Source organism: Cottoperca gobio, chromosome 3, assembly GCF_900634415.1.
Source record: "Cottoperca gobio chromosome 3, fCotGob3.1, whole genome shotgun sequence".
Lineage (NCBI taxonomy): Eukaryota > Metazoa > Chordata > Actinopteri > Perciformes > Bovichtidae > Cottoperca > Cottoperca gobio.
Window position 1 is genome coordinate 24,703,918 of NC_041357.1, and position 72,089 is coordinate 24,776,006.

The window sequence follows — 72,089 nt, forward strand, 5'->3', positions numbered from 1 at the left end:
GCTACCTGAGTGTCTGTGTCCCCGCACTCTCTGTTTGTGTGTTTACTAATAAATCATCCCATTACACATCATAAGTAGGCCATCATAATTAATTGGCCAGTCGAGAGAAGCTCTGACAACAAGCCCCCAGCGGTGAGCATTCATACATAGACACACACATACTGTACGTAGGATCTCGCACACAAGCACTTGTATTATGCAAAAGTGTGCACACATAACTGCAAGAGACCGTACATGCTTATGGACAAGACAGCAATCATGAATGTGTACACAAACAGAAAGTTACTGCTGTGCTACATTTGTTTTACACAGTACCCTTCTTTTTTGTATATTCAGTAAACTACTCACACATAGCACAGCATCATGTGTGAAACATTTGCTACTGATTTTATTTAACATTATTATGTAAAGGGAGAAAGATGCAAAGTCAAAAGACCAAGTTCAATTCTTAGCGGTATTCTTACCTCCTCCCTGTCTAACTGCCTTTCCACAGTCTGCCATCCACCCTTGTTACCTATTGTTAGGAGCACACAAGAGCAAGTTGCATGAAGAGCAATAATGCTTCACATCCTTGCAGTGTATGAGAAGGTCAGGATGTATTCAGATACATGGAAACACAGGAGGAGAATGAACAATGTCCTGACACACACAATAGAGCTGGCTGCAGGGGAGCCAGGATGGCCCTCTCAATGTGTGTGCAGGTATGTGCATGCTATGTGTGCATCACTGGGTGAGAGTGTATATGCGTGTGCGTGTATGCACACAGCTGCTTTGTTTCTTAATGTCTGCGTGCATGCACATATGTACCAGCATGTGACCATGACAACGTCCTAGATAACATTAGTGAAAGAGATAGGGAGTGAAAGTGCGCGAGAGTGTCAGTGTTAAAAGGAAAAGTGGGAAAGGTGACCCTGCAAAGAAGAATGAATGACCTCTGATACCCATCTTTAGATCAGAGGAGAAAAAGACACCTGATTGGGCTTTGAATAATTTAAAGGGACATTCCACACAGGCTTGTAACCCCACCTTCGAACATTGAGCTAAAATAAACAAACGTTACTCTTGACTTCAGGTGAATGGCTGATTCAAACCATTTGTTGCTTGTGTATTTTTCAAGTTTTATTATTTTTTAAGTTATTTATCATTTCATCAGTTTTTTCATACATGAAGGAGTCTTTATCGAAAGTATAAGATATTCAACAGGGTAATTCATTGGTAATCACAGTCTTTTGTAGACCTGAAGGTCAAAGGCAGAAAGGTGTGCTCATATAATGTCTAAAGTCTAATGGAATGAACTGGATGGAACTATTATCACCTTCTCTGGATCAACAGAACCGGGATCTTTGGTATACATTATGTGGAGTTGACATTATATCTAAAGTAATACAATTAAAATGTTTATCATCTTATAAATCTCAGCAGAGACTTCTGGCAGCTTTTGATCCGGCACTAAAGCTCGTTCGACCAAGTCCAACACCAAATTTGTGTTATTTCATCAACAAATTAACAGAATCAATTCCTGCACGGCAATACCGACACTACTGATGACTAAATGGCAGTCCATTGACGTGCTTCATTTAACATGTCAGCCAAAGGAGCAGTTGAAGACATGCAAAACAAAATGCCAAGTCAACAAAATCAGTCGACCGTTCATTAAACTAAACCCACTTACTCACTGTGTATAGAAGATGTTGTTCAACTGGGCAGCAGTGCTTCAGAAACAAGGTCATTAATAGCTGCAAACACTTTTGCGATTTGAACACAATGAAGAAGAAACACTACACTGCTTCATAAAGAACAAAGCAAGAGTACATTTTGCATTTAATATTCAGTCTTATTGAAATGTTTTCTATACGTAGCAGTGGTGATGTGGAGTCTTTCTGTACCTTTTTTTATACCGTAAAACTCACCAGGTTACCCTCGAAGCTCCAAACCCACAAAACAGATTTATTGGCTTAATTTGCCGACCCCTGCACTCACACATGTGAGAGAGAGAGGGGACAGAGAGAGAGGGAGGCCAAGGTCAGGTTTAACAGGGTCAAGTTCAGACCGTCTCCCTGATGCATTGCATTATGCAGTCAGCTGACTGAATTAGCATGACAACCCGATTTAGCCAACCTCTTTTACCCAATTCATCACTATAACAGATGTGCACACACACACACACACACACACACACACACACACACACACACACACACACACACACACACACATGCACACACACATGCACACACAGGTAGATAGATAGAAAGAAAGAAAGCACAAAGGTATTTAATCCAATACACTTTCTGTGTTTGTTGGCAGCTGCTGAAGTTCATAGTCATGAGAGACAAGAGAGAGAGAGAAAGAGAGAGAGGGGGAACGAGATGTCCTCCTCATTGATCAGAAATTCAATTCAAAGCCTATAGACAGATATAAATGAGCTGTGCTGCCAGAAGTGTGTGCACTGATATATACATACAGAGGCCCATACACATACTCACAAAGGTATGCCTGTATGTGTTTGAACAAAAGAGACCAGCAGGGTTCGACTCACAAGAAACAACAAAACATCAAATAAAAAAACATCAGTCAAGTCCTTCAAATGCCAAACACACACACACACACACACACACACACACACACACACACACACACAAACACACACACACACACACTATCTGTTGGTCGACTCGTAAGTGCAGTATTTTTGACTTTTGTTTTTAGAGGTTCTTGACTTTTGGCTTTTCCAAATTGTGAATTGCATAAATAATGTTTATGTCCACTACATGGCTGTGTTCCTGGATGAGCTCCAATCATGTACAATCACTCATTACAGCGAGTGACTGACATCAAACCACCTCAATCACCAACACATACAACATGTAGTGTTTCCAGCCTTTTGTCAATATGACATGATGGCTAAACTGAAGTGCTTTCTTGCTATGCAGGCTTGTATTACCAAGCGTAGCTACCAATATTAGTTTACAAGTAAGCTAACATTTAAAAACATATTCCACGTTAGGCTAAACTCCAAATCATTATTCTCAAATGTTTCTTCACAGTTTCTTGGTCTAAATGGACTTTTAGCTCTGACTTCTATCCTCTGAAGCTAAACTGTGGAGGCCTGACAGAGACTAACCCGTACTACACACTGATCCAAGCAGGGTTTTAGTATTCACCCTGGAAAGTTGACAATACTGGATCCAGACATTGTACATACTGAATAGTGAATGTGCTGTTGATACGGACTATTCTCCCACAATTCAATGCACAAAGGAAATGGAGGGACAGCTGAACATTACAAATAAGTATTCTAATGAAGTTTAACAGCTTTGCAAACTTAGTTTGATCAGCACCTGACCTCCCACATATTGTATCATTTCCTGTTAGTATAAAATGGTACAAGTATGTGGATCTTTTGAAACTGCCAACACAATATACTGTGAGGATTAATACAGTACATACATACATTAGCATGTAGTATGGATTTGTGACACATCTTATTAGTGTCGAAGTGAAAGACAAAAGTAGTGGCATGTTAAACCAGGAATAATGAAACGGGTGGTGTTTTTGCAGCTGAAAGAGTAATTGGAGCCAAAGTGCTACAGTGGTGTAAACTGGATGTCATTGAGGTGTAAATGTAACAAACAAGGCAAGATGTTCTCAAGTCCGATAAAATGTGTGAAGCGCTGGCAGGTGACTGAATTTAGAAACCTGCCAGACATGTTGGCAGGTGGATTCAAGTAATTTTCCCACTGAACTGAATTAAAACCACAAAATAAGTTCTGCATATTACGCATATTGGTCATGAAAAACATAAGCTACGTGTCCATCCAACTGTCTCGCACACTTTATGTGAACTTTTTAAACATTACTTATCTTAAAAAAGGAACACAAACAAAGTGATCAGCTAACTGAAGCTAATTGATAGGCGTCCTAACTGTCTAAACATATGCAATTAGAAATAATATTTGTGTGAGCCGTTAATGAGACATACAAAAATCAACAAACAGAGAGCATAGCAGGCGACAACTAGAGAAACAGGGACACGAGAATACACAGTGATCATCCAGCAAGGCACCGAGAGATAGAGAAAAAAAAGCTAAGTCTAAATTAAGATGTTGGATGCCGGCTTTCCAATAGGACCTTGACACAGCTGTTGACCTACTCATGACAGGATCCCAGTGCCGCGGATTTGGAATTCTATTAGTATTACCAGCTGTAGGGGAGGGGGAAAAATGTCATGCAGTCATCAGGAAGAGGCCAATCTATAGCTTCTATCCATCAGCCAATTACTGGTGCTAAAGTGGAATTAGATAGGTATTGACAATGAGAGGAGGTGGAGGGAGATTAAGGAGAGAGATGGAAAGAGTAGAGGAAGGAGGAGGGAGGAGAGCAGAGAACGGTGTGAAGAGATGAGAGAAGAGAAGTAGAAAAAAGGGAATGGGAAAGAATGGCAAGAAAAAGTAGAGAAAGGGGAGAAAAAAGTGCGAGAGAAGAGATAACGACTGAGGGGAAGGAAGAGGAGAGCGGGCGAGAGGGAATGTAATCATGGCTGAAGTGGCAAGAGAGAAGAAGAGTTAAAAAAGTTTGATTATGGTGTAAAATTATGCAAGTTTCTACAATGAAAGGTATTGAGGTCAAGACTTTTTCTTATTTCATTTCAATTTCATACAATGACAAATAACATAATGGTTTCATCTTATTCATACAGTGAAAAGAGTATCGTCTCACTTCATTATTTATTTACAAAAATATCAAAAAGAAAATAGAATGAAAGAAAAGCTACTTCAAACTAAAGCACCTTATAAACGGAAGGCAGCAAATCAGGGGGGGGGTTTGACAACGACGGGACACTTGATCCTTAAAATCAGCTCAAACAGCAATCATCACTTTTTGTTTTCACCTTGGGTTTCTTCAAGTGTTGGGTGGAGTCCTTTTGGACTAAATAACAACAACATAATCCCAGCAGGGAGTGCTGGGGGTCGATAACCATCACCCCCAACACAACCCGCAAAAACAGCCTCCTGAGCAGAGGAATAAGGGATGTGACAACAAGAAAAATAAGAGGAAGACAGTGAAGAAAAGGTAAAAGGAGAAGGAGAGAGATGGTGAAAGAGGAGAAAGAGAAAAAAAGTAGGGGAGGGAAAAGAGATGGAAGAGACAGGGAGAAAAAAAGAGAGAGAGTATGAACTCAGAGCTATGTAATGAATTTATGCCTGGCTGGCAGATCTTTATAAGTTATTGGAAAAATAGCCGGGGCGGCGTATTGACACAGCTGGGCCTGAGATCAATACATTGAGAATGGGCAATACATTTTAATTTAAAACTGTTCAAACTTTAGCAGCAAATCCATGCGGCTCAGCGCAGCCTCTTGCCCCATCCGAGCTCACAGATACTTACACATACTCTCACACATACATGTGCATACACACACACACACCCACACACACACACACACACACACACACACACACACACACACACACACACACACACACACACACACACACACACACACACACAATGGGTTTGGTTGAGAAAGATAGCAATTCAATCTGGTTGATCACAGCACACAAACAGAAACACACACACACACACACACACACACACACACACGCACACGCACACGCACACGCACACACACACATATAAACACGCACATGCACACAGTGAAAAAATGCATTTCTTCAACTCCTCTCTTAACTTTAAACTACAATTTGAAGACTTACGACAAACAACAAACAAATACTAACAAACAAAAACAGAAATGCTGAAATAACAGATTATGTCAAATTATTGAAATGATAAAAGTTTTTGTTTTAAGAAAAGCAAGACGATCTCAGAGCCTACCGTTATGCTTTGTTGCTGCCACAAAGTCTTACAGCGAGAAGAGTCGCAAAAGTTTTCAAAGTTTCAATTTTGCAAACACAACAAAGGTTAAAAAAAAAGAAAAGAAAAATTAAAACTAAGATTTAAGAAGATCACCTCCAAAGTAGTAACGGACCACAATCACATCACATCACAGGAATAAAATAAATTGATGATGCTATCCAAGTTTATCAAATCAAATCTAAACTTGCCATGCGTCCTGTACTCTGTGTTACATGCATGCCTGTGTCCGTGTGTACTGTGTGCAAACATTTGCATGTATTATGAGTTATTTTTAGATAAACCAATAGCATCTGTAATTAAAGGACCAGTTTTACCGAGGGATGAGTAGGAGGGCACTTTCGACATCTGTTTTCATCCTGCACAATTAGCATAATTAATTAACGTTAATCAATCCAAACAAATTATTTTTTAACACCTAGAATAAATCACGGCACATCTCTCCATTTCTCAGCACTGACTGATTCTGCAGTCTGCAAAGCATTCATTGATCACCCAACAAATGAGACAATGCAGTGCGATGAGGCTTATTGTATTGTATTCCTATTGTATTCTGCTGTCTGAATTCTTACATCGTCCATCATTACCCCGCCACAAACAGATAGATTGTGATTAGAACGTGATCAAATAAGTATAGACAAAGTTCATAAATAGTCGAACAGTAAACTTTTTTTATCGTGCAGTTTTTATTTCAAGGAAATATAATGTGCTTCAGCGAAAAGAAAATAACATAAATGTAAACATGTGCTCAGAATCAGTTTAATGAAAAAAAAAAAGAAGCTAATCAAACATGTTAAAAACAAAGGGATGTTCTCAGTCTGCTTTGAAATGATGTTAACAATGTGACACATCAAATGAAATATGTTTTCCAGCAGCCAAAAAGTAACTTTACCAATTTAAGATTCACCTCTGAACTCGCGTACTGTACTGAAGTACAATTTTGAGGTGCTTGTATTTCCAAGTATTTCTGCGGTGCTCTTACTCTTTTTGATTTTTAACTCTAACTTTAGAATTTAAAATGCTGGACTTTTACTGGTAATGGAGTTTTTTTTTACTCGGTAAAATATCAGAGTACTTATTCCACCAACAAAGTCCTGTGTTCCTCTTTTCAAATCCATTTATTGTTCACAGTTAAGTTAATAATAGTGTCACCATGAAAGGTGAGGTCAAGTTAGCCTTTAGTTTATCTCTGCTTTTGTTAATTGATTTCATAATAGTTTGTTTGACTAAATCACGACTCAAAACACATAAAACCAAACCATGCTGTTATAAAAGTTACTTGTATTGTTGCTCCTTTGCACACGCTTCATTCTTCATCTTTGGGCTTAACGAGGGAATGAGGGTGAGGTGTGCAGGGAGGAGCAGGGTCAGTTTGGCTGTAGCAGGAAACACAATGTCATAGTTGTCTTTGAATAAATCCAAGGCCCACGTGGCAGCTGTCCCCGTATTGTTTTGTCTCTGTAAGCTTTGTTATTACATTGGAAGTAAGTATGTGTGTCTGTATCTGACTGTCATCAAACACAGCGACAATTTGCACAGTGCAGTTTTTTGCATGTTTGTCTTGTTAGGTAGAACAACAGTCACCTTCTGATTTTATTCTTTAATGAGGTAAAGAATTAGCGAGCAAACAACTCGATATGAAAGAGCCCTAATATGTGCAAAGTGTACACTTTATGGACAGACCATAATTAATGCATCTCAGCTGTATTGCCACTTTTGCCACTTTAACATAAATCATGATAAGGCAAAGTAAAGAAAAGTACTGATTCTGCATTGAGTTGTTTTATTAATACAAATAATAAACTAGTAACCCTCCAAATATATTGTATTAGTGTCTTTTTTTATTTATTTTTTTGTTTAGCTTTGCAGTATCCTAATTCATTTGTTTTCAATCAACTGATTAAAGTTTGGAATTTGTAAACTTGTAATTTATCTTTTTTATGATGTCATTGCAGAGCAGTATTGAGGAGCACGGCCAGTTAAGCACTGCACACATGAAGCAAACTTGCCATAGACACACACACACACACACACACACACACACACACACACACACACACACACACACACAGCCACATAAGTAGTGGTACATTCACAACTGTAAACATGGATGTGTTTGTACTCTGAAGGTTTCATGAAAAGACAAAGGCAGTTTTAAATGGACTTAATACACACAAGCACGCACACGTCTACAGACACCTTTACTCACAAACACAAACGCACACATACACACCTCTAATATTGTTATATTGCTGTCAGGGTTTCAGTGGTGTGGGTTAATCAGAAAGGCAAGAGGAAGGGTGCTATCTACTCACCACACTGCCACATTTATCGATTCCATTTACACACATACGCACACACACACATACACACACACATGCACACACACACACACACACACAAATTGACACCCATTTTCACCACAAGAACAGGCACCCATAACACCCCTTTAACTATTCTATTGGGCCCAAATAGATTTTCCCATTTTACGCTGTAGAGGCAGGGGAAACACTGGAGCAGAACTGAAAGTGATATAAATGTATCAAAAAACAGATGAACAAACATTGGGAGAAGATTTATTACTGGGGATTTTAATAAAAATGGGAGGCGGATGAATTGATTTTGGTTTAAGGGAGGGTGTTATAAGGAACAATTTATCGGGATGGCCCAGGTAAGATGCATTATTTTCCGATTGTTATCCGGCTTCACTGTTTAAGGGGCTGATTTGTGTTGTGTATTGCATTTTATGGGGAAGAAGGAAAGGGGAACTTTCGATGATTTAGGTGGGATGTATTAATCAAAGGCAGCCGGTGTGAACCATAGATCGCCAGGCAAAGGAGGTACAGGTGACAGCTCATTCTGCTAAGGATTGTTTTGGAGCTGCACATCACCGCTTCTCAATTTCCCTTTCTTCTTCACACTTTCTCCACCTCCCTCTCTCTTTCTCGCCTCATCATCTAAGTCTTTTTTCTCTTCCCTTCCTATCTTGCTATCTTTCTATATCCGTGGCTCTTCTCCACAGTTCGGTGCACACTTGGTTTTAATTTTATGAGGCCGAGAGTAGCTTTTAACCATCCATGCGGCAAATAAACGGGGGATTAGGAGTATTTAGTGTTTTCCTCCTTCTTAAAAGCCTCATACTTCCTCAGTGCTCAGTGACCTTTGCTGCTGCCTCTGACATGTGAAGAGACAAGCCCATCATCATCAGGTTTACACATTCACTCTGCTATCAGTTGGTATGGTAATGCCTGTAAATGATGTACTGTTTGCCTTAGTACCAACTGCTTGGTTTCTGCTCTGTCTAGCTCATGGTTTAGCTGTCTTTGTCTAGCTGTCTCTCGAGGTGTTTTTGCTGTTTTTGTCTCTTTTTCTACATCATCATCTTTCTTTGTGTCTTTCCATTGTCATGGCTTGGATTGCACTCCCTTCTTTATTTTGTTTGCATATATGTCTGCATGTGTTTTATTACCCACTGCTGCTGTATGTTGCATTGTCCATTTGAGTCACAATTGTAACGGTTTATTTAATAATAATACTGGTTTATTCTGTTATTCTTTAGGCATCACTCTGTCTTCTGACAGATTGTTATAAAATTCTAATAAATAAAATAAATTATATGCTGACAAATATGTTAAGACATCTATTTGGTTGGGAAATAATATGGGAACAAAAGCAAGACATATAGGCTACTTTGCAAAGTGCAATCGTGGGACCTTCAGTGTTGGACACCCCTGCCCTCTATCTAAATTGTCTAATCCACAACGCAAGATACAGGCCAACACACGCACACACACACACACACACACACACACACACACACACACACACACACACACACACACACACACACACACACACACACACATACACACGCACACACACACACACACACACACACACGCACACACGCACACACACACACACTCACGTAAAAGGCTATTTGGCCAGGCCAGTCACCTGTGGCCAGGGCTGATTTCTGTTGATTTGAAAGTTAGATTGCTTCTGTGATGAATGAGGCTTTTGTATGTGAGTGGGCAGAGTGAGAGTGTAATGGACTATATAACTCTATTATAGTAATCTGATTATACTATGTTTACTATTAGAGTGTTCTGTAAGGAGAGATAGGGAATGCAATTTAAAAGTTGTAGTACTGGTGTTATACAGCTAATGAAATTATAGAAAATGATGTAGGGGAAAGTTTCTTTTTATTTCCTTACATTTTTAGCAGCAAAACAAATTGAAAAAGTATATTAATGATTGTTTTATTTTAGTAGGCTACCTTACATTTATACTACATTCGTTTTCAAATTCTTTCTAAAGTAATAGTCCTATCATGCCAATCCGTTAGCAGTAAATCGGTGCAGAAAAAAGAAATCTATCAGTGAGGATAATGGACAAAGGCCAAACCCAGACAAAGTTCTTTGGACACACACAGTGAACTGAAATTCAAGTGTGTTGATGCGTGTTATAGTGTGGTCACTGGCAACCAATAAGTACTTCACATTCAAAGCATGGCCTGAGTCAAGCGCAGACTTTGTAAAAGCAAGCGTCACCAAAGTTGAATATACACTTATCATATCTCATATGACAACCACAATTGAAAACAAATCCTAAATTAAACTGCCAAACATGGTTACTTAGTTTTTTTGTGAGACTAAGCAATTACCAGGCAACATTCAAGGATAATACAATTGTGTTGCTCTTCAGGTTTATCACTCCTCATGGATTATAAGTGTTTTATGTTTTATATCTCGTATGAAAAGTATAAATAAAGTATAACTATAGCCACACATAGCGCAACTGAATCTGGCTCTACCTGAGCATGCACACAGACACACATTAGATGCACACTTAATGCCAAACATAAAATGTACACTCTCACATGTGCACACACCACAAACAGATAAATGGGATCAGGGTCCTCTGTAGCCTGTGAATCATGCACAGAGGCCCAATGGGGCCAAAGGTCAAGGTCTTTATGGGCAGCTGAGAGCCCCATGCTCTGAAACAGAGGAATCTAATGTACTTTTTGCTCCCTCCTTTCTCTTTTGTTTTTCTCTCTCTGAGAGCTGAGAAATTACAAGATATTTCAGGAAGGAAAATGTTCTATCCATCCACAGGGATGACGGTTGTTGTGGCGGTAGGGGACGGTTTTGGTTTCAGTCTGTGATTTGAGGTCGTGGATGGCATGACATTACATTCACAGCTGGCCTCAGTAGTAAGTTCTCATGTCTATTCATTTGTCTGCCAGAGAAGCTGGAAATCTGTTTGCCTGTGACCACTCATCTCATCGGTACGCCTCCTCGACCCAGAAACAAGTAACTGAAAAGTGATGATATTGCAGTTGCAAGTGTTGATTTAATTTCCTCTCTGACCATATGTTTATGTGTTGACAATTAGGGTTGTAAAACTTCCTTCTTGCTCCTGTAACCCCCAAAAGAAAGTGAACCCAGTTGAAGTATATCTTTGGAAAAATAACTTTACCACACGGTGTTTTCTGCAGCATAAGCAGATGATGTCATCATTGTGGCTGACAACTAGGAGCAGGGTCTGCAGATGGTGGCTGTGGACCTGGAGTCCCCAAGGCAGGACTCACAGCCAACCCCTAAAAAGTGTGTAATTGGGCGGGGGGAGATTCAGTGTCTGGGGAACCTCCTGGCCCAAAGGCAGGTGCGCCCCCAGCTAGATAAGTCCACTGCCATTACCACCTTCCTGAGGCCCGGATTTAAAACATAATGTGAGGTGGTTGACATGTCTGGCATAGCTTGTGGTTGTTGGTGCTCCATTCTCAACTTCTTGGTATTGACCAGTCTCTTGGCTGGAAGATCAAGCCCAGTAGACAAAGCAGCGGCAGCAGGCATTTAAAAAAGTTGAAAGAGCCCACTGGTGAACCACTGCTCACTTTTCTCTCCTTAATTGTTTATGAACATGTGACAGACAGAGGTTTGGATTGGGAGCCTTGTGTTCCGCTCACTCCTAGGAAACAATAATGTTTTCAGCATTCATGGCTTTAATGGCTGTTGTAAGAGTTATTGTTAATCAACGACTTAATTCTTTGCACAAGCTTTCCTCAAGAAGAATGATTAAACACAAAGGATTCAATGTGGCGTTGAAGGCAACACTGATGTCCCATCTATTCTAAGTTCTAGAGGTACCCCATCCTTCATCTATAATGCATCAGGAAAGGCATTAGATGTATTCGATTAGATGTGTAACGATAGCAAACATGAACATCAATCTGCCCTGCTTTTAAATTGCATCAGAAGTTCTTAATCCCTGCGTCTGTCCAGCATACGGTATACTCAAGCTACGGTAAATCCTCTGCATTTCTCCATACAGTATGATATGAATTAAATCCACAAGATAAAAAAGAAAAACTTCTCCAGAGGGGCTGAGTTAAGTTAAGCGAGCATGCAAAGAGGAACTATGACAATAGCAACATATGTAGGTACAGATGTTCACACAAGAAGAGATTAAATTAATCATTAAGTCACTCCACATGTCACTGCCTCAACTAAACAAGGCCCAATGTATCTGAGCCAGAACTACTATAAATTCCTGTGTGCGTGCGTGCATGTATGTGAGTGTGTGTGCATGTGTGTGTCCCTGTTTGTGTGTCAGGGCTGATTGCTCTTGACTTCATTAATCTCTGCAGTGTGGTTATGATTAGCTCTCTGAGGCATGCCAGAGGACATCTGACACACACACACACACACACACACACACACACACACACACACACATACACACACACACATACACACACACAGTACACACACACTACACACACTCACTCACACACTCACTGTCAGATCTGGCCACCTCTCCAGCCTGTCTCTCTCACGGTCCAACCAATTAGCTGGGAGCAATAGAGAAATAGACTTGCTCCTGTGGTGACAGGACATATACACACACAGGCATGCTAAAGGTGTGCTATACTTCTCACAGAAGTAACAGAGCGTGTGTGTTCAGAATGTCATAATTGCAGAAAAAACTAGAGAGAGAGAGAAAGAGAAAGAAACAAATACAAACTTAGAAAGAGTTTAATGTCAAAGAAACAGAGGTAAAGAGAGAGAGGCGGAGAGACAGTCATGAAAAAAGTGAAAATAAAAAAAGATCCAGGCAGACAAAGATAAAGCTAGTAAGCAATGCAGACAGAGAGAATTAGAACAAGAGAGCAAGATATGAGCGTAATAGCGGACGGGTAGGGGCAGATGAAAAGAACAAGTGAAGTGTAAGTGGTAAAGTGCTACAGAGAGGGAGAAGACGGAGAATCCTCAGATGCATGCCTACACCCTGCCATGATCAGAGTATGCACTGGATGATTTATTTCCCCTCTCCAATATTGAGTCCCTGGAAGAAGAAAAAAAATCTACATTCCATTAAACTACTGAGGGTTTTATTTTGAAAGGAGAATGTGATTGTGGGTGTGGATGTGTGGGGGCAAAGGAATGGCCATCAGATGTGGCAATTATGCAGCTAAAAATGTCTCTGCTTATCCTTACGATCTTCCTCTCCTCTTTGATTGCTGGCCTGTTGTCTTTTCCCTCCTTTCTGTTAAAAGAGTAATGAACATATTGAAAAAAAGGTAATTGCTACAAAATAAGAGATACTTATGAGAAACTCTTACATCCACATTCACTAAGCCTTTTTTTCTGACGCCTGTAATATAATCATGTTTATTTGAGCAGACCTGCACATCAGGCTTCTGTAGAGGGGCAGCATTTTACGATTGAAGTGCACTTTTCTTAATTCTGCACATACTTTTGAGGGAAGAATTTGCAAAAAGTAGGAGATGATATTATAAACTGCGGGTTACACAAATTGTGAGGTTTGGAGATTTGTAAAATTCTTCAAAAAGCATGGTTTTGGTAAAAAAAAAGAGAATATTGGACAATTTAATAGCGTTACACGGTGGATGGTGGGATGTGAATTTGAGCTGCCACTGCACTACGGTTATTGTGTGCTTTTCTTTAACACCATTCCTAAGTCACTATAAGTGTGTTAATTTCCGTATAAATTGTTTTAATAAGTCCGACTCATTTTGCAGTTAATAAAACGATATCAGAAGAATTGTATCAGAGGGGTAATAGACATTTGAATAATTGTCCCAATATAATTTATTTGCAACCCAACTACAGTAACTTTAAATGCAAAGAATAATAAATGAATAAACAAATTAAAGAATAATTTCTATTTTAGCATCAAAACATTTAGATTTTTTCAAATCCAATTTAATGTTTGTAATTCTGGCCTTGACCGTCTGCACAGAAAACCTGCTGCCATATGATTCTTTGTGTACGTGTGTGTGTGTGTGTGTGTGTGCGTCCACATAGACAGCAAAATGACAAATAGTTGAAAAGAAGAATGAGATGAGTAATGATGGAACAATAATGCCACATGTGTACTGTAGCCCGTGTGTGTGTGTGTGTGTGTGTGTGTGTGTGTGTGTGTGTGTGTGTGTTTGTGTGTGTGTGTGTGTGTGTGTGTGTGTGTGTGTGTGTGTGGTGATGAATCTCTCATTGTGACAGTGGGGCCGGCAGCAGCGAATGTCCTTCTGGGTGGGACACACACACACACACACACACACACACACACACACACACACACACACACACACACACATGCATACACACACTGAGACACGCATACACAGATGGAAACGACCACACTAATGGATCACCCCTGTCTGCACGCAATCCGCCACAAATAATGATGAACCACCCCTGCATTAAACTATTTTACACAATGCTCAATTCATTACTACTCTCCCTCTTTCTCTCTCTCTCTCTCTCTCTCTCTCTCTCTCTCTCTCTCTCTCTCTCTCTCTCTCTCTCTCTCTCTCCCTCTCTCTGTGGATATAGGTGAGCTAATAAAGATATGATATTTCTCCTCTACCGGCACAATCATAGTTTTTATCCATTAGTAGGATATTAGGATGGGGAATGAGGAAAGGTGGGAGAGAGGGGTTGGGATGGAGAGGGGAAAAGAGATGGCTTCAAATTGGTTTAAAAGCATTGCCACTGTAAAAAGTAACAGCAGCCCCAGGTAGAAAATATTAAAGAGCAATTTGCATAGTTTTACTAAGAAGACCAGGGTCAGCCTCGGGCCTTTTCAGGCCCTAGGTGAGCTTCTGGTTTGAGTGCTCCCCCTATATTTTCAATAACATTTTAGTGTCATACATATGACATCAGCTCAAACTGGAAGTGTTTTAATCACTTTTTGGAGTTAACTCTGTGTGTGTGATGGGGAATTTTAATTAACCGGGAAAATAAGGCCTAGGGTGAAAATAGCATAAATTATCCTATGAAGAAGATTCAATAAAACTTTGATGAAAACAGTTTTAGTTTATTAAACACTCAATTAATTTTCGAGAACCACACATTGTGCTACCCTCTTTTATAGTCATCCTCGTCTTAAAGTTTTATTTTTGAGATTTATCAAAGGGAGAAAGTATTTTGTCAGGCTTGGAGATCATGTGTCAGAGAAGCATGATGCCCACTTTGGAGTTCCACAAGGGAGCTGCCTCGGTCCATTACTGTTCTCCCTATACATGCTACCACTGGGGGACATCATTAGAGAACACAATGTGTTCCATAGCTACGCGGATGACACGCAACTGTATATCTCTGCTGAACCAAATGATGCTACAGCTATTAACTCCATCACCACCTGTCTGTCAGCAATAAATAAATGGATGAGCAATCATTTCTTAAAATTAAATGAGAACAAAACTGAAATCCTACTCGTAGGTCCTGTAACAAAAAGAGAGATGATGCTGAATAACATGGGGAAACTTACTCCTTTGATTAAACCTGAAGTTACAAGTCTTGGTGTTATTATAGACTCAGATCTAAGCTTTAAATCCCACATAAACAAGGTCACAAAAACATAATTCTTCCACCTTAGAAATAGCTAAAATCAGACAAAAGGATGCTGAAAAACTAATCCATGCTTTTATCTCAAGCAATGCACTCTTTACCGGCCTTCCAAAAAAAACAACAGAGAGACTTCAGCTCATCCAAAACGCTGCAGCGAGGCTGCTGACTAGAACCAAGAGGAGAGACCACATCAGTCCAGTGTTAGCCGCTCTACACTGGCTTCCAGTAACTTTTAGACTTTAAGGTCCTCCTTCTTGTATACAAAGCCCTAAACGGAACCGCACCAAGTTACACTGCCAACTCTCTAATCAACTATGTGCCCCCAAGAACATTACGATCATCCACTACTGGTTTATTAAATGTTCCCAGAAACATCCAAAAGAAAATTGGGGATGCAGCCTTTTGCAATTATGCACCAAAGCTATGGAACACTTTCCCTGCAGACATTAGGGAGGCAAGCTCGCTCAATATCTTCAAAAGTAAACTAAAAACATATCACTTCACTTTAGCCTTTTAATGGTGATATTTTATATATCTTCACTTTAGCCTTTTAATGGTGATATTTTATATCTCTTTACTTTAGCCTTTTAATAGTGATATTTTATATCTCTTTATCTTAGCCTTTTAATAGTGCCACTTTAAACTAATTTAAATGATTTCATACATTTTTAAGCTTGTTTTCCTGAAGGAGGATCATTTAGTGTTGAGGAAGTAAGAAAGTTAAAAGTAAGGTTGAGAGAGCAAGAGGAAAAAGTAATGTCAAAGAGAAAGATTAAATCTGAAGCGTTGAAAACAATGGAAGAACATAAAGACAGTTTATGTTATGGGAGAAGGAAGCAGAGAACAGGGATAGGAAGAAAGTATGTGGATTATTTGCAAAGACAAATATAGATTAAAGTACAGACAAAGGGATTATGAAAATGTCAAAGAATGTGTAAATGCTGCTATTTTATCTGCTATTTTAATTCAGCTATTTTTATACAATTTTAATTCTGCTATATTATATTATTTTAATTTTATCTGCTATTTTATACTATTTTAATTCAGCTATTTTTATAATGGTACTTTAGACTCATTTACATATACACTGTGATTATTGTACTGTAAATGCTCTTATTCTGTCCTTGTACTAATTGTTATGTTTTTGATGTGAAGCACTTTGGGCTGCAAATAAAGCTTATTATTATTACTATTATATTATTTTTTTTATTTTTAAATGAATATTTTTCTGAACTTATTCGTTAATGATTTTGCCTTTATTATTTATTACTTCTTACTTAAACTAACAGTTTCCGCTATTCAGAAAACTATCCACTCGCAGTAAAAGTTATACATTTAGGTATCGAGATAGAAATTTGAAGTGGTACAAAATTGACACCTAACACATACAGCCCATTGAACGTTTAGATCTTTGATGATGTAAACCTGTAGAGCAAGACATTGTTAAATGTTGATGTAGTGTTTGCACCAGGTGCATCCTGAAAGTTCCAAAAACAAAAGAATAAGTTTTGGACAAAGCCATGATCACCTGAGCTGATGTTAATATTTGCTCAGTGTAATTGATTCTGAAAGAAAATGTTATTACAAATATTTTGTCAACTGTGTATTTAATCCATAAACTGTAGGGACAAATAGCCCAACAAAACCACACAATTCAACACATTAACTTGGTTTATTAGATAAAGAAATACAGTCACCATCATTTCTTTGTTTTTCACACAAATCAAGATGTTGTGTTTTACCTTAAAAGTGCTGTTAAAAATATGAAAATAGATGATTTGATTTTAGCTGATAAAAAATAAATATTTAAAAAGATTTCCAGCATCACTTTGTTCAGTGTGGGACAGAAGAGAAGAAAGAGTCATTATGGATTTCAATTAAGTGATCCCTGGGCAGAGAGGGATGCGTCAGAGTGGGGGAATTAATGTGCTGCGGACAGATGTTTAATAATAATGGCCGAACTGGTCCTGCCGAGAAACACACATTCCATCCGCCGCACCCCACTGTGGCTGTAGGAACACACATGCACAGACAGACACACTGCACAGACAGGCCCACATACACAGACATCCACACATCATCACTCATATACTGACACACACACACAATAATGATTCATACACACGCGCTGTGCAGCGCAATGTGTGAAGTCTCACACACACACACACATTCTCCCATATACACTGGTATCACCACTTGCGCGTGTGTGTGTGTGTGTGTGTGTGTGTGTGTGTGTGTGTGTGTGTGTGTGTGTGTGTGTGTGTTTCTTTATGACCAGAGCTGGCCACAGCGCATATGGCCCTCATTTAGGAACAATGGGCATGGAGAATGACTGGCTGGATGAGCTTCCTGACTGTGAGAGGTGACTAGAGGCATGTTAAATGACATGCCCCGTATGGAGAGATGGAGCGAGAGAGGGAGAGAGAGGGTATACATGGGTAATCCTGGATAAGGGTTCATTGCCTCACTGAGCAACAAAAATGTTTTGATTGAGAAGGGACAGAGGATGGGGATGGAAAAAAAAAGCAGAACAGTGGAGAGAGCAGGTAAAAGTACAGAGGAAGAGACACAAAAGGGAAAGAGCTTGATGGAGTGTATTACAAGAGTAGAGGGACGTGGAGAGGATGATGGTCTGGCTGGGTCTAGAAGTGGGTCATTAGACAGTGTGTAAACAGCATGTCTTTTCATGAAGTGCTCTCACTCACCTTTGTGTGTCGTTCTCTTGCAGATACACTCCTGGTGACACCTAATCAGTGTTGTGGCAGGACGAATGGCTTCCAGCCGTCCTTACAGTCTTGTCAAAAAAAAAACACTTCCCTAAAAATCTGTCTGTCTCTCCCTCTCACATACGCTGTTCATACAGTCTTGTCACAACAACATTTCTCCGGTAATTACCAGGGTGGCCGCCCTCCTGCCGCCCCTCGATGGATGGGCTGAGCCACCATGGGTTCGCCCCTCCAGCCATAACTCTACCTAGGATGTCTGCCTACTGCTCTTCAACACTGTGGTGGCCCTCAGACAGCAAATTGGCCTGAGAGAAAGACTGAGAGACAGAAAAAGATACTTAAACAAGCACACGGCATGGCTTACAGAGATGCAGGAATGCCGGTACACCGACATGAAAGAGTAAGGAGACAGATGCACACACGCTCATTCACTTTCACCATTTGTCGTTTGCCTGTCTCTAAGGAGTAATTTATAATACAGGCAGTCTTTTCCTCTGACCATTGGCCAGACAGATGTTTTTCCTCACACACAAGTGCACACACACACCCTGCTGAGATGATCATTTTGACAGGTGAATATGGCTGAAGAGGAATGGAGGAGTGATGAAGAGGAGAAAAAAGGAAGGAAGAGTGGGGAGAAATGAACTGATAACTGTATGATGAAGGGTGATAACGTCAGGAAAGGACTGAAATGGATGGAGGGATGGATGGAAGAAGTGAGGCAGCTGGCAGATCAATACTCAGGTCCACAATCTGCATCCACAGAGCAGGCATTTTAAAAATGTAATTCCCTTATTATTTACACTGTATTTCTGCCTCAGTATAGATAAGGTGGTGAAATAAAAAAGGTGTCATGCGGTGAACGTCAGAACTGTAGGACACCAAAGTCTTTTTTGGTGTTTATAATTTTTATGGAGACTGCCAAAAGCTAAATAAGGCTTTTTCTACAAATATTTTCTGTCTATAAAAACAAATTATACAGTATACTGACCTAATGCTTAAAAATATTTTTTTAATATACACTTTTAATCTTACAAAATAAATAAAAATGTGATGAGAATATGCTCATATTTAATATGCTTCATGTTAAAACACTTAACCTCAACCGATAATTTAAATGTACATAAAAAACGGTCAGCTATCCGTCAGGATGGTCAAAATAAAATGTAATCATTCGGTTTTTTAAATAAGATACAACAATAAAACAAAAAGGCTAATTGCAAGTTTGGACTGGTTACATAAACTAGGCAGGTGCCTGTAACCTCACAGATCATTTTGATACTTTTATGTTTTGTTACGATCATAGACCGTATACTGTATATACAATGTGTTCAGTGAAGTAAGCATTATTCATTGTGTTCTATAGAAAAATTCCTACTTTCTAGATGCTTTGAACGCATCTCCACCACCTTGAGAAACTGTTGTCAAGACAACAGATAAACTGTCGCCTGAAACATGGCGGAGCTGATAAAACTACTAAGTGAAGTTGAAGAATTCAAAAAGGAATACTTCTACAGAAACAGGTATGTTTCATATATATTTTAGTACCTTTCATTAAGATGTGAAAGACCATTGTGGCTGTTGTTAATCCATTTACGTCAACGTTACACCCATTAGCTAACGTTTCCCGAAATGTCAACAAACGTTAACGCTAACTAGCTAGCATGTACTTGTACTAAGCGTTAGCTGTAATAATCGTTGAGAAAACGGAGACAACTGAAACTTCTGTTGTGTTTTAGCAAAGACATAATTGGATTAAACAATGTTGTAACTTTTATGCATCGTCAGTCTGGCTATGTACTTGCACGTGCAGACAGATGCCATTATTTTTTGTATGACATATTAATGAACGTATGCATATGAGATAATGTCGCTACACTACATTGTTATTTGTATGTGTCTGTGTGATTTAGCCAAGCTGAAGAGAACAGACAGAAGGATAACCAGGCCGCTAACCGGGCTTACCTCAGGTATGATGTGTGTGTGTGTGTGTGTGTGTGTGTGTGTGTGTGTGTCTGTGTGTCTGTGTGTGTGTGTGGGGAGAGTGTGTAGGTCATTTGAATCTGTAAATCAGAGATTCTTTGTACTCCTTCATATCACATTGGCAAAAAAAGAATACAAGACTTAATATTTTATATACCAATTTGAGTTTTGCTTTTTCCCTCAGGTGTTGAACACCTTTCAGGCCAGACTCTTAAGAGTTAATTTCAAGGGAAACCCTGATACTAGCTCACTTTCATAATTATCCCACTTCTAGAGCTTTGCAAATGGCCTGGAGGAATAAATGTCACTTGCACTCTGTGCTCCTTTCACGCACAGAAAAATGAATGTCCCTATGTCTGTGCTTGTTCCTACACTGTGACCCCACCACCATTCTGCGGGGTCAGCAGACAAACTTCCAGACAGTAGGTTAATTCAGATTACTTTAGTTAATTGATCAATGCGTTAAGTGGATAATTAGCAACAATTTTAGCTGCCTAAGTGCAACTCCGGGGTTGTGCTATCCCCACTATAAGCATTGATTTTCTGGGCATATGAATGGCCTTTTGGAAATTGATGGCCTCGTTGGAGGCAGAGAATCGCAGTGGACTTGCATTAAGAGTATGTTTGAAGATGAATACAAATGTGTGCCGCCGACTAAAGGGGGTGAAAGGCTCATCGGACATGATCGAAAAGCCTGGAGGAGTAGAAATATTCTGTGTGTGTGTGTGTGTGTGTGTGTGTCTTTGTGATAGTGTGTGTTTGTAAGTGTAATGTTGCCCTGACCTTTTAATTGAAGTCCTTTTTATAAACCTAATATTTGTATGCAGAAAACAAAAGCACTCTTTGTTTTTCAGAAAAAAAGATCACAGTATATTATAGCAGCAGGGATTTTAGGGAATAATTTGAATTAATTAAATTGTATTATATACTGGAATGCATTTTGTGTAGCTTTTAGTTTTTTTTGTTGCAGCTCCCATATATTTCTATAAGGTTTAAATGTATTACATTCAAATGTAAAATGTTTTCTTTTAAGTATTTGTTTTGTTGCACTCAATAACATATTTTTTGATTATAAACAAAGAAATCCGCAATTTAATTTCTTTCCATGTGTATTTGAATAACTTTTTTCAGTGTTTTCCTTCATTTCAACCACTGAAAAATACACATCCAATCCTCTCTCCAAATTGACTTTTTCTTTTTTTTTTTACAGCAATCTGCACAAGAAGGCAATCATTATACAGAAGATATGGCGGGGCTTCACAGCAAGGGCACGTTTCAGACAAATGGTGAAGGTAAGCCAGCGCCTGGAACAGCTATAGATATATTGATTATGTTATGATAGCATGCATTAGAATTCAATTGCTATATTCCTAAGTCCCTGCGTCTGACCTTAAGAAATATAATTCAGTCATTACACATTGGGAAATTAGCACTTAGGAAATATGATGCTATATGATAAGGAATTGCATCTATATCACAACTCCTGGGATGTATATAGAAAAAAGCACAGAGAGGAATAGAAAGAAGGAAAGAGTAGAGGAGTTTGTGTGCATGGTGTGTGTGCGTGTGTGTGTGTGGTTTAGTAAAACAAGGCCCCATTTTCAGCATATTGCCTCCAACTGCTTCTTAATTGAACAGATTGTTGATACCGGATCCAATACCCAGCGCTCTCACGTATAATTTTCCCCTGGATTGAGTTTTGTAAACGTATCACAACAAGCTATTTATCATGCCTGTAAATTGACTGTTTGCTAAAGCATAACTGCCAGCCGCCGTTTGGGAGGCGTTCAAGAAATGGAAAGGGGGGGTGGATAGTGGGGGGTGGGGTGTAGGGGTGTTAAAATAAACGATGAAGGATGTGTCACAACACACATATGGGCTAAAAAGAGGCAGTTTGGTCTCATTTGGAAACAGACGAGCACTAATTTGAATCACTCAAAATTGCCACAGTGCACTATTTTGAATTAGCCCTGAGAGATTCTATTCTTTCTCTCTCTCTCTCTCTCTCTCTCTCTCTCTCTCTCTCTCTCTCTCTCTCTCTCTCTCTCTCTCTCTCTCTCTCTCCTCTCTCTCTCTTTCCTCTCTCACTCTTGCCTCACTACTCTGGCCTTATCATGTGTAATGTGACGTGCACAAAGCCTCATCTCAAAACATCAAGCTGAATTTACAACCTCCTTTCAAGTCTTTGTCTTCCTTCCCCTTCCTCTCCTCCCTCTCTCCCCTGTCATTATTAAGAAAGACGTGTTGAGATATGAATCCCTTTTATGACCAACTCCAGTTTGCTCCTGAAATGTGCCCCCAGTGGTCGGCCGGCACGTTTGGTGTTCGGCTCGTTGAGTGCGCAGCTGAATATTCTCTGGCCTTTTGTTTGTCACTTCTGGCAGTGCTGTCATTGATTATGAAATCCAGAGGAGAGCGTTTGGCCGTCATACATCTCCATTAGCTCGCTGCTTGACTACCATAGATTTTCTTGGCCCTTGTCTGCGTTGGTGTATTAAGAGAGTACCGTCCTCCCCTTGATACAAAGTTCCGCTAACCTCTCTCTCTCTCTCTCTCTCTCTCTCTCTCTCTCTCTCTCTCTCCATCCCCCCCGACTTCTTCTCTCGTTCCTCTTGTCTCTCTTGCTTTCCCTCTCTCCTCTTCTGCCCCCTTCCCTCCTCCCTCCCCTCTACAGTGGCCATATCTGTGCTGCCTCTGTGCAATGTATTATGTATAAAGAGCTCTTTATCTTTGACGCCTGCTGTGGACAGATCAGAGGGCTGGGAGACAAGATGTAACGCCATCTTTTCCTTTGTGTTCACAGGCGGCATATTTTATCATGAAGATGAATTTCTACGAGGAGATGGCGGTCAGGGTAAATATCCCCACAGTGTCTTGTTTTAGCAAATGGAGTGTCGTGGTGGGGGGACACTCTGTTTCTTTGTGTGTGCTGTGAATGGGAGGCCCCATGAATAGCAACCTGTAAGCGCTTCATCCAAGCGCCTCTTTGTAAAAATTGTCCATCACATGAACTTTATAAATCTTCCATGTAGTGTTTTTTTTCTTACTTTTTAACACTTGGCATCGTGTTGATGTTCCCACGTTTAGTTTTATATATCATTGTGGGCTATTAGAATCAGATATAATACACAGAAGAGAATCATTTATCATAATTATGTCTCAACACTTTAGACATTAGTTAGTCCATGTACATTTACAACATTTCACACTTTTTATAAATAACTTTAATTGTTATTCTATTTATGCACAGTGCTTGGTTAGTGGCCCTTCTGAATGCTAGCCTTTATATCAATATATATGGCTTGTATCTCATGTTTAGCAACATTCATTTATTCTTTATTTTTTCTCCGTGCTCATGCCCACACAAATGTTCCCTTTATCCCCTCAGCAGGTACCATTCATAAATCATAACACCGTGGCTGTGATTGATACTTTGGCACTTTTTACACAAGGAAATGGCACAGAAACCTTATATTTTTACAATTCCATATAGCCGACTCCTTTGGCTAACTGATTCATTCTGCCGAAACCATTAAAGGTTTTTATAGGCCAACAAAAAAAAATAGGGTTTATTGAAGAGGGTGTGTCGGCGTTCAGCTGGACAGAGATGGTTGGAGTGTTTTCATATTTGTTGAAAAACCTGGAAATTGAGAGCTTCAAGTTTCACACTTAATAGAAACCCAAACAAATAAAGCCGACCACCCCGTTGTTTCAATAAATGTCACATAATATGAGAGACATAGATCCAGGAGTAATGTTTGACCCAGACGTTTTAGGTCACAGGGCGAAGGGTTAGGGGTGATGTCACCATGTAGAGCAGAGCAGAAGCTTCTGAAGTTAGAGAAAATAGGCATTTATATCCCATATGAAATAACCACAGTTTCCTAAAGGAAGCAATAGGAACTTTAATAGAAAATGAAATGTATGTGAAAAGGCGAGCAAAGTGGCTCAGTGGTGAGCACTACAAGAAGGAACTGGGTTTGAACCCCACAAGGGCCATATGAGGCTTTTCTGTGCATTTTATTGTGTGTGTCTGTCTGGGTGTTCTCTGGGTGCTCACATTTTCTTCCACCACAAAGACACACATGCAGCTATTAGGAACACTCCTGCCGCTGCCCTTGACTAAGGCTTTGACCTCAGCAGCCTCCGAGTTGGTCTCTTTGCTTTGCACTGTATTCTCCTAAAGATATGTCATGGGTAATGTTTGACTTAATATAAATACATAGTTATAACTAATATTGTGAAAGTATCTGGACCTGCCAGGATTTCTTGGATTGAAAATTCTGACAGGACTGCGAGCGCTAAACTATAATGTCAGAAGAGCTCTTCTGACACATTCACCTTTTGTCTTAGGCGATAGTGTTTGTTTATGTGCATGACACTGAAAAAGAGAAAGAGAGAGAGACGTGTACAAAAGTGAACGAGTGAAGGACATCACTACTCACAGACCATCTTTCACCAAATAAATATTCAATGTGTAAATAGAGAGAAAGAGAAAAAGGGAGAAACAATCATCTCAGAATCCCCTCGTGACACTTCCTTTGAATCAATTTTGATTCTTTTCTTTTTTCTCTCCCCTCCTGTTTTCTTTATCACGGCGTGGTAGCTAACAGAGGATAATGTATTAGGGCCGTAATAGAAACCAGTGTTTACATGCCGCACCTCGGATTTGTATTAGATTCAACAGCATCGATTTCACTAGTCAACAAAGGTCAGCAAGAACTCGGGAGGCGGCAATTACTTTATTTAAAATTATCTATTGACTGGCAGATCAATGCTAATTCTCATTTTGTTCTTTGTTGTTTTTCCCCATCCTCCACTCCACCTCTTTTCTCCTCTTCCCTCTTCTCATAGTGTGATTATTCTTTTACCTGCCATTGTTTTAATCTCCTAATTAGTCTGAAGGACATCCGCCCCCTTGCTTTAAAACGGTCCACTGATGTGTGTGGGTGTGTGTGTGCCAGCTAATCTGCAGCCTCCACAATCAATGTGGACTGATACTGTTAAACGTATGGAGCTGTGACAGCTGTCTGTCCTCCCTTGGGTTGTCCCTCCATCACTGCAGAGTACAAAACTGCATGCGTGGTTATGCATGGTTTAAAAGTGTTCTGCCATATGTGTTAATACCAACATCTGTAACTCTTTTTATGTTGGTTTTTTTACGTCTCCTCAGCAAGTTATAAAAAAAAAAAAAAAAGACAAAACATGCCATAATATTTTACCTTACTGTCCTGTGAAGAGCAACCCTATTTAGTGTTAGTCATTCAAATAATTGCTATACGAAACAAATTCTTTCATATTTGCTAACAATTAAGCATCAGAGTTGCCACACTACCACATTCGTCTCGCCCAATGTTGTTGGAAATGATCTGAAGGAAACGTCTGCCATGTTTTAATCCCTCACAGATCCAGCGGAGATGGAGAGGATTCTTCGTGAGGAAGAATATTCACTAATTTCTACGCACGCAAGAGCTATCTGGAAGGACTTTCCAGGAAAAACAAACTTGTCAGGTAATAAAAGAAATAGTGCTGTAAATGAGGCTCAAGAGAGCAAACACTTCACAATGTCACAGGTGCATTAGTGACAGGTGTACCTTTTTGTTGTACAATTTTGAAAGGAAAGAACATAGTTGAATACAATACTTTACTCTTTCTCCTGTCTTTTCCCACCTCTCTCCTCTGTCTCCCTCTCTGTCTTGCCGTGTTTGTATCATGTACCCTTTATGTGTTGTGGTAAAACATATTTTTGTCCAGGGACCATTACAGGACCTGGAAGTCAGCTGGTTACACGTCAGTCAAGATAAATGGATTTGATTAGTGTAAAGGCAGTTGGTTAAAAGGTGTACTTGTGTACCCGTAACCTTAAAAGGTGTAAGTATGCGTGTGTGAGAAAGAGAGGTGCTCGTAAGATCTGTTCTCGGAGGAAGAGGGCAGGGACAGGGGAAGAGGAGAGAAAAAGTGACGGAATGAAAGAGACGGAGAGACAAAGAGGTAGAGAGGAGAGAAGAGAGAGAGAGAGAGAGAGAGAGAGAGAGAGAGAGAGAAGTCCTCTAAAGCGCTCGAGGCTAAGAGAGAGAGAAGTGAACGATGTGAAGAAATTAAAAATTAGCCTCTGATTTGAACCGCAGCTCGTGCATTAATAAAACATCCTGTGCTCCAGGGCTTACTGCTAGAGATACGCCATCTTTTATTTTTGACAAAAAAAACCATCACGTTTAGCTAATAGTCACATTTTTAATGTTGCTAATATATTTTACCGGAAAATATCTTTAGGCTTCTGCTAAAATTAAATGTAAATTTGTTAGAGTGCTCCTTGGATCACTGACTTTCCCCCTCACGTCCCCACCAGCGTTCCACCTTTCCTCTACACTCCTTGCCCCTTTTAGAGGTAGGGGAACTAGGCTGTTATAGTCCATTAAGAGTGTTGCCACTTTAGTATGATATCACACAAAGAGAGACACACACAAACACACACAACTTTGTCAAGTGCTTTTGACACTATGTCGGTGACAAACGATGTTGAATCGGTATAATTGTGCGTATAATAGTTTTCCACTAAGCCTTGCAGGAAACAATCTTAGCTTCTAATAGACAGCATTTTGTTTTGCAAACTTGATTAAAAATTACAATGAAGAAAGTAATAGAGAAAATATATTTGTATTGTGTAATTAGACCAAAGGTTACACAGCTTGTGATAATTTGTAATATGAAAAGGAATAAACTAAGCAACAATTTGTCAAAAATAAATTCACGTGACACAAGGTGTGATGTCATTTTACTTTTGATTTTGGCCTTACGGTTTCATTATCAACTGTGTGACATCCCCAGTTTCCTCATGCACACCCACCCACACACACACACACGCACACACACAGCCCCTCCTCCACAGTGGTTTGGGGTGTTGAGGTCATTTTCTCTCCAGTTAATCACATGTTTATTTAGTGCTGCCGGGGTCATGATCAATTAACGCCGTGCCGGCATTTATTTAAAATATCCTTTCTGTGTTAGCCGCTGAGCCCTCAGATCGCGCGCTGCCTGATCACTCACCCCGCAAAGGTCCGCTTTTTAATCCACCAGAATGCTCCCTCCCTCCTTTAAGTCTGTCTGTCTGTCCAACCCGCTGCATAAATTATTCAAAGTTGGACTAATGGTCCCCATTTAGTGCAGGCTGATCGGCTGCGCATGGTAATGATATAGGAGTAATACATAGACTGCCGAACCTCTCTCTCTTCTCTCTGACTCTCTGTTTCAGTCCCTCTTTCTCTCTCATGACAGATCTCCCCAGCACAAAACCATCTGTGTCATTTCATTAGGTACAGCATCCAGCTAATACACGCTACTTACACTACCCTTTTCTATCCCCTGCCCTCACTCCACCTCCCTCCCTCAATCTCTGCCTCTCTCTTTCTCCTTCTCTTTCGCAATCTATTTTTCTCTATATCTTTCTCTCCCTCTCTCTGACACCAGTTCACTGTGCTTCAGTGTCCATCCTCATTCATCTATCCTCTCCTTCTGCATAGCCTAATGAAGTCAAGACCCCGGCGCAGTCCCCACTCTGCCACAGTTTTCCTTGATACCCCAACAATTTATCACTTTGTCAGGGAGACACTTAAAGTTCCTGGGCTTTAATAAGGGCATGCAGTGGGACGATGGGGGCAATTAGGAAAGCGGAGCAAGTCCGCTTTGCATATTTACAAAATGTGCTGGTGTCATCGCTGCCACCACCAACACGGCCTGTTGACTGCATGAATTATTCCTCTATCTGCAATAAACAGCTGGGTAATTATTACTGCCATAATCAGATAAATAATTCTCCCTGTGATGTTGCAACGACACGGCAAAATCTTTTAACTTATCCTAAAGAGAACAAGGGAGAATTTATGGACTTGGTGTTGCTAGGCTGAGCCGCACTAGTGTTTTTTTTTATATTCTTCTCTTCTGGTGCTATGCTGTCTCTCTTCCTCTCTTTACTTCCAGCTTCTCTTGTGTCCCTCTCAAGGACATTCATGAAAGGGGAGCTGCTATGGTGGAGAGAGTGCGGGCCTGCCTGCATGCCTGCCCTGCGATCACTCTCCGCTTCTATGCGTCACTCTTTCTTTTGCTGCTCTTTCTTTCTGATCCAGTTTGGGTGAAGACAAGTTCACTCCCTCAGTCTGATTGGATTTGTATGTAGTGTGTGTGTGTGTGTGTGTGTGTGTGTGCGTGTGTGTGAGTTGGAGTATAATCTGGGTGCTGTGCTCTCCCTTAATCTTTAGGAAATTACTTTTGAATAGTAAAACAATGGAGAAAAGTACGTAAAATGTATGAAATTGTAAATCCTTTAAAAAAAAATGTTTTTATATATATTAGGAATATTGATTAGGGATTATTTCAACACCAAAATCATTGTTTGCTTCCAGCAGCTTTTCGTGACATCAGTTTTACTACTTTAGTGAATTAGTTAATCAATCAGTCAGTCACTTAAATGGAAACCTTGTGTTATGAGGGTGTTGCAGGTTCAATACATTGAGCCGCTCACTGTCTGAATTGACTGGCTGACTACCTTCTCCTTGCCAGCTATTGAATCATTTAATTAGAGCAATTAAAACAGCCAATCAGGTCAAGCCTTCATTAAATATTTAGAACCTGGCCAATTAGCTGCTCTCGTGCTGGCCTTGACGACCGCAGGTGTGGCCTGCTTTCCCACAATGCCTCACTCTCTGATATCCCATCAGCCTTTGACACCCCGTTGTGAACCAGGTAGTAAATAATTGAGGAAGAAGTGAAGAATTTAAGTATACTATATTAGCCATTTAAATAAGTTAACAGTCGAGGGTGAAAATGTCAGTTAGAGTTTCAATTATTTGAAAGTAGTTCAAGTGTGCTTGATTAGCTTGTCCAACAGTTCAGCAGCCATCAAAAGTAATCTGCAGTCAGAGTGTGCATCATATGGCATGTTACGCACATTATAACCATTCAATAATCATTATAGTTTAGTATATGCAATAATAAAATAATGCTATAATGTGCAAAATAAACAGCTGTAATCAAGATATCAAATGACAATTTCAAAGTACAATGAAACGGTATAAGTAACATTAATGAAAATGAATGTATAATCTAATTTACTGACATCAAAAATGCAATTAGAGCACATTGCTAATAATACTCTTATCTCTTATAAACTCTACATATATTTTCCAGCACCCAGAAAGCATTAAAGGATAGATTTACAATATTTCAAATCATTCTTAAAACAAAATCAGGCAACGGGATATTGAAACACTCTCGCTATAATAATAATCACTATAATCATTCCTCCTGTTCATTCTGGAGGAGACCACTTCCCTAATGCATTTTCAATGTTAAGGATGGAGGACAAAATCTGCAGTCTTCCGTTCTTTCAAAAATGTAATGCAGATAAACTTAAAACTCAAAGAGCTGTGAAGTGGAGACATAGCATTGATAGTCGTTGAAATACAATAATGATCTTAAACAGTATAGACGTTTTAATGAGTGGTCGTGGTAGCAGAACTGTGTTTTGTTTTTAACTAATGTTATGTTAATAATTATGTACAATTAAAAAGAAAAAAACTTTTACAAATTCTTCACCTACAGAAGTGAGGCTAGACGGATCCAGATGATTCCTACCAAGGCATCAAGGCGTATGTTAATAAACCAGATATAACAACACAACAATGCATATAACAAGCTTTCCACGCTTCCTTTCTTTCTTTCTTCGAATGCACGTGCATACACGCTCTTACACACACACAAACACACACTCAGGGCACATGCTGCCTGCCGAACAGGGCTAATGAGGGTTGTATGTTGTGGCGGCTGGTTGGGTCGACACAGATCGAGGTGCCTTCAGCCGTTACAAATCTGTTTGGCTTTTGTCCACTACACAGCAATTAATAACACTGGGGCTGGGGGCAGGGAAGCAAAGGTCACCCATTCAGCCTGACATACACACACACACACACACACACACGCACACGCACACGCACCTCACACACAAACACACACACATAAGGACACAGGCGTGTGGACACACATACAAGCAAAAGAGTGTTAGCACATAATATTAGCATTGATACACACACACACACACACACACACACACACACACACACACACACACACACACACACACACACACAGAGAGAGACACTTAAATACTCTCAGCTCAGACGCGCACAAACGCATGAGAACAGGTCTTGACCCCTGAAAACATTGCCAGTCTGTTTTTAAAGGCAATATTTATGCGTGAACAAAACAGAAACACACACATATACTGTATACATACACATACACCAATTGGTTTGTGAACCAGACTGTCCCACAATAAACCAAAACGTTATATTTTACGTTAATAAATAATATCCCTGTTAGCCAGGTGGACAAATAGAGGCCATGCAACCTCTATATTCACACACACCTCAACTCACACATACACACACACCTATATACACATACACATACACATATACACAAATACACATACACGCACACACACACATGCACATATAGACATACAGCCACACATCTATACACATGGTCTTAAATTACTGTGCTTAATATTGCATAAACACTTACAGACACATTTAGACCTACTCTCATTCACACACACACATGCACATGCACACACACACACACACACACGCATACAGAGTGTTCTGCATATTTCATTTATTTTGTAATTTAATCTGCTGCTGAGGAAGGAATGAGAATGCAAAGGCAACGGGAACGGTGTTGTGATTTCTTTTTAAATGTCAGTAGCCGCAGAATGTGTTAACCTCACATTACAGACACACTATGAATATTCTGATTCCTCTGTGGAGGCTTGTAATTGAAAACAGAAGTTGGACAGAGAAAGAAACAGTAGTGAAGAAGGAGAGAAAAAAAGGAGGAATAGAAAAAGAGACGAAGGATTGTTGATGAGCTACGGCTAAACTCTTATTGGTATTGCTCTCGTGGAATTAGATTGGCTTTATTCTTAGCTGTGTGTCTGTGTCTGTAGTTTTTCACATTACCATATCATGTGTGTTTTAGTAATTGTTTCCAATTCCCTTTCTAAGTTATTACCCCCTTGTAAGGCTGTGTGATTGCGGAATGAAATTGCTGTGTATGGGCTTTTAATGCATCCCATTTAGCCAGCTTCGCTTAACAGATGTCACAGACAGACCTGTCCTGGCTGCGGTGATGAAATATATCCATCATCCTCCCACTTATAGCCTCACTTTGCTGTTTTTCCTTCCAAGATGCCTCATTCTCCTGTTTTTCTCCCACATCTCCTCTGTCTTTCTCTGTCGCTCTCATCATTAGGCCGTTTGTTATCCTTCTGAAGGACACTTCAGGGGATTTTCAGCTTTACAACACAAGACTGTGTTCCCAAATACACACTGTCACTTGCAAACAAGTTGACATTTTGCACAAGTTTTTCATTTAAATACTGTTAAGATATAAGGTCAGCTGACTCTCTGGATAATGTGTAACGTGATCAAAACAAAAGGTGTCATTAAAACATTCGTCTCATATACTTGTTATGGCAAGTAATGTGGGGTTAAAGGTAATGACTTTCAGTATCCAATCATTTAGCAAACATACATGAGTGTATGAGTATGATTAACTATTGGGTTTGATCCCTTATAATGCCACAAAGTATATCTTAATTATTCATCTTTTTTTTCTTCTTCTGCACTGTATATGACATATATTCATATTTGACTATGAGGCTTGTCAAATACCCATCATGTAAATTAATTAAATAGAAGTTTGAAATTGAATTGCAAAGATAATTGTGGAGGGTGTGTGTGCTGTAGGAGGGAGCTGGATGAACTTGAGGAACTCCAGAAGAGAGAGAGAGACTGTCTGGAGATGGTAAAAAAGCAGACGGCCAAGGTCTACCAAGCTCACCGGTTACACCACCTCATCAGTACGAAGCAGGTTGGTCTACACACACACACACACACACACACACACACACATCTCACAGACCAATAGACCAGAGGCTGATTTTGAATTGTGATTCCTTCTTAACGTTGTGTGTACAGAATAGAGCAACATAATACAATTACAATATAGACAATCCATATGACAAATTGATACATAGAATGTGAACATAAATGCAGAAAATGGATCCAGGAGGATGTGAAGCAGCTTCCAGGTGTCGCTAAACGGCTAAAGCCTGAGCCACATGACCTCCTCTGGAAACCTGGAAGACGGACAGTCTCCACAAGCACGCAAGAAGCTAAACTGAAGCACATCATTCACACAGATATAAGAAAGAAGCAAACAGAGAGAGAGATGAGAGGAGAGGAGAGGCTGAATGTACTGAGAAAAACTAACTGCACACACATACCCACAGTTATGCACGTGCACAGGTAAAGGTGCAGGGACTCACATAGGCAATGGGATAAGAGTTACAGATAGGGAGCTCCTTCAGAAACAGGCTGCAGAGAGCGAAAAGGAAGTGTCAACTTTCTTTCGTTAACACAGGTGGTGTGTGTGTGTGTGTGTGTGTGTGTGTGTGTGTGTGTGTGTGTGTGTGTGTGTGTGTGAGAGAGAGAGAGTGTGAGTAAGTATGTGTCCTGATGGCTCTTCTGATGTGCTGAGTGGAGTATTTTAGTGCTTCCCCTGGCACAGATGTGCATGTATGTATGTGTATGTATGTGTGTGTATGGCATCCACGCATCTCTGTGACTCCCCACTGGGATCATAATGAAGACAAAGCACACTGGTCACTGTTGATTCAGCACCACTACTCCACTCTCTCCCTGTCGCTCTCTCCCTCTCTCTCCTTCATGCCTGTGCGACCAGCATCGTCATCATCTGGCTTACTGCCTACTTCCTGCAGGTATCCCATGTTCACCCAAGACGCGAACACACACACAACTTCCAAACATTTTATTATGAAGTAGGTATGCGCTGGAGTGCCGTAGAGTTTGCATTTTGTCACATCATGTTCGACTCTCCAAATGCTTTGGATTAACTGTACACTCATGTGTTTATTGTTTTCATTTCATATACAACTATATTGTATATATTATGAATAAGCAAGTAGAAAACGAATTAAGAAGAAAAGTTTGGGTGCTCTTCCCCGCCCTCTATCCATCTTTCTCTCCATATATCTCTCTCTTTCTCTGCATATGGCAGGGGACTCTTCCCCTTCGTAGCTCTGACCTTGTCAGCAGTGAATAGATGGCTCTCCCACACAGTTCATCCTTCCTCACTTCTCGGACCCCAGCCCACACACACACACCTACAGCTTACCAAAAGGCCCCAAGTCCCCATGACAGAGACAGAGTTGGTGTGTTCTTGGGGTCAACATCATTGCTCTTCCCGTAGCTAGGTTGGTACTTTTGGGCTTGTGTGCGTGTTTTTGTGTATGTACGTATGTATGTATGTATGTGTGTGTGTGTGTGTGTCTTTAAGAGTGGCAAGAATTATGTTTGTAATTTAGGTGTGTACACTCATCCCTAATGTGTTTTATAGACTGATACTGAACACTAAAGAAATGTCATTAAATTCACAGATCCTGACGATGAGGATTTTGAGTGCCACTTCTTAAGATAATGCTGAGTGGTCTATTTTATCAACAACTTTGAGGGTACATTGTATTCAGTCAACACACTCTAATATGCTTAAATGTAGTCAAATGTTTTCTTGTTTTTCATTTTGTCATGATATTTTTATGGTTCAGGACCTTTTTATTTTTGGACAGTGTGAATGCAAAGGAACACGTGCATTCCTGCTGTAGTAGTGCAGTAATACATTTGTAGCAGGAGTTGCTGCAAGCTTCAGTGATGCTTCTCTGGAGGCACAGCATGGCAAGACACACACCCAACAATTTTTGACAAATATTATACAAAGATATGAATCCTCCTGGTGTGGTTGTGCATATTTATTTATACGATATTGAATTCATTAATCTAAAAATAAGGGCTTAATTTGTATTAAAATGCTTAGACCTGGAAAGTAGGATTGTGTGAATCCTTTTTTTATGGCATTGCATTGAAAAATCTTTATTAAAACTTTCACTTTAAAGTATTGCAGATCAGGATAGTGGAAACACTTCACATACAATAGTTCTTATATCGTTGTGAGTGGCATTGATTTTTTTTTAAATACTCTTAAATGTAATTTGCCATAACCTTTAGAAACCCATATGTCATATTTAATTTTTTTTTATATATTGTCAATAGAAATAAATCAATGACATGCAATGTGCCATTTTTAAAATAAATGTATGCTTGAGTAAAGTTATTTTTTTTGTTATCTATTAATAGTATAAATAACTATTGTCTGTTGCCATTATTTATTGTATTTATCGTAGCCATTTAAAAAGTTTGCATTGCACTGCAAATATTGACCAATATTGGCTGCTTACATGATTACATAACCTAAGAATTTCCCTCAATAACTGAATTAGTGCTGGCATGTGATGCTAAAGGCTCTTCTCTTTTCCAACCTTTGCTCTAGCTTTAAGAGGCGGTTAACCCATGTTGACCCAACAGAACTAATGCATCAGCTCTACTGTCAGCTTCTTGCTGGCACAAGAAACTGCAGCAGGATCGGGACCCATCAGTTAAAAAAGTCTGCTGTCCAGTTGTGTCTACAACCCATAGTTAAAGAAATTAGGGTCAGTGGAGTTGAATTAATTTCTTTCTACTCATTCTGCGACACTTGACATTTACAATCAAAAGTACTCACGGTGTAATAATGAAACATTTACTCATTAACCAGTCTGTTAATATGTTATTTTAAAAGAGTGAGGTTTGGGTCGATATAGTTAGTATAGAGCAATTTCCCACTTATGCCCTTTCTCTCTCCTCTCTCCACGTTGTCCCAGTCTTTTAGAGTGGCCTAAATAGCAAGCGGTGTTATTAGCATATAGAGTAGATACAGAGTCCTCCAACTCAAAGCTTTGGTCTGGTAATTAACACACAGGCAAAAGGATCACTGTGATTTGAATAATTATTAGTGAGGCCGTCTGTGGCAAATCTCTTCCCTATTTCAGAACAGTGGAGGCAAAGTTTTGTAGTTTTGCATGTGTGTACATTTGTGTGTTTGTGCGGTTGTTGTTCGAGTCGTCGAGTGATTCAAGTCTTGTGTAATGCCACATTTGACACAAAGCTGCAGCGAGGTTGTCGCCGTAGTCATTTGTTGTTATCTATCTTTGTGAAGTGCACACACTGAACTGCTCCAGCAAAATATTTAACCTGGCCAAAGCATTTGGTTGGCCAAGAGCCATGGTGTATTCTTTGGAGGCAGTAAAAATCAACAACTGTTGTCAGAAGGGACACAGAATGATGCATTTCACAAAGTTTAGGTTAATATGGATCATTTGAAGGGCAGTAATAACGGGCAAAACCTTGATGAAAAAGTTTTAACAAAGCTGATGTTTTAAATTACCTCAGAATTTTGCCTGTAATAGTTTAAATGACTAACAGTTGTTGGTTTCAGTTTAAACTGTCCCAAGAGGTGGCCGTTCTATTACTTGATGGTCCCCCTGATAAACAAAATCACTTTTTGATTTTCCCAAACCCCAAATGGATTTTAATACATTATTGTGTTTGGGGAGTAAAACACCCAGGAGTACATCCTGCTGACTGAAACCCATGAAGTATAATCCAACTAATAATAATAATCCAACGTCCTTGGTTTGAATTTGAGAGGGGGGAGGGGGGGGGGGGACCTCTGTTGCATGTCATCCACTCAACCGTCTTCATCCTTTCCATGATGTTTTCAGTTGCACTATTTTCAGATGTTGTTTAAAAAGAAACTAGTACGAGTAATATCCTCATAGCCAGTCAGAAATGCATCTAATGCATGTGCAGTGGCTAAATGTGCTTCTAATCATATCACATTGCTCATACTGATTCTCTCTCGCTCTCTCGCTCTCTCGCTCTCTCTCTCTCTCTCGCTCGATCTTTCAATTTCTCTATGATATAGGGTTAACCTCTCTCTCTCTCTCTCTCTCTCTCTCTCTCTCTCTCTCTCTCTCTCTCTCTCTCTCTCTCTCTCTCTCTCTCTCTCTCTCTTTCTTCAGTGCCCCGGGGTCTTCAACTCTCCATTTAGGCCAGCCCCCCATGAGATGGAACTACTGCTGAGGCAGGTCAAGTACCATGCCCCCACCAGGCTGGCCCCCAGGGGCAGGGCTTGTCTCTTGAGCCTGCCTGGTCCAAGAGCCTCCAGTTTCCCTGGGACTCTTGGATCCCCATGGGTCAAAACCACTGGAACCGCCTTCTCCTCCAGGCCTACACTGCCCCCCATTGCCAGCAAGAAACAGCAGGTGAGGTGGTAAAAGCTACGACCATGACAGACGTGAACAGGTGGAGGCAGAGATACAGAGCGCAACTATATAAAAGAGACAGACTCTAAGGGGATAAAATGAGTAAAAAGAAAAGCAGTAGAGCATGCAGAAGAAGTGAAAGAGAGTAATAATTTTACAAAGTGTCATACTAATTATTAAAGACCCCGAACATCCCCTTCTTGTCCCATTGGAGATGGCTCTTGATGAAAGCAGAGATCCTTTAAAACTCCTTTTAAAGAAGAATGACATCATTAAAACATGGCAGACAGCTCTCTTGGGGGCTACTGCACAAAGCCGTTTAGTGTCTGTATTTCAGTGAGTACTATACTATGTGTGACTGTGTGGCTACGTGTTACTATGAAATGTTTGTGTTCCACGGTGTGCATGTATACGGTATCAAAAGTGAGTCTCATGCACAACTTTCATTTCTAATCCTCTTCAGTTCAACGTGTCTTGTCCAGGCAGTATGATCTGTGCTGTGAATCTCATTTTGTATCATTAGGGACCTTTATGTTACCATATTAAAGCTGCATTAGCTACTTTTGACCATAGTTCTTTAAAAAAAAAAAGACAATCTCACAATAAATAATCTTGATAAACTGTCATGTTATCAAGTCATTACACACACATTCAGGATACACAGCAACATGGGCGTCCCATTGGAGGTTTCTTTCTTGGGAATGTATCTTTAGTGCAATTTATCAAAGTCCAGCTGTGCGTTTTTGACTGTTTTGTGCCTGTGTCTTTGTACGTATGTGGTTTTATGCGTGTGTGTGTGTGTGTGTGTGTGTGTGTGTGTGTGTGTGTGTGTGTGTGTGTGTGTGTGTGTGTGTGTGTGTGTGTGTGTGTGTGTGTGTGTGTGTGTGTGTTGATTATTTGATGAGGAGCCATTACACCATTTGTGTTATTTACGCTCTGTAGCTCTTTATGGCAAAGCGCTTTCCCTATTATTAGTTTCTAGTAATGTAAAACATAAGTGAGCAGAAATGAGGCATGGATCTGTCTCATTTTATTAGCTGCACGCACACACGCACACACACACATACACACACACTCAGACATGTCTCCAGCTGGCTGTAGTTAGGGCAAGTTCATTAATGGTGTCAGGAAAGTCTCTTGGTGCTGACATGGAGAAGGATACATTATATATTTATATTTATATAGACGTCTGTCTTTCTCTGTCTCAGCCTCCGTGTGTGTGTGTGTGTGTGTGTGTGTGTGTGTGTGTGTGTGTGTGTGTGTGTGTGTGTGTGTGTGTGTGTGTGTGATTAGTGCAGGAAGTCCCCCTTTCTTTCTTTTGCACTCACTCCTACATCCCACACCCCCTCCCTCCCTGGTGCGATAACTATCTAGTGGTGATGGATAAGGTTGAGGTGCTGGCTGTGGAAGTGGTCAGGCCAGGCCACCGATCCCGTGGCGATAGGAGCAAGGACAGGGTCCCCGTCCCTCCCTCTATCTCTCCCCCGTCATCCTCCCTCCTTTTTTTAACACCAAACAACAACTGAAGGTCACCTCAAACAAAGCAACAACATTTAAGTTAATCTGCACTGCACAAAGTTTACACATCGCTCTCACAGAAGAGCGTTTACACTTCCACAAGTTACATAGTAATTCATGTTGAGAGATATCACCTTGTTATTTTTCTTAACCTTGCATGTAGAATTGTCAACATTTCACACTAAAACTATTAATGGATAGTGAAAACAGTATTGTTTTTCAAATTGTTTTGCATATTGTGTCAATTATTATAACATTTCTTCTTCTATATCGTTATATCATTTCTGTAACACTAATAAATGCAACGTCCTCAGACTTATAATAAAAAAATAGAAATGACAGAGCAGACTTGTTAATAAATACAGCCCGTATAGATTTGTTTTTCAGTACGATAACTTTTGCATTCACTTGTTAAGACGGAAACCATGCTATTGAATATGTTTCAAGTGTATTCAATGCCTTCAGTGCAAGAGTGTGTTGAGCATGATGAAGTCTCCAGGCGAGAGGTGAGGTTAGACGGGGAATGGCACAGAAACGTGTTGCTAAAAACAACATTTCTTTGTCTTTGCAACTTTGATATGTCAGTCGACACCAGAAACCCTTCACTCCAGGGTAGGAGCCGCAATGTCAAGAAGATGCACGGGGAATACAATTGAGGGACAGCTGTTTAAAGTTTAACTGACTGGTTTGTAAGATCTGTCCCCAAAAATCTCTGGAGTTTGCTCGAGAGAAAACAGGATATGTATTTCATGCAACTGCATTCCAAGCAGTTTATGAAATAATTAAACATAATGATGGAATTTATTTTACATTTCTTTCTGATTTTTATAAACAAATCACCAGAAAGACCAAAACTAATATTAAATGTCACCCGTTAGAGGCATTGTCTATAAAGCCACAGTCATATATATATATATATATATATATATATATATATATATATATATATATAACTGAATCTATTAGAAATAATATATACTGTTGTATCATATTTAATAAAAATAATAATAAAAATAAATATTTTTCATTTTTCATTTTATGCTCCAATAACTTTTTTGGTTCCACGATATTTGTTTCACACATTGATCACAAAGTTAGTTATTTTTTGCAGGTGCTTCTCTATGTTCAATGTTGTGATGATGTTGCCCTGGGCACATGAAACAAATCCCAAAGTCATGATACATGAAAGGAAACCATTGTATGTGGAAACAAAACGAGAATAAAGGATACTATCATTGGTAGTAAGGAAAGCCTGATTAAACCACTGTCTCTGACACCAATCAGATTACATAGTAGATGTGCAGATGAGTGTGTATGTTTTCCTCTCCCCTCTCTGTGTCCCTCACTTTTACTCTGGTCTCCTCTTTCTCTCACATGAGATCATTTTCTTCACTCTCTTTTTCTCTCTCCCTCTCTGCTTCTCTCTTGGTCTCTGTGTCCCAGGAGGAGAGATGAAGAGGATTGGCCTCTGGTTTTAGCTGTAAGCCATCACTACCTGTGGGAGAGGGATCAGAGAAAGAATGAGGCGGGGGTCTAAAACAGAACGATACAGTGATCATTATCTGATTCTTAGCGTGTGTCTCTGTGTGTGTTGGTGGTTGTGATTATTCCAGGGTCTGTTCAGAGAGCCAGGGGAAGTGTGGGAGCAGCGCGTGCATTGTCCTGACCTAACGTCACGTCTGCAGACCTCTTACACACACCTGGAGGAGGCCCAAAATCAGCTTCGACAACACATGTCCATAAGACTCCCCGCTGGCAAATTGTGAGAACACTACGCAGATGCATAATACACACAAACATAAAGGGTTTGTCTTAATTATGTTATTTATTTATTTCATATACACCAATGCGTACATGCTTTTGAAAACATACACTAGTGGACACATGTATATTGTATGCACTCAACACAGTCAAAGGCAAATCCATGCAAATGGACACATCTTTATTATGGAAATGAATGAGCGTATGGCAGGAGATTATTATAAGATTGCTTCAAACCTGGGTTTATTATAAACACTCTTCCTGCTTTATTCCAAGGATTGTATTAGTACTAATTAGGAATTGCGTGCGTGTGTGTGTGTGTGTGTGTGTGTGTGTGTGTGTGTGTGTGTGTGTGTGTGTGTGTGTGTGTGCGCGCGTGTGTGTGTGTGTCTTTGCTAAAACACACTACAACCTCATTACCACTCACAGGCTAATCTACTCAGTTGTGTATTTGTGTGTGTGAAGTACTGTTATCACCCCTCTGTTGACTACACCCAGTTGTCTTGCCACTCCAACCTCCTTCAGTCGTTTGTCCGACTGCAATGTAATAACCACATAGACCCTTTTTAAAGGAACTTGCATACCTGAGTTTTCCCCTTGTTTTCTTGTCAGTGGATTTCGTGTTGATTTTGTGTTGGCTACATTTTCAGAATTATATATTCATGCTCATCCTAATCCCTGTTTGATATTTTACTAAAGACTAACCTGAGCTGAACTGCAACCTTTGTGACTTCCTAACTTTTTTTGGTTGATATTTCTCTTCTTCTTTGCCAACCAGAGGAACAGGAAGTATGCTCCATCATCTGAGCCACAGCAGCACTTACTTTACTCAGCCGGCCTTCTCCAAAAGCTTCAGATAGTAGATTACACACTGACTCCAAGAGGAGGTAGGTTGAAAACTACAAACGCAAACATTGTGATTATTAGTGTTATTATTATTATTATTATTATTATTATTATTATCATTTAGGTATCGGGTATACCAACTATGTGCCTAAATTAAGTCATCTTTTGAGACCTTACATCCACTTAGCCATCATGCTGTGCAGAGATGCATAGATGAATTCTTTCTTTTCTGCCTGGCCACCGAACACACACACACACACACACACACACACACACACACACACACACACACACACGCACAGAGAATCCATCAAGGTGGAAAACACTTAAAGCCACATGTGTTACACCGGATAATGAAGATTTGGTAAACCTACATATGACCCATTTATTTCAGACCTGTGCCGTTCACGTTCACAAAATACTTATTGAACCAAACACATTAAACTAAAACACACAATTATGCAAGACTATGTATACATATATCCTTCTGCCTAACAGCGCTATTGTGTTTCACTTCATTCCAAGAGGTTGTTGCTTTATATATTATATTATTATAATATATTTAACATCATTTTGTTGGGATTGTTTCTTTATTTTTTCTTTATTTGTTTAAATACAACAATCTGAAATGTACAAGCAAGACTCAAAAGTCTCTGAGAAAGAAGAGCAACATTTACGGTCGAGATGGAAGGAACGTCTAATATCTGCTGTATGTTTATAGTTATTCTAAAATAATTACATACAGTTATTGTAGTTTAGAAACCCGTCTTCATCCTTTCCCATCAAAGTCAATCAATGTCAGACCCGTGTTAAAGCCGGGTCTAGAGTTGGGACATGAAGCTAGGTCAGACGACACTTGTCAACCCATGCTGACGGATGGCAGTCGCAGGTTTATCCTGGGGTTTCCTGGGTTTTAGTCTGAAAGGTATAATTCTCCTCTAAAAGAAAAGAGTAAAATCAGAGATGCTGTGCACCCTAACCCTTTCAACTTAAGTTGCACAAATTTGTCAAAAGTGACAGCAATTTAATAAATCGCCGCTCTCCATCACACACATATGCACACCCACCCACACACATACAATTCCCAGTTATGCCCTCCAATGCCCCCTTTCAATGTATACGTAAATTAGGTGTATGCATGGGTGTGTGTGTGTGTGTGTGAGAGTGAGTATGTTGGAGAGAGAATGTGTGTGCGTGGGCCCTGCGGTCTGGTCCAGGCATTAGGTAATTGACTGTGTCTTTGCTCAAGGCCTTTCATGGATCACCGTCCTTTATTAGCTCACTTCCCAGCACACACACACACACACACACACACATACGTGCACACACACACACACAAAGTTCCCAGCAGCACCACCCCAACCTCTTACCCCCCACCACCAGCACCCAGAACCAATTGCCCGGAAACGAGGAGTGAAACAAAAGAGAGAGAGAGGAGCCAGGGAAGAAGGAGAGAGCAGCGACAGGGGAATGAACTAACACGGCCCCAGGTAGTGGAGATAAATAAGTATGGGGAGTGAGTGGGCGGGTGAATAGGGTCTCCTGCAGCTGACAACGGGCTGGGGGAGTAAGATCCGTTTTACTCGGTGCATCTATGCTATATTTGTAAAATGCAGTATTGATGGAACGCTTGTAGAGTCTTATTGTTTGAGCATGTGTGGTAAATTAAAGTTTTCATTGACGCCATTAAAATGAAAGCCAAATTGGGGATAATTTAGCTCAACATTGAAATTAGAGTCCCTCCACGTAAACATGCTAAAACTGAAACGCATTGCAGGCTGCTTTGCGTTTGTTAAGGTCATAGCTAGACAGTATGATGATATTTGTTGCGAGTTGATATAAATGTGTCTACCGGTTGATATCTTTGACACACGCCTTGATATAATCACGTCGTCCCTCCATGCTCGCGGTGTGCATGTGCTTGTTGGTACTGCCTAAAATAAAAACAATGTTGGGATATGCTTATCGGACAATATTAGTGAGTTATGTTAGATTTGGTGTGTGTGCGTTTGCACACATATGTAGCTATCATCGATCATCTAACTGTCTCTCTGATGGGTGCTCCAAAACGACAGCTTTCTACTTGCTCCTTGCTTGAACAAAATGTAAGAAATACACACTTACATATGCACACACAAAAACATTGCATGTACGGAGAGACACACACACACACACACACCATCCAGACACGCATTCATACATGCTGGCTAAACTTGACCTCTGTTTTCTCAGTGATAACGCTGCTGCTGCTGTGTAGATTGTTGAAGATGATGAAGATAGCGGTGTCGTGTCATACTGCCGTCACTCGGAGCTTATCAGACCTCAGATTTCCCCCCTTTCTCTCTGTCCGACGCTTCATCTTTCTGTATCTCTCTCTACCTCTATTTACTCTCTTTCTTCTCCTGCTCTGTGGTAATTAGTGCATTAGTCCTATCGTTGGCATCACCCGCAGCTACAACAGCAGCCAGCAGTGCTTCTTGTCACAGCTCAGAGGGCCAATGGAGTGGACAGCTCAACCCTGGTACTCATCATCTTCATACCGTGCCCAGCCAGCCTCCCCCCAGCCACATTATCTAGCTATGTTATCCAGCCATGCTCCTAATTATTTTCAAACCCTAGCCACAGCCCTCTCACCCAGCCTCTGCCATATTACCTAGCCCTGCTTGTAATCATCACCCAAAGCCTTGCTTCCGACATCTACACAGCCTGAAGCCTCATCATTAACATAGCCCAATGTTTTCCCTAGTTCCAGACTACGGCTCTCTGGCTTGACCATCACAGCTCTTGGCAGTATGCACACAGCATCCCTGATCCAAACCTCGCCCTAAATAGCCCATGACTCCTGGACCTTTATTTACCTATCTATCAATGCAAATGTGGCCCAGCCTGTCAGGGCACACACACCCACATATAATCACATAGTCCCCACCTTTCCAGGAACTCAATGGCTTAGGCCAATGGTTGCCCTTTCTCCAGCTCCTACACTATGTGCCCTTGCCTTCCAAGATTAGCTTTATTGACCTCTGACTGTCTTCTCAAACTCTGTTTTTTTTAGTCATTCACATCCCTCATCTTTCATCATACTCTCTTGACTCTCATCATATTTCAACACCAGCCTGATATTCAGAGCTCTCCTTGATAATTGTAGCTCCGACACAGTGATGCTTGTTAAACTTGCATTTGTGGTCAACCTACATGACCAGCTCAACATGCATCACCTAACCAGACTTTGCATCCCTCCTACAGACCAAGGTGGAATGCAGATATCACACAACACTTGTTTTAAATAACACTGAATCAATGATTAAAAGGACGGTGCTTTATTAAGGAAATCATATTTCTCACTCAAAGATGGCAAGAATGTGAATTACTTGGTGAATTGTTTGAATTAATAATGGCTCTGAAAAAGCTAGGTTGTTAGTGAGTACCTAAACATCTTAAAGTTTAATACAACCAGCACTGTAATGTTCATTGTAAGATAACATACTCAAAGGTTATTTAGCTTTTGCATGAGCTAAATGACAATGACTAATTTCAAATGCAGTTATGGGAAAGCCCTCTCTCTCTCCATGCTAATTTTGTAGTTGTGTTATTACGCATGTCACCAGCAGTACTGCCTGTAACCATAGAGAATAGCTAATTAGGAGGCTACGTGCTAATCAAGTATACTACAGTGAGTGGTCACGTCTGTGTCTGTCTGCGCTCGAAGCCTTTCCTTCCCCTCGCATTAGACTGACACCCGTCACAACTTTCAAAAGCTAGCGTCTGATCAGAACCAATACACACCAGAACACACGTTTGCACGAGCGCTCTTGCTTTTCTGAGCATATGAACGTAGATGCATACAATCACATGCACACGCATGAACACATGCATACAGACCATTGCAGATGGTATACACATATACTTTAATGTTGCAACAGCAGCGTCCTCGTTACCTCTTCCCGCCACAACACACACTATCCTTCAAGATACTCTGCTGTGGCTTTATTATGATCTTTATTGTATTGTCAGTGCAAAGCTTCAGGCAACGGGTACAGGAAAAGAGTGTCGACACATATACACACACACACACACATACTGGGTCACTCTGAATGGCCTCAGCCATAATATATCACCATGATGCATACAACCGATGTATGAGAACAGTATTCATTAGCAATTAATACCTAAACTAAAATAGGCCGCAAGTGGAGACAATGGAATTGGGTGGGGCAGGGGGAGCAAATGTGTGAACTCATGTGTCCAGCTTTTTATGTGCGTCTGTCGGTGTATGTATTTCCTATGTTATCACGTCCATCTATCTCTCCAGCTCTGCTGCATTAGTGTCCAGGTTACTGCGTTGAGAAAGAAAGAACGCTAATTCTCCATAACCATTTTACGGCGTGTGTAAAACTCTGCAGCCCCTTCATTTGCACAGCCGTAAAACATTCTCCCTGCCACACTCCTTCCTACTCAGGACCTCAGATTTATCAATTAACCCAACACTTTGCTTCCATTACGGTGGCATTTTGCACTGCGAGGCCTGCATACAGAGTAACAATGAGGGCCGAGTGCACACAGCATAATATTAAATGGACAGTCTCAATTAAATGATTAGCAATCATGTTTAGAGAAATAATGACATTGGATTGTATTATTTATGTTCAAAGCTGTAGGACCTGACTTGACCAGATTCACTCGGGTCACTTAAGGACAAATTTTAACTTAATTGAATAAATTTATGTCAAGCTCGTGTTTAAAATGTATAAATAAAAATGATGCTGGCAATTTATCATTAAGAAAAAATCACAACTTCTCCTTTGAGGATTCAGTTGTAGGTTTAGATTAGTTTCTTTAGGTCTGAATGAGACCTGCAGGCCTACTTGTATATCAAGTCCTTTTCACAGCAAGTCTGAAACCAATGTATCGTGAGCGGGAAATAAAACCAAGACAAAAGCACTCATGAACCTGTGTTGCTGTTAACATTAATACAATACAGTTTAGTGGTGGTGCTGGTCGAGTAAAATCTCTCAGAAATGTTACTATTCTTGAATTATGTATGCATGCATATAGTTAGAGTATATATATATATATATATATATATATATATATATATATATATATATAGAGTATAGTATTTCGGAAAGATTTGATCAATATTTAACTAATACTCACTGTTAGTTCATTTCAGTGGGACAAAAAAATAAAACAAAAGATACCTACTGTATAAAATGCCATGTCATCATGGTTATTCTGAGACAGTCAAGATAGGAGATTGCTTTCAGGTTTATTTAGATAGTTTCCCCTCCATGTATACATGGATGTAAGAGAAAGCAGGCAGACAAGCAGGATAAGGATGTCTGTGCTTTTAATGGACCGCCTGTCCCTGTGCAGATATGCTCCACTGAACCATACTGTATGTAGTGTGGTATAATCACTGCCTTTCTCTATCTCTATCTCCTGCCATCACTCTTTCTTTCCCTTGCTGTCTTGTTTATTTTCACACTTGTTCTCTTCTTCTCTGTCCTCTTCATCTGCAGTACCTAGCAGCAACTCTTTTTTTCTCTCCACCCCTTTCCTCACAAACTATGTGTTGTGGGCGTGTGTGCTATCAAATAGCTGAGTGCACAATACACAGACACACACACACACACACACACACACACACACACACACACACACACACACACACACACACACACACACACACACACACACACACACACACACACACAGACATGCTTGAGGAACATGACAGCCCTCTCATGCAGCAGTGTGTTGGTGATAGAAGTCAACCCTGGCTGTGAAATGCAAATGGATTGGGATGAAGCTATGGTGTAGATGGACACAGAGGATGCAGCAGACAGGATACATACTTACATGTGTGTTTTGCATTCAAAAAAGCAAAAGAATGCATTTTCTAATAGCAGGTAGAAGATGTGTTTTTATTCTCTTACGTTGCCCGTTTCCTTTTTAAATTGTACATCTTCTGTTTCTCTTGAGAAACCTCTTGTTGTTGTTGTATGTCTTGCCAGTTTCTGTCTGTCTGTCTGTCTGTCTGTCTGTCTGTCTTGTCTGTCTGTCTGTCTGTCTCACAAAAGAAAGACGTGTGTTTTGGTGATACAAGCTGTGTATGCGTGCTTCACTTTGTAATTTGAATATTTTGTTTTGTACACTTAAGCGGCCTGACGTTTATGTGAAAGCCACACCTTTACCTCTGCTATTAGATGGTTGATATATGTGCTTGCCTGTGTGTGTGTGTGTGTGTGTGTGTGTGTGTCCTTATTGCTGGCTCATATGCTCACTAGCCAGCACAGGGAGCATGTGTGGGGGGCTGGGGCGGCGTCGGGATCTGGAAAGGGAAGCAATCACAAACACTTAAACCTGCAAATGGCCTTGATGTCCTGTGCTAAGCAGTCTGTGTTGACTGATGAGCCTGTTAACCCTGGCTGAAACAACTCCAGCACAGGGGATTAGACAGCAACGCTGGTCCTGGCTGTTCCTGGCCCATTTTGCATGAGAATTGTGCATATTTAATCTAAGGTGTTCCGAGGTGCAAAGACAAGCCCCCCTCTTCTCCGTTTCTCATTATAGATGTGTAATAGCGCCCTGAGGCTGGGGGCCTTAATTCACCAGCACCAGCCTCAGCCATAATCTTACCCTCAGCCTCAGCCCACACCTTCCCCCATGGCCTACTCTCAACCCAAATCAGTCCTAGTCCCCGCTATCTTCCCAAGATTTGTCTCTCTTAGTCTTATCCCACATCGTGCGTTAGCCTAAGCCCTGCAAGTCCCAGGCGAAAGCCTTTTACCCTTCTAAGCGGGCGTTCAGACTAAAAGCAGCCCAGTGCTAAAACAACGGAAGGTTCTGCGCTGGTGAGGAAGCAGTACCCGTAAAACAATGAAATATGATCCAAGAAGGCCAGTTTCTTTACATCTATGAATTTCTGAAGACAAAACACTGCACAGAGGTTTATAATACAATCACTTTAGAACTCTGGGAAGTTATCACGGCAGCAATTACTTTGTGTTTTGTCACAGTGATCACCAGGAAAGCTGTAAAGGTGTGGGGGTTCACATTATTTACATTGTATTGGAAAGCACTGCACCTTGCCAGATGACGCTGCATTGCAGCAAAAGTTCTTAATGCTCAACTTCCTTCAGCCCAGTCCTCTTGCCAAACCATCTTCATGATTTCTAGTGCTATGTCTCACTTTACCCTGACAGACTCTCTAGCAGGTAAAGCTGAACCTGACCTGAAAAGTCATGGCTGAGTAGCAAGGAAGTATACTCTGTGCAAAAACTGACTTAACCTTCTCATATGAAAAAGAGGACCAATAATATGCAATTGGCCATGATAGGTAAAATGATATTCAAGCTGAAGGGATGCAAATTGATTGACATGATACATATTTCACAAATGTTCACACTCAGCTATATATTTTCTAACTCCAAGCCAAAATTGCTGATGCTTTTTCAGAAACGGACTAATATTAGTTGGAGGCAGATACAGTGCATGCCGGCCACACTGGGGTTTGGTTGGTAAAGCACATCTCAGTATTCAGAGCCAACTCATTTATGGTGCCGTGTAAAGAACAAGAGAGCGTTTCTTAGGTGGTAAGAACACTGAAACTCACGAGAAACCTCAAAGCAGAGAGGTCAGTTAGGTCAATAAAGATGCTTTCCTGATTATTTGTCACCGTGCGCAGACACATGTCAGCTGTAGCCGCTCATTCCTTCAGTAGTTGTGTCCTTGTATGGACTTGCCGCTGGTTTTTGTTCAAATGGTTTCTTTGTTTCTTGGTGTTGCATTCGTTGGGAATTCTGCATCCGTTCCCTGATTAATGTGATTGACTGTCAATGACAAGAGCTCTCTGAAGCATCTATCCATCTAATGCCGCCTATCACTCCATCTCTCTCTCTCTCTCTCTGTCCTCTCATCCCCCTCTAATCCAGCCAACACTTCTCTGCAGGACAGAACAATTAATGTGTCTTCTCGTTTACTCGTTCTTCTTACCCTTATCTTTTCTTCCTTTTCTTCATAATCCTCTTCAGACGATTTTCTCATGCATCTCTCCTGCATCAGATTACTACCTTAAGAGACAAAAGTGTGTGTAGAGTGAGTGTGTTTGTGTGTGCATGCACATAGTTTCAAGAGGGACCCCATGCTGTGTGTGTAATTTCTTGTTTGTACATGGTCCCAAACATCTTTGACCACTGCAGGGGGAGAGATGTTTAGAGAGACAGGGAGGTTGAACAAGACACAAAAAAGATTGAGAGAAAAGGAAAGAGAGAGGGGGGGGGGGGGAGAGAGGGGAGAAACAGGATGATAACAAATGCAGCTCGGATTTCACACACGCATATTTCATCAATCATGTGAATAAGTCGTGGTGATTATGCATGGCGGTGGCAGGCCGAGGGGGGGCTGATTACCATACACCATAAAGGCTGCTTTCTTATCTCACACACACTGATTAGTTTCTGTCTGCAGATAGCCTCTCACTCTTCGCTCTTTTTCTCACACACACACACACACAAACCTACACACACACCTATAAACCTAAACACACACTCACTCATGGGGTGCGTATATCTCTGAAATACACGTACATGCACACACAGACACAAACACACACACACACACACAATGATTCTAAAATTCCAGGTAGGAATGTATCTGCTGACAGTAGGCCATCCCCAGGAGCCAGATGAGAAAGGTTCATGGAACCTCTCATTGCTTATTAGTTTTACTTAATCTGATGATCTTCAAGAGAGCCGTGGTAAAACCTTTGGAAAAGCACTGAACATTGGACGTCAGAGGTGGATTTGGGTTCTGGCGCAAATGGCAACTGAGTGTGTTTTTTTTTTTTTCTTCTTCAAGAAAACACGCGAGCAGTGCGACAAGAAAGCAGTCCGTCTTACGCTTCTGCTGAGATTTGTGCATTTTGTTTTAGGACTTCATTCGCACCACGACAAAGATGAAGTGGGGCACATGATAAAGCAGAAAGTAGCCGGTAGCCGACATGGTGAGACAAAAAAAAGTTAAAGCTGCATCAAATAAGAATTTGAAATGTTTGACCTTTTGCAGTTATGCGAAAACCACATATTCTATTCTCTGTGTTACTCTGTGGCCACTAAATATCCCCTGTGGGTGGTCACAGGTCTCTCTTGAGCGACTCTGTGGTAAAGCAAAGCAAATGACATCATTGTCACATACGGTATGTTTGCGTTATCTTTTTTTAGAAAATTGAAACCAAAGTGTCTTGTTATCTTATCGTCGGGCTGATAGGTCGTGGTCATGTGTTGGTACTAATCTGTGGCCTTTACAAGATGCACAATAAGAGGAAGAAAGCGAGGCAGGATGACGAGTTGAGACTGGGACAAAATTAGCTACGTATGAAAGGCCTCGCTTTGTGTCTCAACCAGGGAATTAGAAATTATTCCTTTCTCCTACGCTCCGCCCCCCCCCCCCCCACCCCTCTCTCTCTCTCTCTGATATATATTGTAAACTCATTTGGTAACCAGGCTCGAGCTGCGTTGCGCTGTCTGAGTGTCTGCATGTGAGAAGTGTGCCTGGGACGCATTAGGGCCTCCTGACAGGGGCCTGGGTGAAATAAGTGAAATTAATGGAGCTCCTTTCATGTCGGACAAGGCCGCGGCACCCCTTTCACGCTGCGTACAGTCACAGAAAAGTCAATACTTTTTTATTACTCCTCGCTTGCCCTACATTCCCCGCTACAAGTGCTCTGCTCGCTAATTGGTTTCAGTTTGCAGAGAAAGAGAGGAATGGGAGAGAAAGAGAGGGAGAGGACTCCATCCCAAAGAACACTGAAGCAAATAAATCAATCTCATATTTTTTTTTCTCCCTGCTGTCTTTTTTCATTGAGTAACATCATGGCAGAGAGAGGGAGAAATGAGAGAGAGAAATAGAGGAGAGAGGGTAAATGGTTGGTTAGAGCACGCCTGGTCCCCAGGGAGCATAATGATATCTGGGAGCCTGTTAATGGAGACGAGTGGTTAAAGTGGTCTGGGGCCCGGGCCAGGTCACCCCTGGGGGCTTCTAACCAGCAACCTCACCTCAGTTGGCTGCTTGCGCTCTAGGCTCAGAGGCACAATGGAGCATCCCACCAAACTATCATTTCAGGAAAACGCTTTGATAGATTTGCAGAAAATGAAATTCAGCTAAACTATGTAAAGGTGTGCAGATGTTGGAAATCAGTCCTTTAATGCATCGAGGTCTGTTTAGCCTCGCTGTACTTATGTCATTCTGTGTCTTGTGTTATGGCACATGATGATGATGAATGAACACATATTTTTCTGCTGAAATTATAATGTTTGGTAGTATTTCAAAATGATTAAGGTAGTGAAGGATTTGGATTTCGGCTACTGGAGAAACTGTATAACAAGGGGGGGTGGCCTTATGGCTGCCCCCACCCACACGCACACACCTGCACACTCACACACACACACACCTTGATATACTATCAAAATTGTTACTTCTTCAGTTGATCATGTTAGTTAGTTTTGATGGTGTAAACTAAAATTCTGGCCATATCTTACACATCGCACCTTTAACTATAACTGTTGCAGAAGTGGTTTTGTATTTTGAGCAGCACAGACGCTACTGAATGATCATAGAAATATTATCAGAATTCTACGGGCAGAAGTGTGTCTCTATGATCCTCTTCCACGACTAGACGTTGCAACTTGTCACTTTGATCATGAAGGTGACCGTTTGCTATAGAGTATATGTTGGATACAATATAGTTTTGAGTATTTCATAGTGTAGAGAATATTGTACATCTAAGACCGAACTGATCTGTCTGCTACTTCAGCACCAGGGACAGTGATATGAATTTATCAATACAGCGCACAGTTAGTGCCCATGACACGTTTTTACGCTCTCAAATCCATTGTAATCAATGTAGACGTGCAGAAGGAGCGCTCAAATGCGAGAGCCACGCCGTCATGCGCACAACCGTTCCCTAGCACCTATCACGGTGCGACGGCTGATAAACATAGTGAAACATTTTGAATGCAGCAATGCGCATCGCATGTCATGTGATGAGGAACAACCAATCACTAGCCTGTAGATACAAGGTATATATGGAGGAAGAGGTTACCCAGAGCCATCACGATCTGTCCCACGGACAATATTTAAATAATTAAGTAGTATTATATTATTTGATTATGGTCGTTAGCCAATGTCAGGCGCAACCTGCCTCCGCGGCCTTAAAAGTTGGTACACAAGTAGACACCCAGGGCCCGAATGGTGCGCCTTGCATTTTCCAGGTGTGAAAAACACGGCTGATATTTCGGAGCCATGGTCAGGGTCATATATTCAAAATTCACAAATCAGACCTCCATCAGATAAAGGATCACTGAGTCAGGCAGACTTTCCACTAAACAACCCCTCTGTCCCTGCATCTGTCTGCTACTAAGGGAAGAAAAGTGGGGGTGACAGGTTAACAAGGGGGATGCATTTCGGCCATTTTGCTAACAAGGGGGATGGCTTTCACCCCCCACCCTCAAACCAGTGTGTGTGTGTGTGTGTGTGTACTGTATGTATGTATGTGTCCTGTCTGCCAGTATGCTGTTCACTGTTGTGCTAAGCTTAAGTGGCAGTGGGGTTAGCCTCTTTCAGAAACAGCACAGCCTCAAATTGATGTGACACTTTGAACCCCCACACCCCACCCTGCCAGCCCACCACCTCCTACACACACACACACACACACACACACACACACACACACACACACACACACACACACACACACCAATCAGCCTCCAGTTAAAAGGATGTTCCACCAGTCTCGTTTTCTTTCTGCGTCCCAGCTTTCACAGCTCTGGAGTGTGGGCTAGGGTAGGTTTGGGGGGTTAAAGCATGTGTGTATGTGTGTGTGTGCGAGCGTGTGCATATGTGTGTGAAGGAGCTGTCACACAGAGCTGGCATCACCATCCAGTTTGCCATCTCTTCCTCAGCTTGACAAGTCCCTGCTCCCTACCCCATGGCTAACGCACGCACGCACGCACGCACGCACGCACGCACGCACGCACGCACGCACGCACGCACGCACGCACGCAGAGACTGTATCTCTCTTTCTCTCTTTCGTTCTCTCTCTCTAACTCCTCTCTAACATCCACATATGATATGTGAACACACTCGTCACAAACTCATGCACTGTATGAATGCATACAATGAATACATGTATAAGCACACACACACACACACACACACACACACACACACACACACTTTACCACATGCTGCATATTACACAATGAATGTGTTGCATGCTCTGGACACCGTGACAGTAACACATCACATCACATTACTGTTACTGAAACATGTAGCTGAATTTAGACTGGAATGTGCTTCAACTTTTGTGTGCAAGAGTTTCTATTTGTGTGGCATCACCGTGTGCTGGTCATTGTGTGTGCATGTGTGTGTTTGTGAGATCTTCTCTGCAGTTGTTGGCGTCAGATCGCGGAGGGGTTCTGTTTGTTACAAGGACAGGCTTGTCCCCGCCCCCAGGCGTCGGCATTACGATGATTGTCATGGCGATGGAGTGTGAGTGACAGGCGAGATCACATGTGGTAGCCGGGGAGCAGGAAGCCCGAACCGCCCCAGTCCCTGACATTAGTTTGTCCTTCATCAAAACTTTACACTCGTTTATAACTACTCACTCCTTCTGTTGCAAAATCTCTCTCATTTACTTCTTTATTTTACCATCTGTCTCTCTCATGTACTGATCTCTCTTTCTCTTTATTTTTCTGCTATTTCTCCGGCTTTTTCTCTCTCATTTACATTTCATTTATTACTCTTATATCTCCACTTCCCTTTCTGTCCTCCTCTCTCTCTCTCTCTCTCTCTCTCTCTCTCTCTCTCTCTCTCTCTCTCTCTCTCTCTCTCTCTCTCTTTCTCTCATTTAATTCTCACATTTGTTTTTGTCTTCCTCCAGTGCCGTGCTTAAGAAATCATTTTGAGGTTTTTTTGGAACATCACACTGTGCACCCAAAAACACTTATAGAACAGCAAAGTGTGTGTGTGTGTGTGTGTGTGTGTGTGGAGCTTTTTGTGCATCGCAGCAGAAAAGGAGGTCAGGGTTTGCACGGAGACTCAGGCATTCATCATTAGCCTGCTGCCGCTGCCGGTAATGTTGCCCGTTACAACCGTGATTAAGAGCCCCGCTTAGTTCCAGCAGCCGGTACAGACGCACAAACACACACTCCCATGTGTGGTACCAACTACGTCTCAGGTGCTCTGTGGTTTTACAGGAAACTCTCTTCTACACCATCACCCAGTTCAGCGTGCGTTCATGTGAGGGTGTGTGTTTGTTGTTTGGGGGCTGTGCTGTACATGGTCTCTAACTGCGAGGAGGCTTCAGGGCCTGATGAGAAACCTGTCACAGTCACTCATGAAAAGAGCAATTCACCACTCAACACACACACACACACACACACACACACACACACACACACACACACACGGTCTGTGAATCATAATGGATGGATGTGCACCTTCTTCCCCGTTTATGAAAGCAAGAAAACTGTCTTGGCAGCATTAGTGTCCTTCAGCCATCTTCATTGGATAATGTTATTTTTGTTCAGAAGAATATCAAAAGAAGTCCGCTCAAAAACACGTGTGCCTTGCTTCCCCTTTTCAAACGCCATCATATCACACTACACACCACATTGCATCCTTACAGCTCTAATTCATCTTGACCTGTCAGGTTGCAGGAATCATTCAGTACATGTCCAGATGCAAATCCAGCAGGTGCACACCCACTGAATAAAGACACATAAAAGACACAGTCCATCATCCCCTAATTGTTTTGGGCCTGCACTAGACAATTTCTGAAACTAATGAAAATAGGACACATTTAAAGTGGGTGATCACTGGTGTTTTGTTTTACCTCATGTTTGAACTTTGATATTGTAACTTAATCCCTCTCCCTGATCTCCTCTCTACCTTACCTCTCCTCCTCTCCAGACGTTGAAGACGGTGTTCGTCACCTACAACGTCTTTGATAAGTGTGCTCAACTGTACTCCTTCTGGCCTGAGAAAATGAAGAAAAAATGAAGATTGTTTATTATATGTATTATATTGTGTGTTATTTCAGTGCCTGCTATGTTCATGTGAACAATGTCATGTTCAGTGTTGTCGGCCAAATTAGGGTTCACATCAGGGAACACACTTAAAATGTCAGTTGCATGTCCAGAATGTGTGTGAATTTGAGTCACTGAAAGGGAATGTGCAACAAAAGTGTAATCTGGTGACTCATTCTGAGAGACAGCATGTACGCCTGTAGGCAGTGATAGTGTCAGCAGTGGAAAAGATACAAACCAGTTCATCCACGCTGTTCCCAAACAGCTCTGTACTGTTAAATATGCTTACTGGGGCCACTGGAGACTGTATATTAACATAAACATGGTGTCTGTTGTAACTAAGTGTGGATTCTGTATTGTATTGTATTATTTTCATTAGCAGAAGTCCAGTGTCCTTTCCAGCAATAAAAGGCTCTAACACTTTAAACAAGCAGCATAAGTACTTTAGTTATCAAGACAAAGTGAGCTGAGCATTTTATTTATCATGATCTTGTTATTGGAGCCTTGGCATATAGTACAAAGTAAAATAAGTAGGGCTGGAACAAATGATCATTTTTATTACTGATTAATTTACCAATTCTTTTCATGATTAATTGTTTCACAAGTTCCCAGAGCCCATGGGGACATCTTCACATGTCTTGTTTTGTCTGACTAACCATCCAAAACCCAAATCACAGAAGACTAAGACAACCATAACATATTCACAAGTGCAATTTTTGATTATAAACAAAACAATAATCAACTTAATTGTTTCAGCTCTAAATAATATCTCCACACGTCTGTCATATTCCTCCTTACAGTCTAAAATCTTTAGACCTTTGTCTGCATGTAAAGACTTCACATGACACCTCCTCCTCCCAGGCCCTGAGGCCTACTCGGAGGAGGTGTCGCACAGTTGACTGTTTTGATGATGAAGTTTAAAGTGAGTTCAGTGTCTCTACTCTCCATCACTTTCTGTCACAGACCCAGGACACAAAAGTGTTACCCTTAAAGCTAACTGCTACTTATCCAACACACACACACTTCCCCCTTGTCTTTATTCTTTCCTTCACCTGCTTTTCCTTTCTTTCCTTTCCGTCTGTCTCTTCACTCTTCTTCTCTCCCTCTCCTCCGTGTTGCTGGCATTCCCCCGGGCCTGTGCTATAAGGCGTGGAAGAGGAGCGGAGACAGAGCATTTAGTAATGGGTTCTTAATGGGCTTGTCGACAGCCACATTAGAGCGCACAGGCAGCGGGCGAGGCCGGGCAACGATATGCCAAGCCAGATGCCATGCCAGCTGTGGCACTCCGCACTCTCACTCACACTCTCATTTGTAATCACATTTCTCATACGGATGGACGCCATGTGCGTAAAGGAGAGAAAGCAGACAGACAGGCATGTCCCCTCCCAGCTCCTGTCAGTATATTCTTTTCCTCGGCTCTGTTCTGTTTTGATCTGGCTCTGCTGCACTTGGTTCTTCTTCTAATTCAAGGTCTTAGGCAGCAACAGAACTGGTTGCACTGGTGTTTGGTTTACAGGGGTGTAGTGGTATGAACAGACATACATAATACTGTGATCAGTAGTCTGTGAATGCAACTTGAAGGTTATCAAAACTCTAGTAATAACTATGTACTCAGCTCTTTATTTTCTGAGATCTTAAAAAACAGTAATAACACTGAAAAGAAGTATGATGGAGCAAGAAACACAGGTAATCTGACCTACCTGAACCTACCTCGCTCATTCAGTGATCATACAACAACGCTGAGCACTACATCGTAGCTGCTACACCGCTGCCTGCTTTCACAAATGTAACTCCCTCCACCTCCCCAGCCTCCACCTGTACGAGTATTTAGTTGTATGTGAATATTGATTGTTTTTAACGCATGTCATTAAATGTTATCTACCTCTGAAGATAACTTTCAAAGAATGTTCCAAGACTTGAACTGAACAAACTATGTAATGGCGACATTGTTTCTAAACACCTGCCAAGTATCTTATTGGTCGATATCTGCATATATATCGACCAATAAGATACTTGGCAGGTGTTTAGAAACAATGTCGCCATTACATAGTTTGCTCAGTATATATGTGTGGTTGGACTTTAGCACCTGAAATAGTTCTGGGTTATAAGTGACATGTTGTGCTCACTTTCTGTCTAATCTTCTGACCACTTGTGTTTCTTGTCCTGTCTGACTCTGTTGTAATGTTATCATTGAGTTTCCACATCTCAGTGTTTATTCTGGTCAGTGTAAAGCTATCATAATGGATAAAATCATGATGATGATGATGATGATGATGATGATGATAGCCAAAAGAATGAAGATAAGATCCAACTTGTTTATTGTCCAGAACATTGATTCTCAGTCATGTAATGTCCAAAGAGGACATGTCAAACAAAGACACTGAACATTGTTCAGCTCTTACACCTGAACCTAGAAGAAGCTTTGATATTACATCATTACAATCACGAAGGGCATTAAGGTCATGAAAAAAGAAGGGACAAACAAAAGAGAGGGGGGGAGGGAGGGGAGGGAGGGGACAAGGATACACGTTTAAACTAATTGAATAAGAGAAGACTGCAAGGAAGGAAATAAGGAACAGTTTGATAACGTGAGGGGAAGGGATGTCAAAGAGAGGGAGGAGTGATTAAATGAGTAGATGGATGATCAAATCAATTAATGAATGTTAATGTGCTACAGTGTAACCAGGGACTGGAATGTCATTGCCAAAGGTCTTACAGGTCTCCAGTAGGGGGAGCCATGTGTCAGTGACTCCAGTCTGTGTCAAAGACCTTCATCAGTACCATAGAGTGTGTGTGTGTGTGTGTGTGTGTGTGTGTGTGTGTGTGTGTGTGTGTGTGTGTGTGTGTGTGTGTGTCCGCGCTGCCAAAGATTGAATAGTCAGAAGGTGGTTCTTTGTTTCCTCATCTGATCTGATCTCGTTGCTATCAAACCACATTTTCCCGCGTCAGCGATGATCAAGTGAGATGAGGATGCAAAGAGAACACGGTATGTGTGTGTTTTTGTGCTGCCGTGCGTGTGTTTGTGTATGTGTGTGTGTGTGTGTGTTTATGTGTTTATGTATTGGCAGCTGATAGCATTTTAAGAGTTGAAGCCTATATACAGATTGGCGGTCCTCTACACTGTATCGACAGCTGCCAATTGTCACTCCAATGACTGACAGTTCTGTATTGATGGACGGGACTTGCTGACAGAGAGATGGAGGACAAAACAAAAGGAAACAGAGCACCGTTGGTGGAGAGGGGCAGAGGAGACAGCAGAGGGAAGAAGGAAAAGGCCGGAGGAGTTTGCTGACTGGGACCTATGAAACTTTCCCAAGGTCATGGGTAAGGAGAAAGGAGAAGAGGAGTGGGGAAGCAAAGTGTTCTGGGTCTGGATCCGTCCAGCTCTGTCACGAGAGTACGTTTTCTTAAGAAGTTCAGCGATGAATTCTTTTCGAAAATCTTCAAAGGAAGCACTTGTTTCCTCTACTGAATGTTTCAAGACCATGTCAGCATTAATTGTAAGAAACACTTTACTAATATGATTGCTGTTAAACACTTTGTTTGGTTTATTTTCCGAGTCCAACTGTATTTCATTTCATTTGTTTGGCTCTTTTGTCCAAAGCAATTTATAATACGTAGTTTTTTTTCATTTTGACTTATTATAGAAGGATGACCCGTGACAGTAAAATAACAGTTGAAGTGCTTTCAACCTCCACTTAAATAAAAGGAGCCTCACGTCCAAACAAAACAAAAAGAGTGTGTCCAGTGCTCCAGCCCACGTGCTAAAAGGTTTTGTTTTTGATGTTTTTGTTTTTTTTCTGGGTTTCTGCTGCAGACGACAGCCAGGCAGTGGTGACAGAACACAGACGAGCCTTGACGGAGATGAGCGACTGAAGGAGAGTGATGCTGCTGCCAATTGTCCAGAGGCAGAGAAGCGCACTGTGAGTACTGGAGTCTGGGGTTCGACCATGGCTTGGAGGTATTTAAACACTACAGTCTTGAACTGGATGCACGCTGCAACAAGAAGCCAGTGTAGTCTAGTGATACTAGTAATGTGTGTGATTATACTGTAAATATTTAATGTACATGTATAAAATAAATCAGAGCCAGGCCGAGTAGAAAATCAAGCATTTAACATAACGGGTACATTACAGTCATTTGTATATCTAATTATTTAAACAGTCTTTTTTTGTAAGACTGGCTACCTCCGTGTCTGGCAGATTAGAGTTGACTTTTTGGCTGGATTTTTTTTGGCTATCAAAATCCTCTAACCTCGCTCTGTTGTGGAGGAAAGATCGGATCATTTCTTTTTCTTTTTCATTGTTTTGGCAGAGTAGTTTTGGGCTTTATGTGTCTCCTGATTGACCTTCGCAGCCCATCCCCAATACAAACACACAACCCCACCAAAGTATCTTACATACACACATACAGTATACTGTGTGTGTGTGTGTGTGTGTGTGTGTGTGTGTGTGTGTGTGTGTGTGTGTGTGTGTGTGTGCGTGTGCATGTGTGTTGCCTCACCTCAGGAAACTTGTGGCTAATTCCATTAGTGGGAGGAGAGAGTATGTAAATGAGGGGAGACAGCTGGTGGTGAGGGGAGGTTGATGGAGTAAGCCTGGGGGGCCACAGACACACACACACACACACACACACACACACACACACACACACACACACACACACACACACACACACACACACACACACACACAAACAGACACTCATCATTACTACACTTTCACACATGTGCAGGCATTGTCTCCATAACAATATAAGGTGACTCAACCTGAACTTATTGTATGTGTATGCATAAAGAGATTTTAGGTTTTGAATGACAATGTGTGCTACCACTAAACATGGTGTTACACATACATGAACACATGGTTTTATACATTCTTTAATAGTGTGTAGTATAAAACAGTAAATGAGGGGAGAGAGAGATGGGGAATTACTGTTAGATGTGCGCCATTGTACAGCTGCACTTGACCAGAAAGTTATGTGCACTCGTTCTGCTACTGTCAATGAGCAACCCTGTCTCCTAGACACTAGGTTATCTAAGTATGTGCACGACTAAGCTGCAACAGATAATACAAATGTTGTGGTTAAAACGTATTAATGTTGGAATTCTGATTTTTTTAATCTGTAAAATGAGGAAACATTGTTAACATTTTACTTTTTTTATTAGGCACTCACGTCCCTTTGTTAAGGTTAGGGAAAGATTGTCATCTTGATTAGATATTGAAAAAGTCAAAAGTTACTTAGATACATAGTGTTTACTTCACTAACGTTTAACCAAAACAACATTATTTCCTTAACCCAACCCTAAGTGTTTTTTACTTGGCTAAATCTAATCACATGCAAGACTGAGGGTGTGAACCCTGTTCTGTAGTGTCAAAGTCCTGCACTGGATAAAACATTTCCACTGTACATACAGTGTTTCCTTCCAAACGTAACAATAAATAAATACATTCTACTCTACATGCAAGATACACTCAAAAACAAAATGTGTCTAAGCCTCATTAACTCTAAATTCCTCTGCATATGTTGAAAATGCACATGTGAAGTACTCAACATGTGTGTATACATGTGTATGTGTGTGTTAGGGCTTAGGGGCTGATGAGTAGGGGGGTGGACAGAGGGTCCAGATGGTTGGAGAGATAGATGGAGTGATAGATAAAGACAAAGGAAGAGGCAACAAAGACGGATGTAGTCACTGCTTATCATTCAGGAGCCTCTCCCTACGGTCACTGCTCTGCTTACACACACACACACACACACACACACACACACACACACACACACACACACACACACACACACACACACACACACACACACACACACACATAGGTAGGTGTTGGTCATAATCCTATTGTGTATCAGCAGTGACCACAGTACCGTAGGACTCTCATCACCTGTCACCTCACACACACACACACACACTATAATCCTGTCAGTAACTGTGATGGAATTTAGAGGGGATTTCATTTTTTATAAATCTAACAGGACACTGTGAATCATGGGAGCAAAAAGCAAGGTTCTGGACACGCATGTATGCACACAGATACACACACTTGCAATATGTTTCCGTGTCACTTTGATCCCCTTGTCTCTGTTCTTCTTCCTCTGTTGCAGTGTCAGTTTGCAGTCGGTACAAAAACCTAAATAACAGGTGACAACTATTCACCACATCCATTATTTTTCACAAAATATTTATGATTGTTATTCTCCCTCATGGAAATTTTGCATAATATTATAACCAAATTATAATGTTGGACTGGAAAAGGCTGCGGGGACATGGCTGCGGATGGGAACCGTGAGGGAAAAGTCTACTGAATGGTGCTGAATGTTCATAGATATACATTAAACTGTCCTAAAGCACAGGGCAGCATGTTAAAACTGTAATTGGGTGGATTCTCTCTTTAAACTGAGATATTGTTGGCTGAATGTGATGTACTGTGCTTGATTGACAGGAAATGAGAGAGGAGGCTGGGCAGTCTGTCATATCGCTAATGTGATAGGTAATACCCCGAGGACACACACACACACACACACACACACACACACACACACACACAACGGAGTGACTCTATCTATCTGTCTTTCTATACACACACCTCAGTTTCTCCATCTCTCTCTGTCTCAATCTCCTTCCCACATACACATGAACAGTTTGTCATTTTCCTCTCTTCACACACACACACACACACACACACACACACACACACACACACACACACACACACACACACACACACACATACACACACTCTCCCCCTCACTCTCTAAATCACTCACACACACCAATATATGCGCTCAATGTTTGGCTGCGTGGGGTTTTTACTGCAGGTTAATAATGAGAGGAGAGGTGTGTGACCCTGTCAGAACTGTGAGAAACTGACCCAAAGAAATCAGACAGGGGCCGAGACCCCACAACCCTGAGGGCATAAAGTGTGTGTGTGTGTGTGTGGGTGTGTGTAATAGAGAGGGGGGGAGTGTGTGTGTGTCCATCCCCATCTTCTCATGGATGACATATGTGGGGGCATTTACATACTATTACCTTTCTATATAAAAGGCACCACATACACACATACACACACACACACACACACACACACACACACACACACACACACACACACACACACACACACATACACACACATATTGGTGGATTGGCCTGGTGTGAAGCCCCTGTCAGATGTCAGGATGCAGATGGGATGGGATAGGATGGAGGGGGGTAGGTCACGTCTGTTTCCCTCTCTCTCACACACACACCTGTCTTGCCCCCCTAAGGTGCCCAGTTACTAAGAGAGTTGTCAGCACGTCTGTGTGAGGCTTCAACTGTTTGACATCTGCCAGCGACACCCCAAAACATGCAGACACACACACACATCTCCCCTACCACCTCCTTTCAGAACAACAGAGCATCTCCCAGTGATCAACATTTAGACACAGTCATCACTTACTGGTCCCAGCTGCGAACACACACACACACACACACACACACACACACACACACACACACACACACACACACACACACACACACACAGCACAGCACAGCACAGCACAGTCATCAGGAGAAAGAGAGATGGGGATTAGAGAGAACAACAAGCCTGACACAAGTTGGGAAACAAAGAAAAGAAACCAAAAGGAATTATAGCTGTGTGTGTGTGTGTGTGTGTGTGTGTGTGTGTGTGTGTGTGTGTGTGTGTGTGTGTGTGTGTGTGTGTGTGTGTGTGTGTGTGTGTGTGTGTCTGTGTCTGTGTTAAGGTTTTTGTTTGTTCAGCTCTCCATACTTACACTCAGTGATAGAGAGACAAGCCTCCATTTGTCCCACATTCATACGAGATAATGAAGCTGTCATTTTCAGACAACTTCATTGGATTGGTACAGGAGCACATACTGCTGCTAAGGGACACACACACACACACACACACACACACACACACACACACACACACACACATATACGCACATACATAAGCACACAAACGCTGCAAGCGATCCCCCCCTCAGCCCCCGTTAAGCATATGTCAAATATAACCATGTAAAGAAAGTGAGATTGTGTGACATATATACAGCCGGCTGAATGGCAGAGACACAAAGAGCAGAGTAACACACACACACGCACGCACACGCACACACACACACACACACACACACACACACACACACACACACACACACACACACACACACACACACACTGCTCATATCTTTAACATGCAAACGGACAGCCAGCCCTGATAGCGAATAAAATGAAATCAACCTTGAATGGCGAAAACCCTCTGTGAATACTTGTCTCCTCTTTACAAGTCAATTTCATATCCTGTAGCTCAAGACAAATCTAAAGAGATTTGGGAACAGACTGAAGACGGAGAGGAATAAAAGTGGTTACTGAAAGTAAAAGAGAGTGTATGATAGAAAAAAAAGAAAGAGAGACCTTGGTGAGAGCTGGGATTGTGTGTTAAATTGGGGTTGAAAAGTCATAACAGTACCACCGATTCGTAACTACAACTACACTGACTTGTGCCACAAGATTAGATAGGATTGTTATTATTTCAGACAGCTCAGTGGGTTAAGACACATGGCATTGATGAGGTTGTGGGTTTGAGCTCTTTGCCTTTTTGTCAGCCTGTCAAAATGAATAACAATTTGCCTTCAAATGTCCTGTGTGTCTTTTAGCGATGGGTAAAACAAGCCTGCAAAGAATGTGCACGTCAAGCCCCAGTTGGGTTAAGGTACAGGACAAAAAAGTGCAACAAAGGAAAAGGAGAGACTGTCCCAGACTGCCATTTCCAAGCTACAAAGTTATTTTATTAGTGCAACGTTTCGACTTGCAAGGTCGAAAACAGAGAAAACACACTGTGTCTGTATATATGGTCTGTTTTTTGCACACATAGATGTTTGTCCAACAAAGACCTTGCAGACTAGCCTACATTATGAATATTAACTATATCCCATTAGCTATTATATTAAAATACCTTCATTCCAGGGTAATGTGTGAGCAGCCATTCATTTTGAAAAGTGGTATTTGCAAAAATCAGTATCAGTACTGTAGTATTTCAAATATAAAAAGTGATGCAGTAGAGGCCAGGATATCCTAAGTTTTAATGATAATACTAATAATAGTGATCTTTATTTATAGAGCTAGTATGTTCCAAAAACACTGGATCCTACACCTCCCATAATGCAACATTAGAGCCGTCTCTTTTTAGAGCCTATATCTTTCTAACTCCATGTCTTTACTGCAGGCTCTTCACCTATACAATCATTAGATGTCCCCTTAAAAGATTTAAAACAATGCTTCTTCTTCTACTCATTTAAACTTTACTGTCTCTTTTTAAAATTCTGGGATACAATGGAGAACTCCAACCAAGACAGAAGAAGTAAGAGGCAGAATAGAGATGCAGAATGAGTGTTAGATGTGTGTGAATGAGAGCAAACGAAGGCAGTTAACTTTTTCTTTTTATCCGATCATCCTCACACCCACTCATCTCCGTCTAGTCAAAGAAAGCCATAATTACAGCTTTGAGTATTTAGCCTCACAATTTACTCGTTCTGTCACATTATTTACAACTCTCTCTCTCTCTCTCTCTCTCTCTCTCTCTCTCTCTCTCTCTCTCTCTCTCTCTCTCTCTCTCTCTCTTTACTCTCTCTCTCTCTCCTTCTCTCTCCTCTCCTCTCCCTCGTCTCTCTCTCTCTCTCACCGCCTCCTCTCTCTCTCTCTCAGTGGGGGTTCACCCCTATAATCTAGTCTGTTAGGTCCAATCCATATTCCAAGTTATTATCACTCTCATTTGCTTATTAAGTGCTCCCTTGTTTTCTTCAAATAAAGTTATAATTAGAGATTTAGTGTCGGCAGCTTGAAATACTATCTCCTCTTTATGGAATCTTGGGTGGGATGAGAGAGAATCGTGTTTTATCATACTCGAGGAGTTAATGAGGATGTGCACAGCTTGATATTGTGTTTGTATGTGTGTGTGAGGGTGTGTGCGTGTTTTCTAATTATGTCTCTGAGACAGCTTTCTGGCCTCCAAAATGCCCATATACTGTATACCCTCTGTTGTTTTGTCTTCCCACTGATTTATGTTAATGAAGTCAATCACAGAAGAGGGAATGTATAAGCCTGTGCTTTATGTATTGCTTGCAGCCACATTGACTTAATGCTTCAACTTTGTTTGCGATTTTTATTTTTATAAAAATAACACATTTAGGACTGCTAAAATTAAGTATTTTGCATCACATAATGTATTCTTTAGTAGCTTATTTAGCCCAAATTACATTCATCAGAACTAGGAAGAAATGTGCCTCATAACTCAGCCAGTGTTCGCAGCTTTGAATACCAATCACTAATGTTTCCCGAGGATGATCCACTGATCCATTCTTACCTTCTCATGACCCACCCTGTGGGCCCAACCCTGTCTTTGAGAAACAGCAGAGTAGAGTACATTAAGACACGCCCCAGCAACACACTGATTACATATGCTAGCTACGGTAATGAGCTGAGCTGGACAGTGGAAGACTGCTGCTGTTTATGGCAACTCATTATCTGGCCCATTGACCAGAACTGTTCTACACATCATAGAGCCCTGTGTCCTCTACATCTACTTCACCATCACTCTCTCTACTTGTCTGGATGTGGGGGGTGCCAGCGTGTGTGTGTGTGTCAGTTGGTGGTTGGTTGGACTGATTTGTGTTTATGTGATAGGTAAGATAAGGTTGTTAGATGGATGGATGAAGGGATGAGTGGATGGATAGAAGTGAAAAAATGCGTGTGTGTGTATATTTGCTTCCATGCATGTTCACTTGAAAAGTAAGATGATTCCTAAAGCTAATGATCTCAGCACCAGCACATGCAGCATTGCGCGTTCATTTGAGTAACACTTTGTGCCGTTAGTTTCATTTAAGTGTGTGTTTGTGCATTTCTCTATTCGATTATATGCTGAAGTATCTCACTAAAGTGTGTGTCTGTGTGCGCACGCGCATGTTACTATGATCGCCTGCCAAAGCAAAGTGTTTGCAGCCGAGAGAGACAGGGGCGCTAAGCTCAAGGGCACATTTGTTTCAAGCTAATGATAGAATGTAAATGGAGCAAATTTCCTCTGCAAGAACAGAAGCTCTCTCGCTCAAGCACACACACTTTCATACTTTCACACACACACACACACACACACACACACATAAAGACACACACTTGTTCTCATGCACACACACACACGCATAGCGGCATCGTGTTGATGGAGTGCAGAATCTCATTACACATCTAATAGAATAAGTGTAGTGTGCGTATGGGGAGAGGAGAGGAGCAGCCAACCTGATTAGCCTTATCACTTTATTATGCCGCTCTGCACGCAGCACACAGGACAATTGCATTAGAGAGGAGCAGATGAGCTGAAGGCAAGGAGAACTCAGCAAACACGGCCTTAATTGATTCCTCACCAAATTAGCAGGGACAGGTGGGGGGCTCACCGGCTGGGTGGCTGCTTGACTGACTGGATGCTTGGTCGGCCGCTTCGCCGAGTGGCTGACTTGTTGACTTCTTCAGTGGTAGGTTGACTGAGTTACAGCAAGAGTAGTTGACTGACTGATTGGTTGAGGGACTGGGTGGCGGCATTATAGGCCTTCAGTGGAGCTGAAGGTGAGTAGAACTCAGAAAAGATGCTATTAATGCTTTAATTGATTCCTCATCAGATTAACAAGGACAGGTGAGGTGACAACTTCAATTACCTGCTGACTGACTGACTGACTGACTGACTGACTGACTGACTGACTGACTGACTGGGGGATTTTCAGATTGGCTGACTAGTTGTAATTTATTTATGATTATATCATGAACATCAAATATCTTCAAAAGGAAATAATAATATAATAATAACATACATTGTCAATTGAAATGCCATGCCAGCCCATCTTAACACTGTATCCATCAATGCACCTTGATTCTTAATGATGACAACCCCCACCATGCTTTCACAGTGGACCATAATAATGGCTCTTAGTTTATTTTGTAGCAAGAAGTTAGACCTGTACTTTGTGAGTTATGTTGCTGTTAGTTATCCCTGCCTGGTTGTTGGCCATGTGAGGGAGGGTGTTATGGGGTGTGGGAGGCAGAAAGAGGAGGAGAGAGAGAGGGGGACACGCAGGACACAAGGGGGAGAGAGTTTGTCTTTGTCTCTGTAGGTCCCCCTGGGGGGATTGTGGGATAGTGGAGGTTAATGAATCTGATTGGCTGGTGGGAGTTTTTCTGCTGCTCCTGCGGTTTGCACACTCGCAGGGCTTCACTTTTTTTATTTCGCCAAGTTTGGCTTTGACACAGTGCGGCATGAAGGGCAGAGTAGCAGACAAAAAAGTGTGCTAGATTATATTGAAGGTGTGGAATAGGCCGGAACTTTGAGTCAACACTGAAGAGCTGCTGATTTACAGTTGCAAAAAACATACAGTTTACACGTATGAGGACTCATGAAAACAAACTCACTGACGCCTGCAGTTATACAAGGCAAAGAACTATATGTGGTTATGGTAGAAGATTATGCAATATTTTTACACTATTTTACCAAAAAAATATACATTGAGAGCACTCTTTCTTCCATTTTTTTTTGTTTTGCGTTCATTTGACTATAGAGGTAATCAGTATTTCTCTATGTGTCTGTCTCTTTAAAGTAGATTATAGAAGCAATAAAACATATTCAATTTTGTTCAGCTAAACACACAGCTTGTATGAATGTGAGGTTTCATTATTCAGAGTGTGTGTTTGCTTCTTGCTGTCCGGCAGAGTTGCATACAAACCGTCTGAATTTTGATTAAATAAATATATTGAAATCATAATTTTCAGTGTTTTATATTTATTTATATTTTTTATTAGATATTTAGATAAAACCAGTAAACAAATTATAGGCAGGAAATGAATCTGTATTTACACTAATATCTGTCCATACTCTGCCCTTCAACTGACTACAGCAGATATATGCAGAATATCAACTTTACATTGTTTAGGTTACATTTATTTTTTAAGTTAATGCTTCATATTTCTTTATTTAGCACCATTATTCCTTCTAGGTAAATATCGAGAAATCACATCTTAAAAGAAATCAATGAAACAGCTTGTTGAGCTTTTGTCCCAAATCTGTGTTTAAGTAAATGCATTTTAAAGTAATTCTACGTAAAATAAATCAATATTAATATAGTTAATAGTTATTGCACCAAAGTGTATGTATGAGTGTAACTGGTTTTAAAGTGTTCAAAGCTTCCAATCTCTTATAATCTTGCTGGGAAACAACTACGACATGTGCTGAACTACTGAAAGATCAAAGTTAGTGTATTTGTCTCACCATAGTTACATCTTGGTATGTGAAGCTATGTGTGTCTGAACACACAAGTGCATACATTCTCTGTGTATGTGTGTGTCCCTCTTTGTGCGTTTGTGTGTGTGCGTGAAACTGTATGTGTGTGTGCTAATGAGAATGGGGGGGAACGGGCCGTCGCAGCAGTGCGTCCTCTGCTCTCCCGGCAGGTCACTAGCGACAGATGTTCTCAGCATATGTGGCGAATTAATTAGCCGCTAGTAAACAGAGGGGGCTGCCGCCATGAGCTGCCGGTCTGCGCCACCGCCGAGCCGCAACGGGCCACCTTTTGTCCAAATTCCTCTTTTCTCTCCATTCTCCTCTGGTAGATAGTTACGGGAGGCATCATTCTTTTGATCAGTGGACCCCTAATGAGTAAGGGGCCACGTGTGTGTTTGAATTATGTTTGTGTGTGTGCTTGTGTTTCACCGGGGCAGTGTGTGCGTAACTGTGGATCAGCGTCTCTTGAGTTTGGAGCCAGACGAGGATCACGGATGTGTACGTCAGCACCCCATCATTTGGACGTGGCAGTGAGCCTGTTTTTGTGATGAGAGATCCCCTTGATGACCTAATTGGTTGATTGAGGTGCATCTCTGCCTGTGTGCGTGTGTGTGTGTGTGTGTGTGTGTGTGTGCTTGCCAGGGCCTCGGATTCCCAGAACTGGGAGTGTTTTCACAGCCTCAGAACAACTTGGCAGAGACTGGAAACACTTTGAGAGCTGTTTGGATAAACCCACTCACACACTCACACACACAAAGGGACACCATGCTGATACACCTGGACTGTATTTGTCGCCCTTTAAAGAAAATCAAATTGTTTTCCTATCACCAAAGTATTTGGTGTATCCACATCACACTGTAGGTACCACCAGTGGATATCAAGCAGTCCCTGACAACAAAGGTGCCGCACTAACTGTGAATCACCGATGACATGTATATAGACGTTCAAATCAAATATTTAAATGTAAAAATAAGTATGCGATCATTTTAAAATAAAACTGGAATTAGATTAGTCACATGTAAAACTTTATGACTGAACGGTATCTGTGGAAAGTAAAAAGTCTAAAGTCGATGATCAACAGGGTTTGTGCTTGGGCATGTTTTGGTGTGTGTGTGTGTTTGTGTGTGTGTGTGTGTGCTTGCAGTAATGAAGTTGTTAGTTAAAGTGGCCCCCACCCCTTGGGACTGGCTTAAGCTGTGTGTGATTGCTTAGGGATCGGGCAGATACACACACACTTATCATTATCCACACACACACATACACTCAGAGTCATTACTCCATTACGCACATGGACTATTGATTTTCTGCCATCTTTCCATCAGGTGAGAGCTTGCCAGGGAATATGGGAATGAACGCCTGGCTAGGAAAATCAAACTGTCACTCCTCCTTTCCTCTCTTCCTCCCTTCTCTCCTTCATTACAGACAGATGACAGGTCAAAGCTGCTGCCGTTCACTCCGTTGTTTTTCCTCCATCCGTCATCACTCAATCACTTCTTGCTCTCTTACATCTTCATCCAACAAATCTCTGTCGGTTGATGTCTTTCTTCGTCTCTATCTGTCGAGTCCATCTCACTTTTCACTCTACACCTCCAGCTTACCTTGTTGCCTCATTCTTACCTCTTTTTCTGATCCTCTCTCTCTTTTCTGTCTTTGCATGTCAGTGCCTTTCTCCCTCTTACTACCTCAACGTGATGGATTCAGTCCTCTGTTTTCTTTTCCCTTTCCCCCTCTCCTCATCCCTCTTTCCTCAAGTCTCCAACACTCTGCACAATCAATCAGCTGGCCCCTCCTCCCTCCCTCCCTCCATCCCTAAACCCCTTAGTCCCCTCTGTAGTCCCTCTTTCCCCAGATTTCCTCCAGTGTTCCCCTTCCTTTACTCCTCTTTGCATCCCCTTTACTCTCTTCTAATCTGTAGCTCCCTGCACTTCCTCTGTATTGTTCAACTCCATTGAATCCCTTTCTCTTCTTCTTCTACCCTAATTTCTCACCTCTCTGGTCAATTTAAACATTTATGAGCCACTTTTAAAAAGACAAATCTGCCATAATCCTCTCCACGTCATCTCTACTTTCCTTTCCTTTCCCTGCCTTCCAACTTCCCATTTAAACTCCTCATCATACCCTTTCCTGCTTCTCCTCTACCTGCTACCTCCTCACTCTATTTCCTCTCTCCTTACTTCCTCTTTCCTCCCATGCTATAATCATTCCTCACCCCCTTTCCACCGTCCCCTCTCTCTCTCTCTCTCTCCCCCCTCTTCACCTCCTGTCCTCCTCTTCTCCCCTATCTCTCCCTTCCTTCACCTCCCGTGTCTCCTCCCTCCTCACCTTTCCTCCCTGAGAGAAGGATACAGGATCAGAGGATGTAATTCACTGACAAGGGTATCTATATTTAATATTAATGGGCGCATAGGACCCTTCACTCTCGCACTCACACACACATATGGACACACACATGCTCGGTGCCAAATAAAGAGTGATCAGAGGCTGTGTAAGGTGCTGCGTTGCAGCCCCCAGGATAGACGCCTTGTGGACACACACGCAACACACACACACCTACCCGCGTAGCGCTCTGCGCTCCAGGATGGATGTGGCATCATTAGGCAGAGGAGTGTGGCCGTTCTCAGCAGAAACGGCCACGCCGGCGGTACACATCAATCTAGCACCGCACGCTCCCTCAGATACTGTCTCTTTCACACACACACACTCACAAATAGAAAGCGAGAGAGGACGCAACACAGGAGAGCAGTGAGGGGTTTTGTACAAACATATACACACATTCACACACACCTTGGGCCCTGTAATGTATCTGGTGCTATCTTCCTCGCTCTGTGTTTCTCTCTAACACACACACACACACACACACACACACACACACACACACACACACACACACACACACACACACACACACACACAAACTTCCTTTGTCTAATTTATTTACTGTGCGAAAAAGCCACCAAGGAGAAAGGGACAGAGAAGGAGAACAATAATGTCCGTCTTCTTTTTCTCTGCACTTGTCTGTTGTTTCACTCTCTTTGCTCTGGTGTCATCTTCTCTTTATTTACTCCCTTTGAACTTCTTCTAGCGAGTGCTACTGATTGATTAAGTTGCGTTCAAGTTCTTTTAAATTAAGTGCGATCCCACAGTACACATTGATCTGAATATAACACATTAAATAACATTTAGTAAATATTCTAAATAATAAAAAAGTAATGTTCACTAACAGTTTGTGTATATTGCATTTTGCTCAGGGGATTTTAACAGTTCAGTTACAAATTGGTATTTGCAGCAAAACATACAAAAAGAAACAATTAAAAACACAATAAAACAGTAAGGTAAATAAAGACATTTAATATGCATATTGTACAGCATGCTGAAATGACATACATGTAGATGTGGTTTCTGTTCTGATCTTTCTACAATAATAAGTCTAATCTGACACTTTCTGACCGGTTTCAACAAACCGATAATAACGTAACTGTTTAGTTATTACACATTATTGCAGTCATGAAAGTAAAGCAAATTATTCATAGTTGTTTTACATTTATTTACACATTTGATACAAAACATCTGCTATTACAAACTCACAGAACACACACCTTCTGCTCCTCGAAAGGCATGTTGTACACTTGTACATATTGCATATGAGTAATATGTATCTGTATTTTTACTGTAATACTCACAAGGTCATCCTAGCTCCTTTTAATAATTTGTTGGTATTTTATTTACATTACACATTTTCTAACATGTTTGTGAAGTGAACTGAAGTTGAGAGAAAAATATCACTAAAGTATAATAAAGCA

General features: G+C 41.2%; 1 protein-coding gene across 1 annotated transcript; it reads left to right on the forward strand.

The window, feature by feature from the left end:
- The first annotated feature begins 19,906 nt into the window (after positions 1-19,906).
- spata17 (spermatogenesis associated 17) lies at positions 19,907-55,385 on the forward strand. Its single transcript, XM_029426607.1, is given in 11 exon segments — positions 19,907-20,007; positions 20,398-20,454; positions 21,678-21,759; positions 23,271-23,321; positions 25,874-25,918; positions 25,920-25,978; positions 32,272-32,395; positions 36,501-36,743; positions 39,875-40,023; positions 40,801-40,909; positions 54,843-55,385. Coding segments are annotated over 10 exon segments (960 nt in total). The 5' UTR covers positions 19,907-19,939; the 3' UTR covers positions 40,883-40,909; positions 54,843-55,385.
- Positions 55,386-72,089: the final 16,704 nt, after the last annotated feature.